This window comes from Nicotiana attenuata, unplaced genomic scaffold (genome assembly GCF_001879085.1).
Source record: "Nicotiana attenuata strain UT unplaced genomic scaffold, NIATTr2, whole genome shotgun sequence".
Taxonomy (NCBI): Eukaryota; Viridiplantae; Streptophyta; class Magnoliopsida; order Solanales; family Solanaceae; genus Nicotiana; species Nicotiana attenuata.
The window spans coordinates 78,345-150,433 of record NW_017671020.1 but is presented as its reverse complement, the minus strand read 5'-3'; the positions used below and the strand labels follow the sequence as shown (position 1 = coordinate 150,433).

Sequence of the window (72,089 nt, the reverse complement as noted above, 5' to 3'; positions counted from 1 at the left end):
GGTAGAAAACTCAACGGGATTGTTAGCCAACCCATAGCTCTAGAATATTCACTCACATTGAATTCGCCTTTATGCTTGTTGTTGTTTTCTTTAATCTTTTAATTTGTTACTCTAGATTAGTTTTAGTTAAATATTCGTACTTTGAAATTCACTTGAATAGATTAATTGTTTGGTTTAATTTAGTTGATAGTTAATCACAAGTCCCTGTGCGTACGATATCTGGACTTACAATCTTATATTACTTGTCGACCACGTATACTTGCGTGTGCGTTTGGGAACAACAGTTGCCACGAACGATGATCTTGTTCTTGAGCTTGAGCTTGATTGCTTGGACTTGAAATCGATTTGGTCTTCGTTCTTGTGCTTGAAATTAATTTATTCTTCGTTCTTGAGCTTGAACTTGATTGTTTGAAGCTTGAAACTTGTGGAGGAATTTGCAATGTTTGATCCACGAGCTCTTTCTTGCTTCTTGTTATAACTTCTAGTGTCTTTCTGAGTTATGAAGACCCCTATTTATAGTTGTGGAAGGGAGGAGTTGTGATAAGAACAAACTCTTTCCGACCAATCAAATTGAAGTGTGACATGGCCGGTTGATTGGCCAGAACATGTCACTTGCACATGTGGCGCGATTTCATTGGCCTTTAAGTGTGACTTAGCATGCCTTGTCATTTTGACACGTGGCATGATCCTATTGGCTCTTCCGCTTGACTTGGCGCGCCATGTCATTTGACACGTGGCACCAAACTGGGCCTCTAGGAAGATGGTATCTTGGGCCTAATGAAATGGGCTCATCAATGAATTTAGACTTATTTATTTACTCCATATATATTGAATTTATATAATTAATTCAATTATATTAGCCCAAAATATTTATTTGGACTAATATATTTAAAATATAGTCCACATTATTTTATGAAATTAAATTCAATAAAATTTAACTGCTTACAATATACACACACCTAAAATCTATACATGTATAAACAATAGATGTACGAGTCATACTTTTATCTCTTTGTTCTTTTCTTGTTATACTTTAATTAGAACTACTAAATTTCGAAACCGTAATATGTTACTCAACGTGCATAATGTGGCCAAAGAATTTATAATATGTTTCAGTTTTGAACTAAGCGCTTGAATACCTCTCTTTTCACGTCAAATTTTCGTCATCTTCGAAGATTAAATCCACTCCTCGACACAAATTTTCAACATTAATCTCTAAGTTTGCTTCTTTCCCTAATCTCTACTTCTTGTTTTTCGCACTACCACCAAGACACGGAAAATCCATTGCCAAAGACCAATAGTTTTAATTCTTTAATTTTTAAATATACATTTGCAGGTTTGGCCTTGATAAACGTACAACGGAATATTCATTATCAATTTGATGAGATTCCTTAACATGGTCTAATACAGTGAAGGAAGGTGGGAAATCATGTCAAAACAAATTTTTAAGCATAGTGGCTGTTTAATTATTTAGTTTTAAAAAGTACGATAGTGAAAGTTCAGAAGACATGACGAGTGAATGGGGACTCTAATTCCAATCAATCATTTTATTTAATACTACACGTTACTAATAGAACAAGATTGTGGAGACAAAGGATTATATGGGGTGTATATCTTAATTCTTAAGAAGTTTCCTGCAGAGAGATTGTCACCCATTTCCGCGGATTAAGATTTAAAAATCCGTTAATGCTATGTGATAAGACAGTGTTGTTAATGAATAATCAAGAATTAATTTCAATTAGATCACATGGTTAATATCTATGCCGACAATTGTTTGCCCCACGAGAAATGATACACAATCAATTTCTGTGGCCTCATATACTCATTTCCACTCGATCAAGTTCTACTTTAATTTTTCCTTCTCTTTTTCTGAATTGGGTTGGTCTTGAATAGTGAAGAAGTAGGTAATAACTAAGAGAGCACTTTTGCGAAACTTAGAATATTTCTCTAAATGATGTAAGTAATCTTTAATCTTGTTAGAGTTGAAAGGTTGTGGCGGAGTGATAAGTACTTATTCATCCTTAATCAGCTGTTTTGGGTTCGAGTCATGGGTATGGAATCGTCTATTTTTAGGGAGCGCTTTATCTTCAATGTGAGATTTCCTGATGCAAATCCAAATTTAATTGGGTCTCAATATAACTATCGAATACCGTGTGAGAAAAAAAAAAAACTTTAAACTTGTGGAGTAACTACTACCATGCAAGTGTACAACTACATTTCCAGTCAAAACACTTGCAGCTAAATTAATAGTCACACTCCTCCTTTTTGACTTTATTTTAATCAAAAGAATGCCCAACTAATCAATTATATTGAAGGACAAACTCAGAGAGAAACGGCTCTGGTTAGAGCAGAACGTGCCACGTCGCGGCAACCAAGAGCGTTGTCGGCGTAGCATGATATATTAGTGGAATATCTTCATGTGCAAACGTGCTTTTGTCACTCATTTTAAAGAATAGAGCACCATTAAAGTTAACTGAATATACGTTTACTGATACCGGTTACTGGATATTTTTTTTGGTACAACCGGTTACTGGATATTGCCGAGACGTGAAATATATTCTATCCTGCAGCCTGGTGTATCTTGAAAAAAGTTGTTACACTCTTAAAAGTTTTTATTCCTGGTTATTCAGTTCGCCGCGTACTAAAAAGGTTTAATATATATTACTAATTACTGTATCTAATTAGTTTTTCACTTAATTAATACTACTTGATAAATTAATATTATTTTAAAACAAATGAATGTAATTATTTTATCACTTCCCTATTATTAAGTGATACATATTTTTATAGCTCTTATGATTAAAGTAATTCCATTAATATAAATGTTGAATAAGGATAACCAGATTTCATGATTAGTTCATGAACCAAACCACTAACGACTTGTTTTGGTGGTTGTTATCCATTGTATCGTATTGTATTGTTATTTTAAAATAATATATTGTATTGTTAAATATTATCTCGGAATATCAAAAAGTCTCATTTTAGCAACAACTTCAATAATGCTTTTACTTATTACTTCATAATTATATTTTATCAGTTTTTTTTAGCTCCAAATCTCCAACCTATTGACCTAATTAGTCTTTGTCCATCTTTTCCATAATTGGTTTGTACTGTTCTTTTCACTCAAATCTCCTTTCATTTCTTTGTCTTTTTACATGGTTCTATATTTTTTTTTGGTTGCCAAGGATAGTTAACTTTGTTCTTCAGGTTTTTGCTCTTGTTTTCAAACTATATAATTGGTGATTAATCAGTAAAAGAGATTTTTTAAATTATTTTTATGCGTAATTCTTGATAAACTTAATATTTAATTGGGAATATTTTAGTAAAAATTTATCTGTTACTGTACAATACGATACAGTCAAATCAAACCCCAAAAATATTATTTTCTTTAACAACAACAAATGATATAATCTATCCAAATGGTATATTCATAAAATATAATACAATATAACACATTATAAAATGATGTATAACAATGATCCAAACAATGTAAAAGTATGTTGTAGATACATTCAGTTGGCTAAATTATTGTACATTATTTTTTTACAGAGTTTGGTACATGTTGTGTTCGTATTATTTTCTAGAACCTTGTCACTGCAGTGATTATTGATATTGCTTTTTGTTTGACCAAAAAATGTGAACCTTTGGTTAAACTAATTAATTAAAAAGATAAGGGATTAATCCTAGTTAAAAATAATAACTTCAGATCTAAATCGACTTTCAGGGGTTGCTAAAGACAGTACCGGATCCAAATAAATGCAATATGTATTAAATGTTCAAGGTTAATAGTGGGATGAGAATAACAAATATTAAATAACAATAAATGACACTAAATATAAATAAAGAGAATGATTCACCAAATAGTGAATAAGGTGGATGATTCTTATTTCTGACAATGATGTAGGACAGACAACTATGAAAATATTGGAGACTTTCTCGAATCTGATGTGAAAAGTATAGAATAAACAACGAATCGAATCTCTTTAGAAATGTAGTGTTTGTATTTATCTAGAGAGTCAACATTTCAAGAGAGTTCTTATCAGCCTCAATAATACATGTCTTTCACCTTCTCTCTCTTTCTATTTATATGGGACATGCTCATAATCAGACCTAAAAGTACAAGTACAAAGAATATTCAATGGAATATTCTCCCAAATATCCTATTACAAAACTAGCCGTTATTGTTGCTCTAAGCGTTTGACCTAGGTCATGACCGATTGCTCGGCGGTAAGTTCCATTAATCGTTATTCGACCTCGGCCCAATCACTTCTAATAATATCTCCTCGTGTCGAATTCCCTTAGTAAGATTTTGACCCATACAGTTAGTCCCTCCACTTATCGAGGTTGTTTTTTGGATGGCCTCGATGGGCGGACTTTGCTAGTCGTAGTTTGAGAGATATAGGCAGGCAGATGGAGTAGTAATGCTCACAGCGAGGTGATGACGTGGCGCTTTGTGAGCCATAACTGACCATTACATCGATTTAGAATGACGTCATGAGATCATGCGTCATTATTACGCATTTTCCTGATATGTTATGCCGTTTCCCGCTCCTCTACTATTTCGATATTTGTGCAGCGACGCTTTGTATCCTCGATTAGGGTGCCTGGGTTTCTTATAAATAGGGACAAGAACTCTCTGTTCGATACTTTGTATTTAAAAACATTCGAACCTCTAGGCTTTTCCTTCTTCTTCTTAGTGTTCTTGCATCCTTGTTTTTCCTGGTTTCGGTAATTTTTGCCATTCTCACCTCCCCTGTACTCGTAATCCCTTCGCATATACATAACCAAAGATGGCTAGTGCATCTTCCAACTCCGAGGGTTCCTCTGACCCAGTTCCATTGTCAGTGAGAATGCCCCCTTATTATGATTGGGCTGCCATTGTTGCAGAGGATGAAAGCTTCCCTGCAGTGGATGAAATGATCCCTATCAAGGAAAAGGCTAGGTCAGACTTCTTAAAGCGGCCCGAGGACGATCATGAGCCTGTTGAATCTGAAATGGACGTGGCTGCCCTCGTTGAGTTTAGGGCCACATTCAAAATCCCAGCCCATATCGACCTTGTCCTGGCAGGTCGTGTTGTAGTACAGGTTCATCGCCCTGGATACTGCGCATTCTACGCGTATCCGTTCCTTGTGGGCTATTCGCTTCCCCTTCCATCATTGGCGGAGGACTTCTACCATTATTACGGTGTCTGCCCGGCCTAGCTTTCCCTTTACATTTACAAGCTTATTCTCATGTTGACAAAGTACGCAGAACTGTCCAGTCGCGGGATCTCTATCTGCCATCTACTATACCTCTACGCGCCCGATTTCCATAGGGGGATGATGTTACACCTTCGTCATCGTAAAAGCAAGAATTTGGTGGTGAAGATGGATGATAAGGCCAATCATCGGTTCTGGTTTAACTTTTTCTACGTCAAGACCGAGGACGTAGTGGGAACATTAATGAATTTCCTGAGGCATGGAACTATGCTCGTAAGTACCTCCGCCGAATGTTCATTTTGCTTATTTCAGTAGTAGCGTAATTGCTCTATTATATATATATATATATATATATATATATATATATATATATATATATATATATATATATATATATTTTGTTCAGCCGAGAAAGAGCCCCTCCATTGGTTGTGGCATTCATGATTGGGTTAGCAAGGTATTGCCTCATACTATGGGGATCCGTGAATGGCTGGCCTTTTACAAGAAGTTCGGGCCCAAGCCTTCGACGACTGGTGAGTTTTTAGTTGCTTCGACCTTCGGGTCGTTATGTTCTTTTTTCTTTTTGTATCATGGAGAGTTTACCTGTCCTTTGTTTTTCGATGTTAGGTCGGAGAGCTTCGAGAATGGCGAGGGCTCCTACTCCAGCATTCCGCCAAATGGGTGTTGCTACGAGTCCTGTTCTTATTGCGGCTGCGGATAAGCCTGCCCAGCCGGCCACTTCTTCTCAACCCCCGACATTGAGTAGACCAAGTCAACCATCAGCGGCTGCAGCAGCAGAGACTCCAGCTTCTCATGTGCTGCATCTGATAGACGAGTCATCGCCAAGTGAGGGAGACTTGATTCCCCGTAAAAGAAGAGTGGTGGACATGGGCGACGGGACCACCCGAGCAGTGAAATCTTCGAGGAACGACCATGGGCCGACCAAGGCTGTACCTGAGAGTCACGCCACCCCCCTCCCGCTTGAGATGCCGATGTCCACGGGGGTTGCGGAAAGGTCGCCTTTGCCTAAGGTTGGGGATGGAATTGGAGGGCCATCTGAGGCTGCTGATGCCGTGCTAGTGAAAGAGCCATCATCCTCGAGGGCGGTCAGCGTTCCTTCGTCGGCCGAGGAAAGAGCAAAGGGCGTCGTCGAGGACGGTTATGAAACCGGTTCTGACATTGACCCTGAGGGGTGCGGAGGTATAATGAAGGATTTACTCGGGTGGAGGTGAGGTTGGAGGGATCTTCTCGTACCATCGTGATCCCCATGGACCGTGACCTTTTGGTAAACACGGAGGACGTAGTCCCCTCCTTGGGTCCTCTCTGTTCTAATGCAGAAGGCAGGACCTTGGCGACGTTCAATGATGCCGCCATGTCGACGGGCATAGCCAGCCTGGCCTTGAGGGTAAGAGTTGATACCCAATTTTTTCCTGTATATTATTCATATGCAAAATACTTTCAAAATAGCATATGTATGCATATATAACTGTGTCCAAATGTTTTAGTATTTTTCCTAATTTTTAAAAGATTTTTAAATCAATTTATTACCCTATTTTAGCAATACAAAAACCAATAATTATTCCTCAAATCATCATTTTGGTGATTAATTTATTTTATTCTCATATTTATCCCAAAATATAGCTAAGGTAATTTTTACACATTTTTACAAATTTATTTAGTTTTTTTAAAGCTAAACTGCATATAATTGCAATATTAGCCTATTTTAAGAAATTAATTACGTTTATAATTACAAATTTGATTCTAGATTTTTAATCTAATATTTATATATTATTGATTAATTTAGTACCTTAATTTGTTTTTAGAAAGCATTTTACTATTTTTATAAAAATAAAAAGGGAAAAAGTGGCTATTTTAAAATCTAGCCCTATTTCATTTTCCAATTTTAGCCCAAACGGACCCCTCATTTAACCCCAGTTTTAATCTCAATTGGACCGGCCAAATCCTAAATTACCCGACCCGCCTGACTGGTTTTTTTTTACCCGCCCGGCTCCCCTTTGATCTAGGCCGTTGATCAAAACGATAAAACGACCACGATTTCCCTTGCCCTTTTTTAATCCTCCAAACCCCCCACCCTAAGCCATTTCATCTGAGACACCGACTTTCAATCCCTTTCGTCTCTCAAACACTCTCGAACCTTCCCTAAACTCTCATCATCTCCCACCTTGAAACTCACCGAATCAATGGCTTCCCAGGTTGTGAGGCCCCTATACTCACCTCTTAATTGCTCCTATGTGCCTTGATACTTGAAGATTCGAGGCCAGACCTCGAAGGTGTTCACTCAGACCTTTGCTGATTCAAGGTTCTCCGGTCATCTCCAACCTTGCTCCGGCGTGCTATAGTTGTTTGAGTCTGATTCCGACCTCTCCGACTCTGGTCAATGAACCTTTTCAAAGCCTTTCCTCATTCTAGGTTCTTCTGAAACCCTAACCCTTCGAGGTTTTTTCTCCGACTCTTTTTAGATCTGTTGGGTATCTATGCTCTACTTGAGTTTTCAAACGATTTCCCTAACTTTTCTTTCGAAAATCTCTTTCAAAACCTTTCCTTTTGATTTAGAGTTTTCTAGAAAGTGCTTAAGTATTTTTTTCTTCTTTGTTATTCGTGTGTTTGCCTCCGTTGTGTTCTCGTATCATCTCTTGTATGCTTCTCTTACTGTATTTTCCTATACTATGGTCTCGTAGTTCTTATATGTTTATCTTACTGTGTTTTCCTATATGCTTTTCTGCTATACTTTTCCGGTGTTCTTGTGTTCTTCTACTGTATTTTTCTACTATGTGTTTTTAAGTTTCTTTGTTTGCCTTCTACTGAGCCCTGTTTAGGTTTCTTTCTAAGCATGCTTTTCTCTACTGCTCTTATCAGTATTTGCCCAGTATGTTCTTTGAATCCTTCTACTGTGATTGCATTGTTACTTCACTATCATATTTTCTCATAAGTTCTATTGTTGAAGAAGCCTGTTCTTTTCTGAAACTTCTAAAAATGATTTCGATTCAATTGCTTGCCCTCTCATCTTTGCTTTATGGTTTGCTTGAACTAGAGTTTTATTTCGAAACTCCTAATTCTTTCAGGCTTGACTTTGTGTCTCTGCACTGAGTTTGGGACATTTGTTTTCATACAATGCTGAGCTTTTTGCTAAACTCTTCTACACTGGATTTTTTCTACTAATTTACACGACAGTCCTCTTTCACGCTCACATGCTCCTTATATATGAAATGAATTTTCCTCTAAATGGTTTTCAAATTTGCAACTAGTGTAAACTTCTTTCTGAATATAGCCTGATTGATTTCTTTCCATCTTTTACTGATTTCCTAGGTGACTCGATTTAGGTAAAACCCTTCTTCATCTTTTATGAACATGGTTCATTCATTACCAAATTTCAGACCTTGTTGATTTACTGACTGTTAATTGATTCCCTTGCCTTATTTGCACAAACCGTGTATTGTCTAAACCATGTCCTTAAATAACCTTTATGTATTTGCCCTGAATTGCATGCTTTACTCAAAGTGTTTATTTAGTTCCTTTCCTTAAATGGTTTTACCCGTTTGAAACTGAATCCCTTAATTAAAGGGAGTCTTATGTAATTTATTTACAATCAGTCCTCAATTATTTTCTTACCTTATTTCCTCATGATTTTCACACTATAAATACATGACTCTTTAAACACAAAGCACACACAATTAACAATCCCTCCCCTAACTACTTTACAATCTCTTCTGAACTCTTACTAGCAATCTCTTCTTGTCTATTGTGTGGCTTTCACAAGACTACTGCACTTTCTCTTTGTTTATTTCCTTTGAAACTGGTATGTTCTAATTTAAGTTTCAGCATCATCACAATGTGTTTATTTACAGCTTTTTGTATCCCTGCCTATTTTACTACTTCTGCAAAGTTAACTATTTGAACTAGCATGTTAATCTTTTCTGTTTGTTTTTGCTATGAACCCTTGCTCCCTATCCCCTTATGTGCTATGAGTTGCAGTTTAAAACATGGCAATATGCAAGTTATTGTCCATGGTTTGAACTTGATCACTTAAAGGATCCTAACTTCTAAACAATGTATTCTAACAGGCTTATGGGGTAGGCCAGCATTCCTCATTGCTGAGTATGCCCCACCAGCCTGCCGTTGCTTTTCCTTTACTATCTCCCCATTCCCTATACCCCTATGTGTATCAATGTGAATTGTTTCCCTTTCCCCTTTCCCCTTTCAGAATCCTGCACTTGCACTATCTCTTAGTTCTTAGGTTCTGCCCCCCTCCTGTGAGCCTTGCCTTGGGACCCTGAGTTCCCTCTGAACTTGGACACTTGAGGGCTGGCTCTTCCACACTGCACTATGCCCTAGTCTGGTAATGTATTTGGGGTGTAAGCACTGCCCGGAGTTCATGTGAGGCTCTTAGGGAACTCTGACATGCCCCAAATGAGAAAGGCTTTGAAATCTGATCTTTGGAGTTGGTTTACTTCATACTTCAGACAGGAAGTCTGAATCAGGCTCTCCTTGGTTGTAATTTTCAATTTCTGATGTATTTTCTTTATTTTCTTTGGATTGTAATAACTTTTTAATAAACTTTTGGGGATGATTAGTGAAAAGGGAGGGGTAACCATGCATGTAAATGGGTAGATAACTTGCCTATAGGAATCTCTGATTTCTGCATTTTTCATATAGTTACCATGCCTATAAGACTTCTGCATTTTCATATAGTTACCATGCCTATAAGATTTCCGCATTTTTCATGTAGTTACCATGCCTATAAGACCCCTGCATTTTTCATGTAGTTACCATGCCTATAAGACTTATGCATTTCTTACATAGTTACCATGCCTATAAGATTTCCGCATCTCATTTAGCTACCATGTCTATAAGATTTCTGCATCTCATTTAGCTATCATGTCTATAAGAACTTCTGCATCTCATTTAGATGCCATGAGTATAGGGATCCTGCACTTTCATGTAGATATTATGTCTATAGCTTCTGCACACGCATGTAGAAAATATGCCTATAGGTCCCTTTTGATTCTTGCATACCCGCTTTTCACTAGGCAAACTTGTCTATAGGTCCTAATAACCAAGAATATAAACAGATGTCACGTTTGTAATAAGATGTAACACCTAGATATCATGTTGTAGGTTTTCTGCATTTTTTTTGTATCTATAAAAGTGTTTAAAATCAACAACGCGTAGAAAGCATGCCTATAGGAACTATCAACCAAGCCTGAAACGTTTCCACTCGCTTATGAGTCTAAAACCAGTAATAATGCTTGCAGAACCTGTAACTTTTGCTAAAGTTGGCTTTTCTTTAATAATCTAGTAACCCCTCTTAATCAATATATATTCAATCTATTTCATTCTTTTCTGAAATCAGTAGATATCATGTCTATAGGAGCTTTTGTCCCACACCTAGGCAAGCCTTAGGGTAACGTTTTAAACTGCATCAGTCTCTATCAATTACGACCAGCAGGCAAGCCTAATTCGGACTTCTTATCTGGAAATATGTGATAAATCAGCCCGCCCCAGCTTTTAAGTTTAATCAGACGTTAATCAGTACATGCAAGACATGCTAAACTATATGCTTTTCTTTGATCTAAGGAGGCCTGTTTGAGCCTTATTTGTTTATGTGCTTTCCCCATACTTGTTATATGTGTTCTTGCTTGTCGCCTTAGTGTTTTTACCTTTGAAACTATAAAAGCCCAACATCCCTTCCCTTTAGGATTAGTAGTCCTAAATGCCTCCGGGACTGATAGGAATTGGGCGGGTAATAGCATGCGATAAGAAAATGAGACTATTTCGCGCTTTAATACCTTAACGGGGTGAGAAAGGGTAGATATGGATATGATGACCACGCGATAACACCACGTGTATAAGTGATTACCGGGTGTTTTGTAGGGTGATCCATATTATTTTTAAACCTAGGACCCCCCTCCCTTTTACTTGTTTATTTCATTGTTTATTTTCAAATTTCAAACTGTTTTTCTCAAAATTCAGCTTTCCTTCCGTTTCTTTTAACTTCATCAATTTGCAACCCTTATGTGAAATCCCCTCTTATTTGAAAGTCTTACTTGCTTACGTGTTATTTGTACTTAAAGTCACAACAATAGCTTGGCCGGGAACCACACTAGTGGATTCTAAGGGGTGCCTAACACCTTCCCCTTGGAATAATTTCAAGCCCTTGCCCTATCTCTGGTTATCCAAAATCAAGATCTTCGAAAAGTGTCCTAGTGCACTTAAATCATTAGGTGGCGACTCTTCAATTCCATTAAACCCAATTCCCAAAAGGGAACGAGTTGTCTTCCCAAATGTCATAAACCTGATTTCGCGAGAAAAAGGGGGCGCGACAGTAAGATTTCCGACCTTCCTAGTTTCTATGCTTTGCATCTTTTACTCCTCTTCTTTTTTGTTTTTTTATACTGACTCCCTTTTCTGTTCTTTTTTATAGACCATCATCTTCGAGATTGAGCGTGGCCGAGAGGAGAGCCGCAGAGCTACTTTCAAGAAAATGGAGAGGAAGTACCACGAGTACCGCAACAAGCACTACGAGATCTGTAGGCGGTTTGGTGCGAATGGGAATTTCCAAGCTATAAGAGACGAGCTGAAGCAAAAAGATGATAAGCTTATGAAGGTCATCAGTAAATGCAGCGAGCTCGAGGGGGCGCTTAGGGATAAAGAAGAAGGGCTCGAAGTGAGCAAGGGAGTTGAGGCCGAGTGCGCGGATCTTCAGACCCAAGTGGTATCTTTGCGGGCCGAGCTCAGCAGTGTACGATAAGGGCTGATGCTTTGAGTGATGAAGTCGTCGAGAGGACGGCGGAATTGGAGAAGGCCGAGTCGGCTCGGTTGGTGGCTTCGACAAAGGTGGCGGCATTGGAGGATTCGATCCGCATCCTCCGGTTAGAACGAGCGAATGATGTGGAGACGACCATGCTCAGAGAGGCACGGCTTGATGAGCGGATTGGAGGGCTGGAGAAAGAGGTCTCGAACCTTAGTGATCAGATTGCTGCTCTTGAGGCCGAGAAGGCGCAGTTGTTGGCTCAGTCGTCCTCCTCTCACACTTCTGCTTACCCCGATGTTCTGTTGGACTTGTACGAGATGTGGATCAATGCTGAGGCTCAGCTGGACATATTCAAGAATTTGATAACGGCGGGGAAAGTTCCTGAGGCTGATTTTGAGGATTCTCGTGCTAAGGTGCGTGCAGCTCGAATTGCCTATGGTTATGACCCAGCGACTCCGGGGACCGGTGAAGGCGAGGAGGAGGAGGAATTGGATGGGCTCGAGCAGGACGCTTGGTATGAAAATGAATATCCTCAAGGCGACGGTGGAGATGGCGTTGCTGAGTCGGGTGGTGAATAGATTTTCTTTTGTAATTTTGTGCACATTTTGTGGGTGTCTGCTTAACCCTTGTAAAGGATATGTTTTTTTGTGAAGTATGAAATATTATTTTTGCTTGTTCATCTTTAAATCTTCTTTGTTTGGTCATGTGCTTCTATCGCTTGGTCGCCTTAATCGTAATAATTTTGATTTTGGCCATGGCCGAGGCGGGTGAGTGTTAATTCGAACAAAGTCGAATATGAGTTAATTCGAACTAGGTCGAATGTCACTTTAATTAATTCGAATAAGGTCGAATGTGATGCATTGTTGTTTCAGGGAAAAAATGGGCGAACTTCATGTACGTGTGCTTTGCTTATATAAATTTGGAGAAATTTACATGTTTTCCAGGCCGACATTCAAGTCCCAGTCTAGTTTTCTGGGCTGGCATTCCAGTCCCAGTCTATTTAGTCCCTTCATTGGTCGACCTGGAGAAGTATTGAGAGGTTGAGCAATGAACTGATCAGTCTGCGTCTTCATCTATTTGTACTTCAACATGAAATGTCCTCCTTGTCGCCTCGTTAAAAACCTTCCCGAGAAAACCCAATTGGGACAAAACTCAGGTGAGGGAAAAAGAGTACAACTCGGGGAACGTTTTTCCTAGAAGTTAAAGTACTTGAGGTGGGCGATGTTCCAGTTGTTTGGTAGTAGTTTTCCTTCCATCGTTTCCAGTTGGAATGACCCTTCGTTTGATGTTGTCGTGATTTTGAATGGGTCGTCCCAATTCGTTCCCAGTTTGCCTTCCCGAGGGTCCTTGCTTGCCTGTGTTTTGGCCTTGAGTACATAGTCCCCGACTTTGAGTGGTCTGACTTTAGCTTTTTTGTTGTAGTAGCGTTCTGCTTGTTGTTTTTGGGCGATCATCCTTATGTAAGCCATATCTCTTCGTTCTTCGGCTTAGTTGAGGTCCTGCCTTCTGCTTTTATCGTTTCTTGACCCGCTCTCCTGGGAGTATCTTAGACTTAGTTCTCCGACCTCTACTAGTATTACTGCATCAGTCCCATAGACTAATGAGTAGGGTGTCTCTCCTGTGCTCGTTTTTGGCATTGTGCGGTATGCCCATAGCACTTTCGATAGTAGTTCCGGCCTTAGTCCCTTGGCATTCTCGAGCTTTTTCTTCATGATGTTCAGTATTGATTTGTTGGAAGACTCTGCTTGTCCATTGCTTGCGGGATGGTACAGAGTGGAGAGTATTCATTTGATATGACATTTCTTAAAGAACTCGGCGATCTTTTTCCCGGTGAATTAGGGTCCGTTATCACAACTGATTTCTTTGGGGGAGGCCGAAGCGGCACACAATATTCTTTTATATGAAAGCGATTATCTCTTGCTCGCGTATCCGGGCGAATGCTGCTGCTTCTACCCACTTAGAGAAATAGTTAGTTAAAACCAAAAGAAATCGCGCGTTACCTCGCCTTGCTGGGAGGGGGCCGACGATGTCCATCCCCCACTTAATGAAAGTCCATGGTCGCTTCTTGGATCATAGGGGCATATTTTTGGCATTGCTTGCATTTTCTCACCAACTCACCCGCCTCTTTTTTCATGGTGGGCCAGTAATAGCCTGCTCGTATGAGACATCTGATCAGAGCCCGATCGCCGGAATGTGCTCCGCAGTGGCCTTCATGGACTTCTTCTAGAACGCGCCATGTCTGATTCGGGCCCAAGCATTTTGCTAGGGGGCCGCCATACGTCCTTTTGTACAGGCCGTTGTCAATGACGTTGTACCTAGCCGCTTTCATTCGAAGCTTCTTAGCTTCCTTTTATCATTAGGGAGCACGCCGTCCTGCAAGTATGCAACAATACGGTTGCGCCAGTCCCAAGTTAGGTTTATAGTCCTTACCTCGATTTGGTCGATTGATGAGTGGAGGAGGGTGACCACGTTTCCGTCTCCGGTTATGCTTTTAGTGGTCGCCGCTAGTTTGGAGAGGCCGTATGCTTTGATGTTTTGTGCTCGAGGAACCTGGTCGAGCTGGCATTCATCGAATTTGGGCAGCAGCTTGCAGATCTCGGCCTGATACTTCTATAACCTTTGCTCTTTGATTTGGAAAGTTTCTGTGACTTGGTTGACTACGAGCTAAGAGTCGCAACGTAAGATGACTCACCTTGCTCCGTACTTGAGTGCCAGTCTTAATCCTACAATCACGACCTCATACTCGACCTCATTGTTAGTCATGTCCGGGCATCTGATGGATTGCCGAATTACTTCTCCTGTCGGGACCTCGAGCACGAGTCCCAGTTCAGACCCTGATGCATTAGAGGCGCCATCAGTGTACAAAATCCATAGATCTTGTACTTGGGAAGAGGTGTTGGCAGCTTCTCTTTCGACTTCAGGCATTATTCTTGCGCTGAAGTCGGCGACGAAGTCGGCAAGTACTTGTGACTTTATCATCGTTCGCGGTTAATGTGTGATATCATGTTCGCTTAACTCTATGGCCCACTTGGCCAGTCTGCCCGATAGTTCGGGCTTATGCAAAATACTTCTTAAGGGAAAAGTGATGACTACCGAGATGGGGTGGCATTGAAAGTAGGGTCTAAGCTTCCGTGAAGCTACGACCAGGGCTAGGGCCAATTTTTCGAGGTGGGGGTACCTCGTATCGGCGTTGACTAAAGTTTTGCTAATGTAATAGATGGGAGATTGCGTACCTTTATTTTCTCAGACTAGGAATGCACTCACCACCACTTCGGATACTGCCAGGTAGATGAGAAGGCATTCCCAAGTTCTGCTTTGGAGAGCAGTGGGGGTGATGATAGCTAGGCCTTTAACTCATTTAGGGATTCGACGCATTCGGAGGTCCATTGGAGGGTATTGTCTTTCTTGAGTACACCAAAGAACTTGTGGCACATGTCGGAAGACCGCGAGATGAATCTCCACAGGGCGGCTATACGACCGGTCAACCTTTGAACCTGTTTTTTGTTGGTTAAGTTCTCCGGTATCCCCTCCATAGCTTTAATTTGGTCGGGGTTGACCTCGATGCATCGTTGTGATACTAGGAAGCCCAAGAATTTCCCTGAGGTCACGCCGAATGCATACTTTTGAGGATTCAATTTCATTATGTATCGCCTGAGTATGTCGAAAGCTTTCTCCAAGTGATCGATGTGATCCTCTTTCCTTTTGGACTTGACCAACATATCATCTATGTAGACCTCCATGGTTTTACCGAGTTGATCTTTGAGCATTCTTGTCACCAACCTTTGATACGTCACCCCTGCATTTTTCAGTCTGAAAGGCATCACCTTGTAGCAATACGTTCCTTGGTGGGTGATGAAGGTGGTCTTCTCCTGGTCTTCCTCCTCCACGAGGATCTGGTTATAGCCCGACCATGCGTCTAGGAAGCTTAGTAGCTCGTTCCTGGCCGTTGCGTCAATGAGCTGGTCGATGTGAGGAAGCGGAAATGAGTCTTTTGGGTAGGCTTTGTTTAGATCTGTGAAGTCCACGCGCATCTGCCATTTTCCGTTCTTCTTTTTCACCATGACCACGTTGGCAAGCCATTGGGGGTATTTTGACTCCCTGATGGAGCAGTTTTCCAACAACTTTTCAACCTCTTCGCGGACTACATCGTTTATTGCAAAATTGAACTTCTGCCTAATTTGTCTTATCGGGGGTTAAAATGGATCGACATTCAGCTTGTGTGTCGCTATCTCCTTTGGGATACCTGGCATGTCTACATGGGAAAAGGCAAACAAGTCTGCATTACTAGTTAAGAATTGACGAAATTTACTTGATTCATGAAGCTTGTGACGGATGTAGGCTTTTTTGTTGTGGTCGTTATCATCAAGTTGGACGGGGTCGAGGTCTTCTACAGTTGATCCTGTGGCTTCTATGATTTCGGGGTCTTTGATCACGTCTTTCTTCTCATCACCGCTCGACCTCGACCCTGTTGATTGCTATGCTTCTTTAGCTTTGCCCTTCATCTGTTGGGTGTATGTACAATCCTAGGCGATGCGATACCATTCTTGGGAAGTCTGTTGTTCTCCTCGGATGTTGTATACTCCCCATGGGGTGGGAAATTTGATGATTTGGTACAAGCTAGAGGGAATGGCCTTCATGGAATGTATCCAAGGCTGACCTATTATGGCGTTGTATGGCGTGTCCTGGTCCATGACGTGGAATGTGGTTTCCAGGGTGACGCAGCCGGCCAGGACGGGGAGTGTGATTTCCCCAAATGTTGGTTCAACTGCATTGTTAAAAACGGTTAGTGTGATGCAGCGTGGCACTATCTTATCCTCGAGTTTCATCTATGCAAGTACTCAAGGTGGATAATACATGCGCTGCTCCCATCGTCCACCATAATTCGTCTCACATCTGTATCTAATATGCATAAAGTGATAACAAAAGCATCATAGTGAGGAAAAACCAAACTGTGGGTATCCGACTTATCAAAGATGATACTTTCTTCGAGTTCGTCGTACCATTCGCGAGTGATCGACCTTTTGAGTTTGTAGGTGGTGGTGAACTTCATGCTGTTGATTGAAGCGTCGTCGCCCCCTCTGATGATCATTTGAATGGTTCGAGTTGGGGAAGGTGGTTTGGGTGGGCCCTGATAAGTTAGGATTTTAACGTGTTTTATGCCCATACTTGCATACGCTTTTGTCATAAAATTGCTACAAAATGGTCTCAAAACGCTCACAAGTTGCACTTGATTGCAGGTTTGATTGACAAAGCGACGAAAGTCAAATATCGGCTCAGAAAGGAGTGAAACCTGCTCAAGTGTCAAAGACCAAGGAAGTTGAGGAAAAGAGGCCCTAGTGCGGACCGCGCAACCGTGAACGCGGCCGCACTAGGAGGTTCAGAGAATGGCAAAATCCAAGGGGAGGCTACGCGGCCGCGGTCATTTCTACGCAGTGCGCGGCCGCGTTACACTTTTACGCGGTCCGCGGAGCATTCAGAGAGCCCAGTTTTGACCCTTTCCAAGCAATGCGGCCCGCGCTCAATTCTGTGCGGCCGCGCCAATTTCCACCGCGGCCGAGCTACATTTTTACGCGGTCCGCGGTCCTCAACTTCAGAGAAGCAGAAGCCAAGAGTTCAAGAGCCAGTGCGGCCGCGGTCATGTTTGCGCGGTCCGTGCTGACCCCGCATGGGTATTTTTGTCCAATTTTTCCATCCCAGTATAAATAGAACCTTTTTCTATTTTTAGGTTAAGTTTGTTTTTCTGAAGGTGCTGAGCTCGTGAGAACGCCTAGTTTAGCCATTTTTGGCATTCTTACTCTTCAATATTGTATTTTTTTCTTAGCAATGAATTAATATGTTTACTTCTTCATCTATTTCTTTAATTTTTGAATCTAGCATGAGTAGCTAAACTCACTAGCTAGGGTTGTGGCTCAACCCTAGTGTGGGTAATTGATAGGTGTTGCCATCTAAGGTTAGGTTGATATTGGGTGTTTGCTATTTGGGTTAATTTTAGGTTTTAATTAAGGATTGGTGGTTGCAAACACTGATTCTAGCTTGGTGGGTTTAACTCTTCTTGAGAAAGAGAGTCTATAACCCCAAAATTGACCCAACAAGGAATTGGAATGGACCCATGAGAAATGGTAGTCCCAATTAACGGGTTAAACCTCGAGAGAGTAATCACCCTACTTAAACCCTAGTTGCTTGGTCTAATTGGACTGCCCAATTGGTCTCGAGAGAGTCAATTGGGCAAAATCACTCCCTCTACCGAGAGGTGTGAGAGTGGGTACAATTGTGCAACGGTTATAGCATAAGCCCCAAACATGTCAATCTATCCTTAGTAGCATCTACCCGTTAATTAGCTACCTAGGCAATGCCACGACCCTAGTGCTTTTCTCTACATTAATTACAACTTAGCAATATTCCCGTAGCATAATTTAGCTTCAATCATTAGTCTTATAATAGTAGATATAAAAATCAAAACCAAAGATGTTTGAAGTGATATTAGAAGCACAACCGCAATTCTAGACTAAACAGACAATACAACTCCATTACTAGCTCCCTGTGGAAATTTGATCCCGAACCACTATTCGGGTAAAAGCTGTTGCAACCCGCTCTTCCTACCTTAGTGTAGTAGTCGGCAGCGATCAGCTTTTTGGCGCCGTTGCCGGGGAGCTTACGGTGTTGACTATCTGTTTAGCTCGTTTTGTGTTTTGCTTCTCTTTCCTTCTTGTTTACTATTTTTGTTTGTGTCGATCATTGAGGTACTATGGCTCTCAATGCAAACGACCCTCTTGGAAACGTGAATGCGGGGGAGGAGGTAGATGATCTTGAGCCCGAAGAGGTTCAAGCACCTCAAGTTCCACATAGAGGCCGTCAGGCCAACGCAAATGACAACAATCCTATTCCATACCCTCCTCCGCCACCGCCCAGAGCAGTCCCAAGAGTTCTCCCAAATCAAGGGTATGCGAGTGCCATTGTTCCTCCCCAAATCTGGGCGGGGAACTTTCAAATCACAAATGTTATGTTGACTTTGCTCGAGCAAAGAGGGTATTTTACGTGCGCCTCCGATCAAAATGCATACAAGCACTTGAAGGGTTTCTTAGATACATGTTGGGGCAGCAAACAAACAAACGTGTCAGAGGATGCGTTGAGATTGAGGCTTTTCCCGTTTTTTCTTCGGGGTAAAGCGTTGGACTGGTTAGAAAGGCTTCTAAATCATTCTATCACACATGGGATGAATTGGCGGACAAATTTATTGCCAAGTTCTTTTCTCCAAGTCATATGGCAGCTCTTCGGGATGAGATTCTAGCTTTCAAACAAATGCCAATGGAACATTTGCACGAAATTTGGGAAATATATAGAACAATGGTGAAGGAGTGCCCTAATAACGACATGACCGAGGCGATGATACAACAAACCTTTTATCGGGGCATCAACACCACGAATCAATGCATTGTGAACCAATTGGCCGGAGGGAACTTTATGAAACTTTCTTACCAAGAGGCATGTGATGTAGTTGATGAAATGGCCGACACGTCTTCGGCATGGCAAAGCCGAGCGAATGTGCCCCGAGGTGACCCCACGGTCATCCATTTGCACAAGGAATTGAACGATCATGGCCAAGCTATTGTCGAGCTTACCACAACTATGAATCAATTGGCGAAGGCGCAATTACAACAAGTCCAAAACCCACGCCAAGTCAATGCAATGGAGAGTGTCTCTATGTTGAAAAGGAGGCAAAGAGGGCAACAACAACCTCAAGGTAATGGTGAGCAATTTAACACCAACAATNAGTTCTACTCCAATGTGGCTCATATAGTCAAGGATACCAAGGTGACCAAAGTTAGAAACAAAACAGTGTTGTTTGATGGGAGATCGTTAAATGAGTATTTGGGGTTCCGTGATGAAGACGAGTCCCTTTATTTGGCAAAGTTGGCAATGGGAGAGGAAGTCCGCCCGTGGTTGGCCCAGTACTTGGCAATCCCAGGTACTGTGCCAGAGTGGTTACAAGTAGGAAAGAAGATATTCAGAAAGACATTCAGTTTTGAGGCTCGAGGGTGGTTGACCTTTGTATGCAGTCGGCTTGACCCTTCTACTCATGACCAGACGATTCCACTTACCCGAGCAGTTCTGGTTGCATCTATTATGGCTGGGTACCCGATCAACGTAGGCAATGTGATGTCCCGTGTGATTTCTGCGGTGGGGCAAGAGCATGACAGGAATTATCCTTTTCCAAACACCCTATCAATGTATTTCCGGGATCTGGAGGTGGAGAAGAGGAGATCTGCTGTCAAGACCAAGCCTGTGGCTCCTTACTCTTGGTACAGTATGCAGGGTCCGGACAACCCTAAATCCAAGAACTACAAGCCACCTTCCTCTGCCCCAACTGGCCAGTCTGAGGAGCCAGTTGCGGTAGAGCCTTCTGCCGAGCCTTCTGCCACACCTGCTGCCACTACAATTGAGGACTTGCCTCCAGGACCTTCTTCTTCTGCTGGTCCCAGTACTTCCGCAGGCCCGAGAGTGCCATCTTCCAGGACTCATCCATTCACTGCCCATCAGTTGAGTCAGACTTTGGCTAGCCTGAACAACTGGATGTCAGCAGCGACATCCAAGTTGTCCACCTTGTCTTCCACTATTCAGACCCAAGCAGCACCTCAGCCAGTTCAGATTCCTCAGTCCATTGAGGATACCTTGAAGCAGCTCCTGGAGAACCAGGAAAAGATTTTGAAGACTCAGGCTACCCTTTCTGCAGTAGTGGAGTCACATGGCAAGGCTCTGAAGGAGCTTGCCAAGGAGCACAGAAAGATGCAGAGGTCACGGGCTTCAAAAGAGTCTGTGAAAGAGCTGCGGAAGGATGTGGACAAACTATTTGCAGATCAGATGCCTTTAGACTTGTTATTTGGGGATCCAGCCCCTCCAGCAGCAGCACCAGTGCCACAGCCAGAGCAGGAGCAGGCACCCAGGCAGCCTAGGAAGAAGAGGAAGCTTCCCAGCACAGCAAATGCGGTTATTGAGGTGGCAGTCCCATAGGAGACCTCCTCCACTTTGCCTCAGGATGCACCTGTCATACAGCCGGTCCAGGAGCAGGCTCCAGTCCCAGCAGTTGAGCAGCAGGAGGCCGGGAGCCAGTTTGAGGCTCTCGCACATACGGAGGACTTGGGGACCACAGATGACCCCATGCAGACGGACCTGGCTTAGGGAGCCCCGATATCCTTTGTTATGACCTTTTTTGATGCTTATTTTGGTAGTTGGCATTGGGGACAATGCCAGCTCTTATTCGTGGGGGTGCGCCCTACTTTTTTGTTGACTATCTGGATGACTATACATATTTGACTCAGTTTTTATTCCTTTTGGTTGATTTTCTATTTGGTGTGTATATAACTTTACATTCAGTACTTTTTATTTTCTATTTTGGTCTGTACATAAAGTTAAGTTACATCTTGTATATATTCATTCCCCGTTTGTATATTCTAATTCCCTATTGTAAATATTCATTCTATTTTCTATTTTCGCAAAAAAAATTCGTTTTTAGCTTTATAGTTAGGCTCGTAGCCTTTTGTTTTGTTTTTGACGCTTCCAATAAGCCCTTGGTTTTCTTAAGGCCACGGTTCTTTCCAAGGGTGGAGTTTTGTGTGAACCGGGTGGCTCTTCCCGATGGGATGGAGTGACTACATTCTTAAGGGTTTGAGTCTGCTTCTTTGATTTTTCTTTTGTTTTTGATAGTTGTAGTTAAGGGCACCTCAAGTAAAGCTTCACTTGGGCCTAGCACATTTGCCTTTGATCCCATGGTCAAAGACATAATGTTGTGTTTAGGATGGTGAAAGTCGTGGCCTTGAGACTCTTGCGTTGACCAATCAATCATCATGTGGTCTTTTCGGACCATTGTGTGCTTAAATCGTAACTAAGATCGTTGTGGGCCCTCGACTCGATGTCTTTAGCAATCCCCTAGCGTGTGTGGTGAGGAATCGAATTGTGAATCCAAATCCCGAGCCAATGGTCTAGAACTTGCCCTGAATGTCTGTTGAGGCGAAATCTTAGGTGAAATTTGACTTGAGAAGTGATTATAGGCTCTCCTTGATCCGAATGTTAAGCTGAAAAATTCCATAGCCTACCAAAAAGATGATCCCTAGTTAACCCATTTGAGCCTTAAACCTTTTCTTTTTCAAGAACCAATGCTACAAGCCTATACCCGTTCTAAATTATTACCCTCTCTTGGCACCCAAATCTTCCCTTGAGTAATGGCAAATGTCTAAGTTTGGGGAGAGAGGCAAGAAAGGAAATAAAGTGGTAGAAAGGTACAAAAGCAAAAGAAAAAGGAAGGCAATGAAAAAGCAAGAAAAGAAAAAAGACAAAAAGAAAGTTCAAAGTGAACAAGAATAAAAAGGGAGTCAAAGGAAACAAAAGTGAAAAGAAAAAGGTGAGGAAAAAAGTAGAAAAGGAGAAATGTTTTGAATTGCATAAGAAAGAGTGACAATGTGTCTCTCTAACCCCTTGTAAAGAAGTGAAATACTCAAAAGAGTCAAAAGAGTTGTGCCATAATGAATCAAAAGAAGTGCTTAAGGGAAGATTGAACCCATTTGAATAAAAACATGTCCTACCCTTACCCAAAAGCCTTCATAATGACTCCACAAAAGCCCTATAGGATCTTGAGTTGAAGGAAATCTACATTAGTGGATACTTACATAAGGGGCAAACATATAGTACCTAAAGCCGGACTTGTGACCTTCTTCTTGAGAGAGATGAGTGAAACTCCATCAACCTCAATTTGTGTGTTAATACTCTAAAAGGTGAGGTTCGCTTAGGGAGAGTTGAGGACATGTGAGTTTGGGTTCCACAATGACCAAAGTAATTGAGACAAGCTCTTTGATGAAATGTGTCAACTCTTGATGCTCTTGCGTCACACTTGATCCATGGTATTTCAAAAGTTAAATGTGTTAATGATGCATTCGTATTGATGGCAATTGTTAGTCCCAATTGATGCTTTTTGAGATTGCCTTAGGATGGCTGAAATTATGTGGATTTTCCTTTAAGGGGGGGTCTTATTTTGTTTGCTTGAGGACAAGCAAAGGCTTAAGTTTGGGGGAGTTGACAAGCTAGGATTTTAACGTGTTTTATGCCCATACTTGCCTACGCTTTTGTCATAAAATTGCTACAAAATGGTCTCAAAACGTTCACAAGTCGTACTTGATTGCAGGTTTGATCGACAAAGCGACGAAAGTCAAATATCGGCTCAGAAAGGAGTGAAACCTGCTCAAGTGTCAAAGACCAAGGAAGTTAAGGAAAAGAGGCCCTAGTGCGGACCGCGCAACCGTGAACGCGGCCGCACTAGGAGGTTCAGAGAATGGCAAAATCCAAGGGGAGGCTACGCGGCCGCGGTCATTTCTACGCGGTCCGCGGTCAGGCTCCGCGGCCGCGTTACACTTTTACGCGGTCCGCGAAGCAGAGATTCAGAGAGCCCAGTTTTGACCCTTTCCAAGCAATGCGGCCCGCGCTCAATTCTGTGCGGCCGCGCCAATTTCCACTGCGGCCGCGCTACTTTTACGCGGTCCGCGGTCCTCAACTTCAGAGAAGCAGAAGCCAAGAGTTCAAGAGCCAGTGCGGCCGCGGTCATGTTTGCGCGGTCCGCGCTGACCCCACAGGGGTATTTTTGTCCAATTTTTCCAGCCCAGTATAAATAGAACCTTTTTCTATTTTTAGGTTAAGTTTTGTTTTTCTGAAGCTGCTGAGCTCGTGAGAATGCCTAGTTTAGCCATTTTTGGCATTCTTACTCTTCAATATTGTATTTTCTTCTTAGCAATGAATTAATATGTTTACTTCTTCATCTATTTCTTTAATTTTTGCATCTAGCATGAGTAGCTAAACTCACTAGCTAGGGTTGTGGCTCAACCCTAGTGTGGGTAATTGATGGGTGTTGCCATCTAAGGTTAGGTTGATATTGGGTGTTTGCTATTTGGGTTAATTTTAGGTTTTAATTAAGGATTGGTGGTTGCAAACACTGATTCTAGCTTGGTGGGTTTAACTCTTCTTGAGAAAGAGAGTCTATGACCCCAAAATTGACCCAACAAGGAATTGGGATGGACCCATGAGAAATGGTAGTCCCAATACGGGTTAAACTCGAGAGAGTAATCACCCTACTTGAACCCTAGCTGCTTGGTCTAATTGGCCTACCAATTGGTCCTCGAAGAGAGTCAATTGGGCACAAATCACTCCCTCTACCGAGAGGTGTGAGAGTGGGTACAATTGTGCAACGGTTATAGCATAAGCCCCAAACATGTCAATCTATCCTTAGTAGCATCTACCCCCGTTAATTAGCTACCTAGGACAAATGCCACGACCCCAGTGCTTTTCTCTACATTAATTACAATTAGCAAATATTCCCGCTAGCATAATTTAGCTTCAATCATTAGTTCTTAATAATAGTAGATATAAAAATCAAAACCAAATATGTTTGAAGTGATATTAGAAAGGCACAACCGCAATTCTAGACTAAACAGACAATACAACTCCATTACTAGCTCCCTGTGGAAATTCGATCCCGAACCACTATTCGGGTAAAAGCTGTTGCAACCCGCTCTTCCTACCTTAGTGTAGTGTTGAGTCGGCAGCGGTCAGGCCCTGGTGTTGTTCACGTCCTCGAGCGAAGTTGGATCTTCCTCGATTTTGCTCATCAGCTCTTTCAAGTGTCCCTGGTGAAGCATGTTCATGACTCCTTATCTTAGAGCAATGCAGTCCTCGGTTTTATGACTAATGGAATTTGCAGAGGGTGTTCGACTTCCTGGTGCTTAGGTCGGACCTCATCTTCTATGGCCACTTCACTTTTGGGCCGAGCTTCTCCCATGCGTAGACTGTTTCGGAGGGCGAAACACAAAAATTGTAGGCAGATAATAAGGGGGGCATACCTCTCTCGTTTTGGTGAGTCCCTGTTCTTGGCCTGGATAGGCCTTCGTCGTGGCGGGAAGGTGGCATGAGGGCACCTCTGACGTATGATTGATGTCTTTCTCGGTTGGGTCGAGGACCTGCTAGATCCCTTCTGTTGTCGTTTCTCTAATCCTTTCTGGACTCGGCTTGTACTGAGGTCAGTCGTTGGGTTGGTTTATTTAGGTCGTCTTCGTCAGCTCGAACTTCGGCGCAATAGGCATTGTGTATTTCATCCCAAGTGGTTGAGGGATATTTCATGAGCCGACTCAGCAACTTTCTGGTCGCCCTTGAACCCCTTCTGTTCAACCCGTTCTGGAAAGCTGCCACGGCCATTCCTTCCAATACGTTTGGTAAGGTCATCCTTACGCGGTTAAATCGAGCAAGGAAGTCCCTCAGTCCCTCTAAGGGTGACTATTTGATGGAAAATATATCATTTACTCTTGCCTCCGCCTTCTTGGCTCCGGCATGAGCCATTATGAACTTGTCGGCCATCTCCTTGAATGTTTCAATGGAGCGCGCGGGCAACTGTGAATACCAAGTTAACGTGCCCTCGTGAGGGTTTCACCAAACTTTTTCAATAAGATGGAGGGTACTTGCTCTTTGGCGAGGTCGTTGCCTTTTACTGCGGTGACATAGTGAGTCACATGATCCTCAGGGTCTGTCGTGCAGTCGTATATTTTTAGGTACGAAGGCATTTTGTAGGTCTTAGGTATGGTATGCGGTGCGTCTTCATTACTATACGGTTGCTCAACGAACCTGCCGGCATCTCTTTTTGGCAAGAGTTTTGGGGCGCCCGGTATTTTGTCTACCCTTTCTTGATGCTCTTTCATTTGATCTTGGAGCATTTTGTTTTCGTTTTCCATCTCTTCCATTTTCCTTAAGATGGTTGTGATGGCATCATTAGCATTGTGAGTGATACCTGCTGCGAGCGGAGGGGGGTCGTGCTGTTCGACTGTTGTTGGTGCAACGCAGGTCCTTGCGCCCTCTCTGGTTGCCTTTTGAGCGGGTTTGTCAAGGATGCCGGTCAACGTATTCGTTAGCCAAGCCTCGAGTAGTTTTTTCACCGTTTGTGGCGCCTCTTTCGTTGTGGACGTGGAGGCTTCTTTATCGTGCGACGCTGTGATACTACCATGGGGGTGAGCCATTTCGTCTGGGAAAGGTATTTGGTGCTATATCCTCACCCTCCGTTTCAGAGACCTCATTGATGGTAAGGAGGTTGGCTGTGAGGTCGGCTACTGCCTTCCTCCTTTTTTCTCCGTTACCTGCCATGTTAGATCTGTGTGCACAAGAAAGTGTAGGGTTTTGCTTCTTTTTTTTTGTAGTTGGTTATAGATCTAGAAGAAACTAAAATTTTAACTAGAAAATCCCCACATACGGCGCCAAATTGTTTGACCAAAAAATGTGAACCTTTGGTTAGACTAATTAATTAAAAAGATAAGGGATTAATCCTAGTTAAAATAATAACTTCTGATCTAAATCGGCTTTCAAGGGTTGTGAAAGACAGTACCGAATCCAATTAAATGCAATATGTATTAAATGTTCAAGGTCAATAATGGGATGAGAATAACAAACATTAAATAACAATAAATGACACTAAATGTAAATAAAGAGAATGATTCACCCAATATTGAATGAGGTAGATGATTCTCCTTTCTGACAATGATGTAGGATATACAACTATGGGAATATTGGAGACTTTCTCGGATCTGATGTGAAAAATATAGAATAAACAACTAATCGAATCTCTTTAGAAAGGTAGTGTTTGTATTTATCTAGAGAGTCAATTTTTTAAGAGAGTTTTTATCAGCCTAAATAATACATGCCTTTCACCTTCTCCCTCTTTCTATTTATATGGGACATACTCCTAATCAGACCTAAAAGTACAAGTACAGAGAATATTCCATTGAATATTCTCCCAATATCCTAGTATTAGAAAACTAGCCGTTGCTGTTGCTCTAAGCGTTTGACCTCGGCCATCCATTAATCGTTATTCGACCTAGACACAATCACTTCTAATAATATCTCCTCGTGCCGAATTCCCTTAGTTAGATTTTGACCCATACACTTTTTCAGGTATATTTTCTGATTCTTAGCTCGCTGGTACTATCTTCTGGTTATATTGTTATTATTCTATTGTCGCATTTCATCTTCTTGTGCCGAAGGTCCATCAGAAACAGCCTCTCTACCCTAGGGTAGGGGTAAGGTCTGCGTACACACTATCCTTTCTAGACCGCACTTATGAGGATTATACGGGGTTGTTGTTATTTTTTAATAGGGTTGGTTAAATAATCGATAAATGAAAATCATCTCCTAGGCTATCCATTACAGCTTGTTTGGATGATTGTTACCCATTATATTGTATCGTATTGGTATTTTAAATACGGTGTTTGTTTTGATTGTTACTTAAATTTTATTATATCGTGTCGTTAAATCCGTTGTTACATAACGACGAAATATGCCACTTTATGTAACGACCGATTTGGTGTGGTCGCGTCGTTACCTTGTCTTTCTCTCAATCTCACCCTTCATTATTATTAAATAATTTTTTTTATCATTTACCCTACCTTTTTATATAATAATTTTACCCCGTATCATAATTTCTCTTTCTAATATTGTAAGTTTATTTTTCATGTGCGTAATATAATGAAAGAGTGACAAACGACACAATCTATCCAAAATTGTTACATTACGGAACGACACGTAACAAACATCCAAACAAGTTAGTATAAGTTATCCTTCGTATAACAGACATATCACCGAAGATGGAGCCCACAAATATAATTGGGAAAATTCTGCCGGTCAAAGCATGAAAACGGAAAAACACCAAAATCACGGACTCTACTCTCCCCACTCGCAACATGGTACAGTGGAGTCTCTTTTCATTTGAAAATCTCCACTCTCTTTTGATAAACTTCCGCCGATTTGCTTGACCACCGCGTCTCCGCTTCGTCCTCGTAATTACCCCTTTCTAAACCCATTTTCAAACCTTAAACCCGAATCATCTGCTCGGTTTGAACACCCCCAAGTTGTTCTCCCATCAGTTTCAGTACGTATACAAGTGTATACTTTTACGTTTAAATGTACGAAATAAATGGCTAGAGTACTTATTAGGCAATTAATGAGATTGAAGGAGAATGGACTTTGATGTTCGGTAATTACTGCAGTTGTTTTGATCAGAATTTTGGGTCAGGCGTTTATCCTAGTGGGTCTCTGTCATTTTTTGGATCAAGAACTGTGTGCAGAAAAAGAGGAGTTTTTTAAGGGATAAAAGAATGACGAGTATAACGGATGCTACAATAATTCATCATGTGGCCATTGTTTTGCTGCTACTATGGTTGCTTAATTCCTTCGATTGTTGCCACCCTTTTGCTTACTTCCTCTCCCTCATCTATCTCTACATGGTAAGTTGCTAAAAGATTGTATTTTTATCACTTCATGTACAGTTTCTTCGTCGACTGTCAAGTTTAGATGGTCTTATGTCAATTTTTTTCACTTCAATTTTCAGTTTTTTGATGTGGGATTTATCAAGATTATGCTCTTAAATTTTGAAGGTTCATGAGCAGTATGTGACTAAATTACGAAGGAAACTACAGTTTGAGGAGAAAAGACAGTCTTCTCAGCGCCGAGTAAGCTTTTTGCAATTTGATTCCCTCTTTTCTTAGTAGTCTTGTTTCCCTTTTATGGTCTGTTGAAGCTACTGTATTTAATAAATTTGGAAACTTTATTATTTTTTGGTTGTTGGATTTAACAGGCAAAAGTAATTAACTGAAGTGTGAAAAAGCACAAGATATTCTGATAGATTTTGGAACATTTAAGATTTATTAGTAGCAGTTCTCTAAAGTGACATATGCCTGAATTTTATTCTGATTCTTGCAGTTAATAAGAAGTGCAAGTTTTAGATGTGTCCTTTTTTCTTGGTGTTCCTTTAAGACCAAAATTGTAATTCTAATCTTTCATTATTGAGGGAATCTTTTAAGAGCTAGAGCAAGCAGCATCTTCCCTGCTGAATCTAGATGTAGTTTCGAGTTACGGACTTGTTTTGTTTAAAGCATTTTTTGGGCTTTTACCAGGTCCTTTCAGACTCCGAATCAGTGAGATGGTTAAACTATGCGATTGAGAAGATATGGCCTATCTGCATGGAGGAGATTGTTTCACAGAAAATTCTCCTCCCAATCATTCCATGGTTTATGCAAAAGTACAAACCCTGGACTGCTGTAAGAGTTCAAACTATGTTTTCCTTTTGCTGAACTGCCTAATTACTTTCTTACATTCTTGATTCGATGCATCATATATCATGTAATGCTTCTGTTTTCTACATTTTTCCTGTATTTAGTGTTTTTTCTTGAATTCAAGCAGTTCTACTTTCTTCAACACTATAGTTATTCATCCTTATCCCTTAACCAGCAAATCTGTAACTTTACTCTGATGAATTAATTTGTTTGTTGAGCTGAGTTATCAGGAGTTCTTTTTTCTAACTCCCCTAATGCATACAGAAAGAAGCTGCAATTCAGCATCTCTACTTAGGAAGAAATCCACCTATGTTCACAGAAATGAGGGTTCTTCGTGAATCTACTGGAGATGATCACTTGGTATGTAATCCTGACTCAAGAATGTTTGATTTATGTCAGCAGTTTGGCTTCTGCACATTTGTGCTCGATTTGGTGAGGCTTAAATTTTCTTATAACACGTGCAGGTCCTGGAGTTGGGGATGAATTTTCGTACTGCTGATGACATGAGTGCAATTCTTGCGGTGAAACTGAGAAAAAGGTTGGGCTTTGGGATGTGGGCGAAGTTGCATCTGTTGGGCATGCATGTTGAGGGAAAGGTGATTCACTAATGCAATTAATGTTGTGAAAACCTGATACTGAAGAGGGAAATGAGGTTGGGGGATGGGGAGATTAGTAGTATCAGTTTAATGTTCAGTACTTATAGTTGCAAATTCTGTGAAACTTTGAAATATTAGTATCGAGTCATAAAAACTTTGATTAGTTTGTTTCGAACGACTCTCTTTTCACGTAGAAGTGCTTTACACACTCTTGATGTGAGCAATATTTAGCTAAGAAGAGCTGATTAAAAACTATTTAGCTAGAAAGATAGTTGAAGACTGAATTTTAAGGCTTGAAATTCAAGGATTTGCGGCCCTATTCTTGTGTGCTTCGGACATACGATTCCTTCTTGGTATTCTTTTTATATTATTGCTATATTATCTTGATCATTATTAGGGTAAACAACACGGTTTCGTAATGTTTTCTTCTTCCTTTTTTTTGTGATGAAGTAAGGCTTGAAGAGAGTAGTTTTATTAAAGCCTAAAGAAATATCTGATGATGAGAAATTTTCTGGTTCTAGACATTACTATTTCTCAGATAAAGAACATGCTCCATGTAAACTGGTAGGATCACATGAGATATTGATAGAGTGACACTTCACATATTAACCAACTTTTCGGAAGGTGCTGAGAGATTCTATCTAAGGTGAATTGCTACAGAGATCTTCAAGTCATAGGTTTAAGTAGCTCATCCTGATGCTTTGCAAAAGGATCCTTCTGGTCGATTCTTGTTGTTCTTTATTTATCCCATATTGTGTTCCACAGTCAGTGGGTGCATGCTAAGTTGCTCCGACATGACAGTTTAGCCGCCGCACCCGTGTCGACACGACACTAGTATGGGTGTGGGTATGGGATTCGTACCGAATCTGGTCAAACAATTTTGGGTACTTTGACCTCGACGAATGGAAAAATTCGAGACGAGAGACAATTTGATTCCGTAAATCAGAACCAAAACTAGGGTAAATTTGAAGAAAATAGCATATCTTATCTAGGAAATTAATCTTTTACTTATCTGCAACTTGAGAATCTTTACAAGCTATACGTAAGTATTCTACAAAATTTCTCATTATTTAGAGATTTTTTTATATTTTTATTTTTTTGAATTAATTTTAGCCGGGTCCCCCATCCGTATCCGTGCTAGGTTCTTTATTCCTGAATCTTAGAATTTACATCTTGAAGGATCCGACCTCTAGATCCACACTTGTGTTGGACACCCGCACACGTGTCCGAGCAACTTAGGGTGCATGAGTTGCGCCACATGACATATAAATTACCAAGTGGTTCACATCTTCTCCTGATTTCTTGCACATGAAGCACCAAGTTTAGTGAGCTAGCCTTCTATTCGTCAAGGTTTTAGCTGTAATAATGGCTTTTTAGCCAAGCAAACAAGCATACTTTTCTAGGTGTTCTAGGCATGCATACAGCATACCAAATGAGGAAACTCATGACAATTTTAGAGAATTCTTTGTTCAGCATTGATAGTTTAGCCGTTGAATATAGTTATTCTCCTCTCAACTCTTTTATTCCTTTGTATTGTTTGATGGCCATCTTTTAATTCCTAAAATAATATATTTGAATGTATCGCTGTTCCATGTAGGTCTTGGTTGGGGTAAAGTTCTTAAGGAAGTGGCCGTTTATCAGTCGGTTGCGGGTGTGCTTTGTGGAGCCTCCTTATTTTCAGATGACTGTGAAGCCAATTTTCACACATGGGCTTGATGTAACAGAACTTCCTGGAATTGCTGGATGGATGGTTAGTTCAATGCGTATCTCTGTGTCTGTGAAACATTGAATTCACATTTAGACAATCTTCCTAAGATTTGTTTGTCATCCTTATCAGGATAAACTACTTGCTGTTGCCTTTGAGCAGACACTTGTCGAGGTGCGGTTCGTTCATATTTAAGTCTGTCTTATATTTAACGTTATTACCCTAATATGCTTGTGGTAGAAGCACATTTTAGACTTTGATATGCTTCAGAATGGTGAAAAAAGTTTCAAATAAGTTACGTTTTTGCTGAAAATGGTTTGAATAGCTTACAATCAGGTAATGTGGTCTCCAAGTACCCGAAAGAAAAGGAAAAAGAGATAGCCTTTGTAAAGAGCTTTAGACTAAGTTGTTCATAATATCTTGCAGCCCAACATGCTGGTGGTGGATGTTGAGAAGTTTGTGTCGCCGCAACCAGGTAATGGTCACGCTAGCTCCCGCTCACCCAAACCTTTTGGTGCTTGGTTTGCTCCAATATTATTGGCTCCAGCTCATTGACAGGAAATTTGAATTTAATTTTAGATACACGAATTATCAATACCCTAGCAACTATAATTAGAGAATGTTTCAATTAGTTGAGATGGAAATTTCATTTTTTTGAAGAAAAATCATTATGAAGATTGTTAAAATTTGAAAAATAATGTCTTAATATATTAAAAAGATTTATATGCATATTTGAAGTTTGATTTCAATCTATAAGTCTTATTATTTGTAAAAAGTAGGTAAATAAGTGAGAACGGGCTTTTGAGACTTTACAACAACAACAACATACCCAGTATAATATCACATAGTGGGTCCGGGGAAGGTAGTGTGTACGCAGACCTTACCCCTACCTTTCTGGAGGTAGAGAGGTTGTTTCCAATAGACCCTTGGCTCACGCAAGCATAGGTACCACAATAATAACAAGAAACAAGACGGGACAACACCAAAAAACAATGTAAAAGCAGCATACTCAACCAAAAAAAAAAAAACAGGTATTCAAATAAGCCTACTACCAACCACATGCGAGAGTACGTACTAACACTATCGGTATGAATAATCTAGACTACCTAACCTACTATCCTAATCTTCGACCTCCACACCTTTCTATCATGGGTCATGTCATCAGTCAGCTGTAGCTGCGCCATGTCATGCCTAATTACCTCACCCCAACTCTTCTTCGGCCTACCTCTACCTCTCCTAAGGCCTTCCAATGTCAACCTCTCACACCTCCTTACTGGAGCGTCTGTGCTTCTCCTCCCCACATGTCCAAACCATCTAAGCCGTGCTTCCCGCATCTTGTCCTCAATAGGGGCCACACCCACCTTGTCCCGAATAACTTCATTCCGAATCCTATCTAATCTGGTGTGCCCGCACATCCATCTCAACATCCTCATCTCTGCTATGGCACATGACTTTTCTCCATCCAAAAGTTAACTTTGAAGATCGAGTCTCGTTTTCCAGTAAATGTTTAGAGTATCATGTGCACAATTCAAAAATTAGGACAAAATGCGCACATCCGCTTAAACCAGGTATCGAGAATGCAATTTCTGAGGGCCATCGGACTGGGTAAAACCTGAATTAACCGTGGTGCACTTGCGGGAAACTCCTTGCCGAGGGCCTGTGCACCCCCGGGATTAGTCAGGCTCTTAGAGACTCGGACACCCGGTGCAAATCAAAAAAAAAAAAGAATGCAATTTTGCCTTTTTTTGTTGTTCTTTGTTCTTTTACTTTTGTAAAGGGGTTCCTCTAACTGGTTTTAACCCTGAACTTGTAACCTACTAACCCATTCAGATATCAGGTTATTTCTCTGGATTAAAGTAAATCAAGGAAAAGAAGTTTTAGAAGGCCAACTCCTGCTTGAGTAAATAGATAATTACCCCTAGTTATGTTGGGATAGAGGGAAGATTATAGCGGCTTGCAAGCATTTTTATTCTACCGATATTTGATTCTGTGCTAGTGTTGTGGAAGAAGTCCTGGTTACATGAATGGCAGTGAAGTTAACTTCCTGGAATATTTCATTTGTTTTAAGATCATTATCCACAATGTTATAAGGTGATATAGGGCGGTGAGTGAACCATGTCAGTTACTCATTTTTTATTACTTAAACTGGTTGATAGTCTGATACAGAACGTGTTGATGATAAAGTTCTAATATGAGCCATACTGCACTGGCAGGGGATTGAATAGGATTTGAGGTGGTGGTCATGTTTCCTAGAATATTTTGTGTGTTGTAGTGGGTGTCTCGACCTAATCAATAATTGAAATTACATAGAAGCATACAAGTTTTGCTACCATTCACTTCCCCACCCCCAGGAATAATAGAAAAGGAAACAAGTAAAAACATTAGGGCCTCAATGTGCTTGAATTTAGTCTATTTGTTTCTAAAACAGTAGGCAAGAAGCGATCTTTGAAATATTTTTTTAATTAATGGTGGAGATGTTCATAGAATTGGAACATTGCATGCTGATTGTCAAACACAACACTTTTCATCTTTCATGTGTATAATAGTATAATACATACTCCCTCTGTTCCAGTTTATGTGAACCTATTTCCTTTTTGGTTCGTTCCAAAAAGAATGACCCCTTTCTAAATTTAGTAACAATTTAGCTTAAACTTACAATTCTACCCTTAATGAGAAAGCTTTATAACTACACAAATACTCTGGGCCCCTTTTTGACTTGTTTAAGGCATGCCCAGTCAAACAGGTTCACATAAATTGGAACAGAGGGAGTACTAATTAATCATACGTTTGTACATGCTGCAGAACTTGTGTAGATGGAAATATATGGGATTAGAGTTGTTGGGCTTCTGTTTTTTCGAATGATGGAATTCAATTAAGTGTGTACCGCTGTTATAAAAAAATTTGTACAACTGCTGCTAGATAAGTCTTTCATTCTGATTTTGTCAGAAAACTGGTTCTCGGTTGATGCTAAGGAGCCCATTGCTTTTGTTATTTTAGAAGTTCTTGAAGCAGCTGACATGAAGCCGTCAGATTTAAATGGTAGGTAGAAAATAGTCTTGCTGTACTTCTGTGAAATTCTTAGAAATATATGCCTAAGAGCTGGGTGGTCTTTTGCAGGATTGGCTGATCCATATGTTAAGGGACACCTTGGCCCCTACAGATTCAGGACTAAAACTAAGAAGAAGACATTGACTCCACAGTGGAATGAGGAGTTCAAGGTTCCAGTCTGTACATGGGAGTCTCCTAACAACATGCTCAATGTAGAAGTTCGTGACAAGGACCGTTTTATTGATGATACATTGGGGTTCGTCCTATTCTCTCTTGGCAATTTAAATACTAGCCGCTTACGTTCAGAAATTTTCCTTCTTTTGTGGCCTCTTCCGGTCTTGTGACTATCTTAGTGACTTAACTCATGCTTTAGGGGTTTGAGTTCTATTTCTATACTCATTTTGTGCTCACAGTTTTTATCATGTTTAGCGTTGTGCTTCAGCTTTCTCTCCTGCTAATCTGGTTGCTACCGTACTATGCTGACATGCAAAATGGCGATTCTAGTTTTTGACGTATGTTTTATCATTTTGTTCGCATCTGGAGTTTTCTCATACGTGAGAGGAATTAGGGGTTTCTTATTTATGGATCCTGAAACATCAGAATGCCTTATGCCCATTTGCACATAGTGATTTTACCAGACAAATCTCACTACAATCGATTTGTTTGGATTTGTTGTTTTAGATTTGGTTTTTATCTCCAGCAGACCCCACTTCAACCCTCTGGAAAAGAAAGAAAGCGGAAAATAAAATTTTTTAATTAAAGGATCTGCATTTGTAATTTTGTTTTCTAGTGCTACTATTGAACTAGACGTGTAAAAGTTCTTCTGAACTTTGACTGCTAAAATAGAGAAGTGTCTTTTTTGACGTTAATAAACTGCATGAACCACCTAATCTAAAAGTTTAAGTTACACAAGGGATCACTTCTAAGTATTTATTTTAAACCTGCAACACGCCCCTTAATGTATAGAGTTCATACTTCTTTGTTGGGCTAAGCATGCAGAAATATATCCATGGTGTGTGGAGGCGAGGCGAGAATCTTAGGTCTGCCTACTTTGATACCATGTTGAACTATGTGTACTGTGTCATCTGAAAGTTAAAACTTTTAGATTATACTACTATTCTACTCATTTATTTTGGCCTGCACCAAACTTATTGGACGATAAATTTTTCCCTTTTGGTGTATGCATTATCTGTCATTTTTCCGTTTTTCATTTTGACATCAGTATGTTTTCCAACTGGAATATTATTCAAAGCTGACATAAGCAGCTAATTTACTTGAATGTTCTTTTTTTTTTTTGTGTGTGAACAGAGATTGTTCCATCAACATCTGTGATTTTAGGGATGGGCAGAGGCGTGATATGTGGCTGTCTCTTCAGAACATTAAAATGGGGAGATTGCATCTTGCCATAACTGTTGTTGACTGTAGCAAAAAGGTATATTTTCTTATGAAATTTGTCATGAACAAGAAATTAGAATTTTAAGAAGCAAAGATTTCGCAGGGATTATCTTCTTTGCACCTGAAAGTGCTTTGCGTTATTCTGCTGATGAATCATGAATGCACTAAAACTAGATAAGGACTATACTAAGTGTAACGCAGTGCTACAACGAAAATAAGGCAGTGCTAAGTTTTCAGCAATTTTCAGGACGCAGAGCAGTCATATGAGCGAGGAAGCGTGGACGATGAACAGGATATCAAATCTGCTGAAATGGATACAACTGAGCAAAGCTCCTTAACCACTGAATCAGCCGATAAATCATCAAAAACTGCAGATAAGTATGAACCTATTAATATCGAAGGGCAGCAGGAGACTGGTATATGGGTACACCACCCAGGGAGTGAAGTAGCACAAGTCTGGGAACCAAGAAAGGGAAAAAGCAGGGTTGATGGGGAAGTTCTTGGCGTGCGTGGTGATTCCAAGGGAAGTTTAAAGTCAACAGCAGGGGGCTCCACTTACAATGATGAGTGCAGGTCTGATGGAAGTGTTAATGGAAGTAAGCCAGATTCTCCTAGTCGAATTCACAGGGGTTTACATAAGATCAGCTCGCTTTTCCACAGAAGTCCTAGACACGAGGATAAGTCAGGCAATCTTGGAGAACCTGAGACATCTCAACACGAGAATCTTAGGGCAGTTAGTGCCAAGGAAATTGGGGTGAAGATTATAGTGGATGACACAGTTTCCCTTTCATCATTGGCCACAGCACCTACAGAAGATGGAAAAGAGAGTCATGAGGGAAATGGGGAACGCCCGAAAAAGGGGAGAGTGAGAGACAAGGCAAAGAACATCCTTAAACATGCTGGTAAATCTGTTGGTGGTGGCATAAAGAAAGCGGTGTCGCGGAAGTCATCAGGAAAATCTAAAGGGGAGCTAGAATCATCAGAGACAGAGAGAGTGAGCTCCATGGAATCTGATTCTTCTGATGCAGAATCTCAACCTTCATCAATTGATTCACCTCTAGTTGTAGCACCTTCAGTTGGCAACACTTCCTTAGCCAGCTCTGGTATTGAGAGTTTTGACACCACAATAAAGACTAGTGGACCGGTAGATAGGGAAAGCATTAAAGCTCCAGATGAGCTAGGAGGGAACGCAAAAGACAATCATGCCTTTGGTCAGACTTCAAGTTTCAAAAGTTTCGAGTTAGACCAATGAAACGAACTCTGAACATGTTAGAGGGCAGTTTTCTCATTTTCCCCCTTGTACAGTCTTTAAGCAGATTGATGTTCTTATTCCGTTTTACTTGTATATGCTGTTACGTCCTGCCTGTAATAGCTTCATGTAGGCTAAAGCAAACTGTACCATAAGGTTCAATGTGTCTACTTTTTTCAAGTTCTGTAAAATGTAAATCATGAAAATTTTGGAAAGGTCAATTTTTAATATTTACTTTCCTTGTTGGATTCCTCTCCAGTATAAAAGTACTGGTTTATCTTGGTCGAGTATGTAGGTCATCAATTTTGGATCTTCCATTTATTTGTTGGTTCTTTTATTTTTCCTGTGCTCCTCTTTACATGGATTTTGCGCTATAGGTCTTTGAATTGCTCTTGTCTGAGCTAAACGAAAGAGGTCTAACTCATTCAAGAAATGAATCAAGCGATTTCTCCGTATTACTTTTGGTGTATAGACGTCTTGTTCTAATCGTGTTAGATTCGAAGTCACTTCAGAAATTTTGTAATCTGCCAATAATGGGTTGTTACTGTATTTGTTCTTCTGCTCAATCCCTTTCCTTTCCTAAAATGAGTAGTTGTTATGTTAAGGGGACTACCTAAAGATGTACCATATGCAGTGTCTTCGATTCATGCCGTTACCCTATGTGATTAGGTACTGTAGCAAAAAATAATAGTACTAACTTTTCGGATGGATAGTAGATGTTGATAACTGTGGAGTATTCATCAAATGTCTATGCACTGTACCTTGTCAAAGCAGTATATCTATACATAAAAGAATATAACCTATTGCTACCCTGTTGAATATATCCACACGACAAGATGGGTTTTAAGTAACCTAGACATCTTGCTCTTCTACAGTACTAAAAAATGAAGTATATGTACGTGCAAGTTATGTAGTCAAAACCAAGTTGTTCCAAGAAGAGATCACTAATGATTCTTCTTTCCAGCAAGAATTGGCTGAATCTGCAACCTCCTACTGAAAGCCTCATTAAACAGAAACCGAGTTTGGAAAGCTGAAATTATTGGAAGCCAAGCCAATGAAGCTATAGGTGCAAAAAGAACAACACCCATTCCATAGTCATAAGCCCGAGCAAACACCCGAGTGAAGTGCCATAATCCAGTACCTTCAATCTTGGGTCTCACTGCTTGCCCAACCTGAGGAAAAAACAACCATTTATGCAAAGCAGAAACTAGTACAACATCAAGGCTTTTAGGAAGAACATATTCTGCACTTACCAATATGAAGCCCCAACCAGTTGGTAGAAAAGCTAGACAGCAAACAATCAAGTCTCTCACGGACAGATGACATATGATTGACAGGGTAATAATAGTTGCTACAACTCCTAGGAATATAAAAGCTTTAAACAGCCGGAAAGTTAAGTGATGGTTCGCACTTAAAACCCGCCTTCCAATATTCAGTACCTGTGTCGTGTTGGAGAATTCATTAAACAAATGAACTATGTTCTGAATCAAGAAAGTAACAGTAATAGTACACTTAATACTCAAGAAAGTAACAGTAACAGTAATGGTCAGATTCTCAATTTTAGTATTTCTTCTGCCATCCATTATATGTAAAGTATATCAGCATTGTAAAAGACTCTGAAAACTGTACATGCTGTCAAAAGAGAAGTTCACGACACGAAACAGTAAAAGGAAAAGAAAAAAGGGATGCAAGGTTCGGAGTCTCAATTTCTTTGTTGTTTATATTTAATAGTTTATCCAACCAATCTACAAGGTCTTGTGTCACATATTATGTAAATGATTTCGTCAAAACTCAAATTAAAATTGGGTTGTTGACGAAAGAATTCTGGATCAGACATTCAATGCATATAGCTGTTTTAAGAGGGACATACTAGCACCATGCAAATAGAACAAGAAATTAGATACTAGTCAAGACAATGTAGAGGAAGAAGCTTACCTTGACCAAGAGGAAAATAAAAGCAATGACAACCCATGAGAGCACATAGACTAGGAAATTTTTATGCGAGCCGGATATGTCTAGGTGATACACCAGTCCATACTGGTAAAGGAAAAATCTTAGTGAAAGGAGTATTTCAATTAACCGAGAAAATAGCCCTGCATGACGAAGATGAGCTTGTTCGTCATTCCACCAAGACTGCCAACTTTTGTCTTGTTGTATCCCTATACCACCTTGCTGATTGATCCACTTGTTCCAATCTTTCCAGTCATCCATTATCTTGCCCCAGTCAAATCCAGAAGGATTAAATAGAAATGGTGCAAACAACCAAGTCAATGACATGAACCATATCGCATAAGTAGTTAAAACATATGCCATATTGCTCTCGTATGATCGCCTAAACAAATCATAAACAATCAACAGAAGCAGAAGTTCAAATCCTTTTATAAAGTGACTCCGAGAGTAAAGTCTATAATTTTCGGTGAAGCTGGCGTGAAAAATCACAACTTTACGACCAGTGGGTCTATACTTGGCACCCCCATGAAGAATTGTTCTGCCATAATAGTGAGATTTTGTTCCAAAGGAAAAAGTAAAGAAAACAGCAGCCAGTTGCAATTGCATGAGAACAAAATCTTTAAGGGCATTAAGATACCCTCGCTCAAGTCCCAACTCTATGACCATTGGTAAACCCGTTAAAAGTCCAAGCTGGATAAATGACTGAGAAGCTAGAGCTGTTTCCAGTGATTTTATGTTTTGCAATTTCGCCTCAATGAGAAGCGCTCTTTGTAGACCACTTAATACCAGGTATAGCTGCCCGTAGAGAAACACATATATCGTAATCACTGAGAGCTGCAAAGTTTTGAGAACAGGGATTAAAAGAGACATAGAAATCAGCATAGCCAAGTGTATATCACAGGAGACCAAGAGAATATGGAAGCTGAAACGCTTGAATTATTCATAAGAATTACCACTGTAAATTTCTTGATTAAGCAAATAAGGTACTCCCTTGGACTCAGAAAATATCACATAGTCTAACCTACACAGTTAATCAGAGTAAAATGTTTGAATTGATTATTCTATGAGTTTAAATAGAAATAATTATTGGAAATACGAAGTAGTTGATTCAGAAGATGTTACATCAAATTTGAAGTAGTGGTTCATAATAGTTTCACGTGTTAAAGCGAACAAGAGTCCAGTTTTCTGGTAAGGACTGAAGGAAAATAGGTCAAGTATTGGGTTGGATGGAGTAATAATAAAATTGCAGCCTTTTTTTTTTTTTTTGGTTAAAGGGAAATATTTTATTGATAATCACACGACGGCTCCAAGTCGCGCATACTAATGCTTAGTTAGAAAGTCTCGTACTCGGAGACAGTAAAAAAGGATAAACTCCAAGTTTGACTAAAAACTACTGAATTAATAAAAGTTGCAAGTGAAGTATTGGTTATGTTAATTTCACTTGTTGGAGGAAGAAAGAGGTCGCCTTTTTCAAGAAGGACCTAACAGAAAGCAGGAAAAGCATTTCCGGCTGGAGGAAGAGAGAATTGCATCAGTTAAGCCATTTTGATCCCTCACCATGCAAAGATTTTATTAAAAAAGTTTACAAGTGTGACGAAGCAGGTCAAGTTTCCAAGTAGCTCATTGATGACTTACTAAACAAATTTCATGTTCAAAGACAGCAAAAAGAAGATAAACTACAGGATGTAACGTAGTTACCAGGCTGTTGAAGTAGAAGCCAACGGTTGTAAAATAACACGAGAGCATTCGGAAGAAGTCAAATCTATGACCAAGGCGGTATATATCACGGCTGATTGTTTGTTCGCTGTTTCCATTGGCAACTTTAGCTTCAAACTTTGAAATCTGGTTAAGGCCTACATCACGACCTTTTCCGACTTGCATGTACTCAAGATACGTGACATATCCCCGTCTCAGAGTTGTGTTAAATCCTATGTTACATCAGAGTGTCAAGTGTTTGCTAATCTGTACAACTCTATGATGTTCAAATAAACATTTTGCATTAACTGGAAAACCTGCAAAAACATCTTCGCTCAGGTTGATTGTTTTGGATGCTTTGCTAATGCCACCTCTTGTCAAATGAAATACTCGGTCAAAGAAATCCGGGTGCCCATAATGGAACCTGACCCTGAAATTTTCGATGGAAAAGAAAGAAAAAAAAATTAAAAAAAAAAAAGAGAGAGTTGCTGTAAGCAAACTGAATACAACATTATATAGTCTTGTTTCCCTTTATGCAGAGAACAAGAAAAACACAATGTCACTTTTGGAAAGAAATATAGAACTGATCTTTTATCCCCAAAGATTATTTCCTTATTAATCATTTGATTATTATAAATAAAAGTAAGCATGTAAAAAATAGGCCTTAAATTACCTGAGTGGATTAGCCAGAAGCCTCTGGCCAATGGTAACAAAACTGGTCTCTTGATAGGACATAAACCAAGCTAAAGAAGAAACACTGCAATCAGAGAAGTGGATGAAAGCTTCTTTAGCATTTAATTCAAAAATTTCTCTTCTTTATTCTTATTTTTCTTTTAATATCTATTATCCTCTTTTTAGAGTTAACTCGTTCTGCGAAACAAGCATTCTCGTTGACAATGAAGTTGATGCAGGAATTCCCAATCCACATGTATAGCTAAAAACAAATGGCACTGGATTCAAATAGCCAACTATGGTAATTCAACTTAGTAAAGTTCAGAACTCAAACTTTAACTTTAACCCAAGAACAATGTGTAAAACTGGCTATCTCCATATTGGTGATTAACAATGAAAAATGAACTCCAGATAACATTCTTACCCCTAACCAAAGCTGGCTATTATATAATTGTATAATCAGGTCATTGTAATCATAATTCTCAGATGCTGACCTTCCTGTAAATATGTGCTCTCTCATGCCAAGTACCGTGGGATGCCGCCGACCATGGTCTTTCAGGAACTCTTGCAAGATATTTCGCACTTTCAAAGCTTCTTCTAAATAGCTATCCTGTAAGAACAAACTATTAGAACAGATATATGAGATTATTCTTTTTCTTTTTCAATAAAACTGAAGGCTGATTAATACCTGGTTCATGTCAATGGTTTGGAGAGCTTCACCACGTGTGAAAATTATGGAATGATTTTGATTTTCCGGTTTCCCCTCTCCAATATTTGGTGGGCCAGGAAGCTTTATGCGGTATACTTCCTATATAACAGTTGACAAACAATTGTAAGAATAAGATAGACCATTAACAGACATTGTTCATTTTGATTAATTAAAGTACCTTATTCACCTCAATTAGAAGTACCTATATCAGAAGAATTTGATACTAAAAGGCTTAAGCAAGTGAAGAAAAGGACAGAGTAGGGATATTCACCCTAAGAATAATAACATAGGGAATAATAAAAACTTCTTATTGTTTTTCTAAAAAGGAGTATTCACCCTAACACAATAGAGTATATATCCTTTACAAGTTTCCAGACTTCAAATCTATTAAACAGCACTAGTACCATCAAATTAAAACTGTCTTATGCAGACTGCACCGTTTGCCATCCCTATATGCAGTCCAAAAGTATCACAAGTAAGTAAAACTGGAAGGAGGTAGTATCATCTCATCCTTATCTAACATATTAACTACATACACTCTTTTGATAAAAGCCAACTATTAACTTTGAGCCTCTTCAATTAACACCAGCAATACAGCATGCAGGAAATCACTTGTCCTTGACCCTAGTAAAATGCCACAGAATATGGATACAAAGATATACAAAATCCATTAATGATCATGAAAACCCGGGGGTAACAACTCATTTCCTATCTGACAAGCATGGTGGCATACACTTTCTTGAAGTTAATATATTCAACCGCTGAGAGATTTCTTTTTCATACCTGGTCAAAACCGTTAACAGCTTTAACTAGAATAGATGAATAAACTTTTCGCGGCTTATCTGCCGTAATTTCTTCTTTCTCCTCAACATAAGCAACACGCAAGGAAGGGTACCTTTAATTACCCAAAAAAAAGGAAGGAAAGGGTACCTTTCATCAATACATCCGCAAAATAACATTTCTAAATTGCTGAAGAACTTCTATTCAAGTACAATAATATCCAGAACGAAGTTTCATTGAAAAAAAGCACCTTATCATCAAATCAAGTATGTCTTTGGCCTGAGGGTCGCCAGAGTTCTTCTGTGATCCATATATTTGACAAGACACAACATGTGTAAATTTCATGTCTGCTAAGGCTTCAAGTTGAGCTGATAATGTATCATTTTTCTTCTCAATTGCATCATAACCTTGGAGGATATCTGGGGAAAGATAGAAAATGCAAACGACGTCCTCTTTAGTCATCTATGGGGATGGGGTGAAAAGCAAAACATCTGAACTGTTGTTTTGACAAACCATCATCCTCAGCCATGTCAAGAAAAGCTTGCAACTTCAGCGCTTTCCTGTAATACATCATTCCTCGGACTGTTTTGTTGAAAGGAAGAAAACAGAATAAAGAACATCTCTAGTAAGAACATAGTTTAGATTTACAGTTTTAATGGAATTCACATTTAAATGAAAGATTATTCCACCTGTTCTGCTTAGAGTTTGCCCTCGGAAAGAAGCCCAATTTCGTTCTTCTTCCTCGAGTTCATCATTAGATTCATCTGATCTTTCCCTTTCCATGCGCTCCAAAAAGTTTTCCCATTCATCTGACAATATATAATTAAAATTAAGAATTAATGAATCACAATTGGACCCTAACTTATGAGATGGAAAGAGCTCTCTCTCCCTCTCTATCCCAATCTCTAAAGTCACAGATAAGTTTTGTGGTAGCAACCTGGAAATATGTTTTTCATATAGAAAAGGATAGCGACCCCTTGTTTTCTTGAATTGAGCTCCTTCTTTGAAAATTTAACTTCCTCCATGTAGTGTGGAGTTAAAACACTGTGAGATAAACAAGTTTCATAAGTTGATCTATTGATGAAATCTGTTTACAAGAATATTGAGATTCTCATCTTAAACTGTTGTGCTTGACAAATTCAATTGATTTGTCAGCTTTAGATGAAACAGGAAGAATTGAGACAGCATTTTGATAACCGAGAAATTCCCGAGGGCCAGTGTCATGGTTTGAAACTAGGTGGATAATGGGACCATCCTCTACCTTCTCCACTTAAATATCAAGATTTTATCTGCAACAAGGTTTGAACCTGTGATGTGTATATATATATATATTAATTTGTTAACCATCTCTTTATTTTGAAGAAAGATCTTTCGGTCCTTAACGAATTTTTGATCTTTAGTGAACCTTGATCATCTAGCAGAAAAGAAAGAACAGAAGGAACTTGCAGTTCCCAGGAAATCCTTCGACTTTTCTAAAGAAACAAAGGATTAAACATCTACTCAGATTCTATGAACAGCCGGAGAATGGAATAACCAAAAAGGTTTCAGAAACATGAGAAAGGAAAGGTCCCAAAGATCTAATATTTCTTTATGTTGTTGAATCTCTCTTTGATCAATGACAATGCGATATTTCACATTCCTCATTACTAACAGAATTCAAATATCTTTAATAGCGACATCCTTTATACTACCTGAACAAGAACTTGTGCAATTATATTGACGAAAAGGTCGATCCTTGTTTACCATCCATATATTGTCTAACCAAAGCATTCTCTACATGTTTTTTCCAAAAATCTTATTTGACCAGGTTCTTCTCCCAACTAACGAGGAGATCTTGGTGGCATGTCCAAGAATGAAACTGAACATAGTTTCGCAAAGAAATAGCACACTTGTTTCTCGAGAATAGATGAGAAACATGCTCAATATCATTTGATTGAATAGCTGACCCAGATACTTGTTGTTTGAAGGAAATAAAACCTTCCACTATGATTGGTATTTCTTTTCACAAAAAGCAGAAATGAGATAAGAAATTTAAAGTTACGCTAAGAGTTTGAAGTGACAAAAATATTAAGCAAATGTGATGAAATCTGACCTGAATGATAACATATTCCGCACCTTTGGGGCATTAGGCATGTTCATAAACAGAGAAGTGGCGAAAAAGGAAATCCGCCTGCGAGCCTCCAAGTTGGTCGGTATATCCAGTGCTTTATCTTCGACGGTAAGCAGTAAACGGAACCGCTTGACCTACCATTGAAATTAAACAAGTCTCCATAAATGCAATGGGTTTGTGTAGCTATGCATATGTTTTTAGTAAGAGCGAAGTTCGTGGATGAAAAAAAGATGAACCTTTCAGATATAAGAACTTGCACGCACAAGAGTAAGAGAGAGATAAGTAGTAAAGTGAGTTGCAGCACCTTTTCCATTAAAGAACCACTATCTGGCAATGGAAAATGGATTGAATGCTTAGATGCAAACAGTGGTGGTTCAATCCAACTGAAAAGTTCAGCGACCTCTTCCCCACTTTGCAGTTGAGCATAAAGTAACTCCATTGTTCTGCAACCATGAAGGATGGTTAGACACACAACAAATATAAGAATCTTATGACTTGAAATTCTTCAGCCATCTAACCTTGATCCATTTGACATCAAATCACTTGTTACGAGCTCAAAGATATCTTGAAGTGCCAATACGACTTTGTTATGGTGGCTTTCATTTCCCTCGATCTTGATATATACCGATTTGCATCAATATGGAAATCATGAGTGGGACAAATGAAGAAATTGGTAATAGTAAGGGAGCAAAAGGTTGATGTTTGTGTGCAAAGTTACCAGAAGCTCAAGCAAGGTAATACACTTAGCATTTAGAACCGGTAATTCACTCATCTTCAAGTCCTTGAGAAGTGTTGATCTTTGAATACTTTCCTCAATCTCATCTGATATACCAGAAATGACCCTGAAAAGTGGACAAACATGCCATGAATTGGGACTCTAAAAAGATAAAGAGTAAAAAAGCAGAAAGTGTTGTCCGCAGTATTGGTGTCAATGTTAAATTGCATTTGAAATAATATAGTCTGTACAACCTTCTCTCAAGGTCACCAACAACAAGAATTTCAAGGATGTATTTCAGTGATTCATAACACTCAGTCACAACCATGTACATGTATGTGTCCTTCTTTATTGTTCTTAAAAGCACTTCATCCTTTCCCTCAAAGTCTCGTGCAATACTTAGTGCTTTCGAAAGCTACCAAAAGACGGAGAACAAGTCAAAACAATAATGAATAACATGTAAGCTAATGTAAGATTAGACAAAGCTCCAAGCTTAACATGGTACCTTATCTGCTAAAAGAAAAACAGGCCAACAAACTCGACCAGAGAATAATTCTGAAAATACAGGCATTTTCATCAAATCCATCTCCCTGTTGTCAGTTATTACAGAGTTCTTAGCTTTTTAGTAAAGAACATCATGTCCACATAAGCTAGAAAGAAATAATTCTTTTTTTTTATCGGGATAGAGCTAGAGAGAAATAATTAACCTGTCACTTATCACGTCCTCCTCCCGGAAGCTACTGATGATTTGGTTCCATACAAGAACAAACTTTACGACATTGTTCTTTTCCCTTTCTGAAAAGTGAAAGTTCTGCCAAACGGAACTCCAGAGGGATGAGATAGAGAGTTTTAAAGAATTGGAAAGTAAACTTAAAATACCAATTGTAAAAACCTTTTGGAACGTCAGAGGGATGAGCCAATTCTTTAGAATGTTTCCAGTATCTTTTGCTTGGGGTGGGACAAGACGAGCATTGAAAGCATCAGGTAACGTGTGAAATCTACTTCTCAGCATTCCTAGCGTCCGAATCTGTGGTGAAAAAAAGATATGAGAGTATCCATATAACGTCTTAAAATTAACTAAAAACAACTTACCTCACCAAGATGGTGGAGGATTCCATACACTCCGCCAAAGATGGAACAGTAAATAGAATACCAGATTTGTGCATCCATGAAATATACCTGAAACAACAGCAAATTCAGCACAAAAGAGATTTATGTAAATAAAGAAAATGAAGCTTCAGAAAGATAAGATGAAATCTTAATAGAACTTACAAGTATAATTGGAGCCCATATAGCAACTATTGCTCCAGCATTGCTCTTGACTAAATTGGAAGAAATCATTCAGAGGGATTTACATATCTACACTCTTCAGCTACTTAAGAAAATTAAATGTTAGACGTTACCTTTAGGGAAAAGCTCGTGCCAGTCATAATTTTTCACTCCGATTGCCATGATCTGTCTTGTAGGTGATATAAGTGGTTTTATCTGGACATTTCATGAAAAGTTAACAGGAGTTTGTGGTCAAAGATTTCTACACAGATTAATTGAAAAGATGTTTCTTCCCAAGTCTTTCAGAGCCGACAAATAAAATATCCAGTTGAATATTAAAGAATTTTTCTACAAGTCAAGGATTTGGGATTTGCACATAATTTTAACGTTTGTTGCTAAAATCTTTGTAAAAGGATATCAATTTTTGCATCTGATAGTATGCTGTTCAATTGCAACTTTTAGAAAAACAAATTGTGAGGGCCTATTTGGTATAACATAAAACGTTTTCAACAGAAAATATATTCCTTGGGAGCAGTTCCACTAGAGAAAATCATTTCCCATGTCAATTTCAGTGTTTCATTGGATACAAAAGTTGATAAATGTGATAGTGGAGGAGGGTGGGCATGGAACATGGGCTGGAGGCCTCGGGGTGATATCTTTAAGATCAGTAAAGAGCATAGATAATGTTTTACAAGTTGTTAGCAACAAAGTATATGCATTAGGAGTCGAGGAGTTGGACTAGAAATTGACTTATGCAAAATGACGTAAATCATTTACCTCTATTTATTTAAAATATTTTCCTTAATACTTTTAGAAATGAAATAACTTTATCAAAGGAAGGATTATTCTTAAAAACATTATACATCATACCAAGAAGAGGTAAAGCAATTATTGCAGGATAGCACAGTAATGTTATTCAACTTATTGTTCAGATAAAGAGTGTCGAAAACTCAGATGATATTGACCATGTGTTCTTTTAGAAAATACAGCACAACAACTACAACTACTGTGCCTCATCCCAAGCTAGTTGGGATCGGCTGTATGAATCCTCATTGTCATAAATGCTCTGTTTTGGTCCTTAATATTTCAATACTCTATACTTCAGGATTATCTAAATTCTAACACTAGATGTTCTCTAATATACTCTAGTAATTATATCTCTATTATAATAAGAGTCATCTAATAAGCACTAGTCTTCTAGAAAGACAACACTAACATACTAAAAACTTTGGGTAGACAAAATATAAGAAACTCATAAACATTCATAAAATAAACTTATTTTCTGATTCACTGCTCGTGTATTCCAAAAAAAAAAGGGAGGGGGGACATGTCAATGATCTAATAAGTAGTTCTAGTTTGTAAGCCAAAAAGAAGGCTTAGAACCACTCACCTCGAATGCGTAGCTAAATATGAATTTGCTTATTAACAAGAACATCCAAAAAATGGTATACCTAAAACCAGACATAAGGCTTAATGAGGAACCCATCAAGAGAATACTTAAAATAAAAAAAAGATAGGCTCAGAGTAGGGACAATAGGATATACTTTAGAAGGGAGACTTGTCTTTCTTGCATTCCTCGCCCAACATATAGCTTAGGCTGCATTTTGCATACCGAGAAAAAAATCAACACTGACAGATAATGAATAAGAAACACATACCATTAAGTAAAATGAAAAAGCACTTCGCTTTCTCATAACTCTTTTAGGGACCAACATGATATTGACTTTACTTTAAAATACTAAATATGATAAGTTCAAGAAAGAAACACCTTATTCATGCAAATCCTGTTTGCAAATCCCATAATAGGATTAAGATTTGGTCAACATAAGATCAGATGACTAGATGATTTTTTATCATTACTTCTATTTTATTCTTCAAATTTCTTTTGCAGTCTGGAGATTTATCTGCTCAAATAGTTGGCAATTGATATACAGTTAAGCTCGGATATCTTGTAGATTCCAGAAAACATTCATGAATTAGTCCTAAGCAGGCTAAAAAATCAAAAGAAGCTGTAGCAGGACAAATGATAATAAACAGTATGTACTGCAAGCCTAAAATATTTAGAATCTTTGACTGCATTGCTCCAACACATTTATGCAGGCTAGGACCAGGACACTGAAGGTTTACCTGAGTCCACCAGGATAAGAACATGCATATCCGGTAATTGGAGGTCTCGATATACTTTCCAACCACAGGCACAAAAAATAGAACCATGTCAATTGCATTGGTCATCAAGTAGAATGCAACTGCAACCATATAGGAAGAATAGCACCACTCTCCAAGCCAACTCCCATTTTGCGTTGAATAACAAGTATATTTTCTACGAGAACTAGCATAATATATGGGAAGAATGATGGTCCACATCATAGCAACAACCACCCTCAGCACATGTTTCAGAGTTTGATTGGGGTCCACTGTACATCGAGCTTTCCATGTAAAGATGATATCAAGAATAGCTGCAAGAATGAGAATCTTCACTCGTTTTGTCTTAATTTATGATAGGCAAGTAGACAATAAAATAAATCAAATAAGAAAAACAGTAGACAATAAAATTACAAGAGACTTAGTGGTCCTAGCCAAAATATTTGCACACCAATATACATAAGGAGATTGGAATATTTTGAAGCTTAAGAGCAAAACTAACTATACATGGAAGAGTGACCATTGCAATTTTGGAGAACTAAAATAGTCATGAAAGATGATTTAACAGTGAACTGGGAGGAAACATTTTATTCAGGAAGAAAAGGAAACCGTATTTTCAAGATAATTTAAATCTTGGACAAGATAATTGCTCTTCATAAGAACCACCAAACAGGTTGTTGTACTCAAATAAAAACTCACGGGGAAGCAACTTACAAAAGTAGACATCTTTAAGAGACATTAGCATTTAAAGAGATTATGATATGAAACTACGCCTTTCTTATAGCCATTGAAGTAATACCTTCACAGACAATATCCCAGATTCATTAGTTACCAGTCTAAAGCACACAATCGCACACAATCACACACAAACAAACTCTATTAGCTATAGAGTAATTCCCTTAAAAAAACTATCAGTTCCCAGAGAATCCCACTTATTGACTAAAGAGTGCCCGTTCTAATAATGAAAGTTCAAAGATAGTTGAAAACTAAGAAAAAAGTAACTTCAATGGGTGCCAACATGCTGATATGGAAAGTTTAGGATGCTCTGAGATCTCTTCTTATGAAGTAGTCAAAATGCCATAATGCAATCACTTGTGTCCTAAAATAGTTCTGTACCTTACGGGAACCACTTATACTCAAGCAGATATTTACAATCCTACTTTTGTTTTAGACTCACTATATTGTGTTTCTAGCACTTCTTACAGATTAAACTCATAGATTTCTCCAAATCATGTCATACCATTTACAAGTTTAAGAACCGCTGATGTGATAAAGATACTCATAACATCCTCGAGTACTGTTGCATCAAAGATTTGTAGAGGAGAATCCAAATCGTGAGATGCCATAATTATCATTGCCTAAAAGAAAACAGGCAAGAAAGGAAGAAAAAGAAAAGGGATTTAGTAACCAGGTAAGAATGTATACTTAAGCTATTGTTAATATCTTCTCTTTCCAAACACACCTGAAGTGATAGGATAAAAAAGCTCCACATCCTGTCAAAGCTTCTGAAAATCTGCCAAAATGAGCGGATTTCTACAAAATTCATCTTCCCCAGCCACTTTGGTTCCCGCACCTCATCCACTAGGATCTGAAGATCACAAAATGGAACTGTAATTCTGAACTTTTAGTATCTTAAGCATTGGAAAAAACAACTGATTTGCACATGATTAGTCCTGGTGTTGCAACAAAGCTCAACATTTCATTGTAAAAGGCGGACAAGCAAGTAGGAGAGAAGCAAATTACTTGTGTCCCCACTAATACAGAGAATCTTTAAAGCTAATATGTCACCATGCTCAAACATATAACAAACAGGAATACCACACATTGATATACAGAAGGCTGCATCATTGAAGGAGAAAATCAAATTTATCCCTTCCCATAGACTTTAGGCAGTCGAAAGGTTTTAAGCCAAAGTATTTCTTGATTCAACAGAAAGGGGAAAGTGGTAACGATACAAATATGAGATACATTGAGATAAAAGACAAACTTGCATTATCAATGAAACGACAGGCCACTTTCTTCTGTCTACATACATTATTTGGTATAATTTGAAATGTCAATAGTTGTATCTTACCCCCATTTCTTCATCTTCATTAGCATCCTTTTTGTTGCCTTCTTGGTTGGCAACAGAAGCCTTCTCTTTTCTAACTTTGCGATTACTTGGAGATCCTATACAAAAGAAATCATGGTCCAGGCGCATGGGCCAACCTATTTGAAAACAATCTGGAGACCTGGAAAGGTGAAGCAACCAGCGTATCATATAAACTTCCTGGCATATATTTAGGAGTCCCTCAACTGAAATTTAAGATTGGCATAGAGAGAAAGTTAGCTCTACCAAAAGAACTCATTCAGATCATCATAGTTCCTCCATGTCGAGTGATCAGCTGTCCCATTTCTGCTTTTCATTGCTTCCTTAAGTGTTTCACAGATAAGGTTAGAAACTGAAATTGCAGAGATCAAAGGTAAATGCATGTCCAAACTTTGAAGTACCTCATATATGACATCATACACTGGAGACACTACGTTGTTCAGAAAAGATTCGGAATTTCCCTGGTAAGCTGGCATGAGCTTTTCTCCAGTTGTCATGCTTACAGCACCAATTAGCATGCTGTGCAACTCATATGCCATCTGCAAGAGAGAATATGTTTGTTGTATTTCAATCTCCAAATGATCGTTGAAGCTTAAATCATGAATAAGGACTGCAGATGATAAAACATATAATGGTGAAACTCTATTCTTCTGTATCAAGGATCAATGTAGATCCATCACTTTTGTAGCTTAAGTCTGTGGCAGATGGCTGATCATGTCCGCCTAACTCACCGTAGTAAGTGACAAAATATCACTGACATGAGCACGGGGCCAAATTTAGCATCTAACTTTATAGTGATAAACATCAAACAAAACAAAACCCATAACAGATGCTTCTATGAGCGCTTCTCTTTCCTTTTGTAATTTAATCCAAGAAAGTAAAGAATCAATTCTCAAACAAGACTGAGAATAAGAGGGAGGATAGTGTACATTTTCTTGGCTTGCAGTTACCTTTTCACTCTACTTTATTATATACACTTAGCAAAAAGAATGTTTTATGATAACCTAGGACACGGATTCTATATGAACCAATGGATCGTGACAAATTGTTTTGCAGTCCAAAATTGCAAGAAAACACTTACCATCTACATGTCCAAACTATTTTCACCTCCACCTGTTCTCATTTCTAACCAAATTTATATAAATAGCTGAATTATAGCTATGTCTCTTCTATTCATCAATTTTCCAGAACCTCATCTCTAGCTTAAGAAATTAATTAGGCATCCCTTCTCCTAAAAATCAGGTCAATGATGGAGCAACAAGCAATTAGACCGTCCTAAATCATTTATTTTCTTTCTTCTAATTTTGCGGCGCTGTACACTTTTTATAGGATTAGCCTTCAAACTAATAACAGAACTTAGGCATTAAACTTCACAAAGTCAAAAAGGACATGGACTGATTATAGAAAATTCAATTGATGAAACTTGAATACTTGCTTATTTCCTTTCTTTAGATCTTTTAGAATCTGTTTTAAGTTAGTATCAGAAGATACAGTAATTTACATCAATAAGAGGAAAGGTTAATGTCATTAGCCCATAATGCGGTTATTTCTGTGAAAGTTTTAATCAAGGTCATTCTTGTAAGGCAAGCACACACAAACCTAACAGCTCAGCATGCGAGAAAAGCTCTCACCTTCTGAAGGTTGCTTTAAAGAGAAAAATAGAACCAACAACATAAATTTTCCAAATTTTGTTTGAACCTCTGAAGACAGCTTGTAATAAATATTGGTATATGGTAATAATTCAGAGTAAAACTACTTTCCCTGCAAGTCAAATCTTATATGGAGTCACTTTTACAGGAATGGTATAAAGTGTCAGCTTACATGGTGAAATATGTAACACAGGCATTCTGGCATAAATCTTAAATTAGCAGCCTCTCCCCATATCAGAAGATAAAGACCTATATACAGAAGTTTGTATTGCTGAGCCTCCTGTTTCAAATATGGAACCCTGAACGATGATGAGATAACGAAAAAGTTGTTAGAGAGTGAAGTGAAGTAAGAAGAGAAACAACAACTTCCACTAAGCAGCAGTAATTTGAATTCTATGGTTATGTCACAGACTATCTTACCTAATATTGCTTTTTCGTCGCAAAAATTTGCACCAATCTGTATAATTTTTAAAAAACCTCTTCATCAGCTCATCAACGGCAACATCCCCTAGCTAATACCAGGAAAGTAAGCATAACATAGCTGATTAAATTGACACCTTAACTAGAAAAAGCCAGGTAATACTAGTACTGCACCTTGGGTACTAATACTTGCTTCTGAGTCTGCCGAACATGGGCATTAGCAAGTAATAAAATTAAATGTTCTCTCTGATTGGCCACATTTCCTTCCTGACAAGAAAAAGGTGATTTTAATCATTGATGCCATAGACAGGGAGGATAAAATGCTTAAAATGAGAAGTTGAGAAGTGTGTAGGAAGTGATTAACTTTCCAGCTTTGATAACCTTGATACAAACAAAATGTACAAAGAAAGAAATGGTGATTGAACGGAAATTTATGAACTCAAATGTAATAGAGAGGTTAATACTTGAAATCCAAAGCAAAACTGGAGCCAATTGAACAAATCCATGTTGGTTATGTGTTTTCGACAATCTTCCAGGAAAGGCAAACCACGAACATCACGAACTGCTGCAACCGCAACTTTAATCTGTGGAATATTAAACTCATTACAAGAGTTGTCACACAAAAGGAAAGAATACAAAATTGCCCAATAGATAGGCTTTTTTCACCTAACATGGGAAAAAAGGGGAAGCAACTGCTACACTCAAAACCATTTAGCCAATTAAGCTCATATAATTAGCTATACATACCTCAGGGAGTTGCATGATTGCATGATGAATTCCTCCTTGATCAAGAGGAAGAATGTTATACGACACAAAGAGTTCAGATTTGGCATCGCGACTCTCTCTCCCAGCTAGAGCCTAATAAGAAGACACATAGAAGGTTCTATTAGCATGCAACCAAGATTGAGCTAACCAAAGTAATAAGAGAAGGAAATCACATAAACAAAACCTGAACACCTGCTGCTCTGGAAACCGTATCCAATACTTCAAACAACACTGAAGCAATGGCACGTGCTTTAGTCAGCCTTTCTCTGTGCAAGTAGAGAACATGACACGGTGATTCTACGGCATTAGCGCTTTTGGTGCCAAAGATAAACCCTGATAGAGTGGAATCATTACCTATTTTCTAGATGACTCTCTGCACCAAATTTGATGATGTAATCTTTATACTCGCGATAAGCACGTCTAAGTTCACGTAAATCAGTCTTTTCCTTCCTTTTCCTGAGAGTAACTTCTTCATCCTATAGTTCATAGAATTAGGCAACATGACAATTCAATAGCATGGATCTAGATAGAAATAAAGTACCGGGAAACTATTACAAAAGCTATTAACTATGTTCAAACAGTTGAAGATGGTAGGTCCGGGATGAAATGAAATGTGCTAAATGTAGACTTGAAAATTCATATTGTAAGTTACAAACAAAGAACTGAAGCAAGATTCGAGATTGGCATTTCAAGGTCTGGTATGGACTGTACAAGAGGACTTGGTCCAGTAGTTTCTGCTTTAGAACAAAAAAGTGAATTTTCTGTTTAGAAATTCAAAAGCAGATTATGAGTATAAACTACCAATCTTAGATTTTCCAGAATACATTTTTTTTTCCCTCTGAAAGCTGTTTACTAGTTCAAGCCACTAATGACTTTAAACATGACAGGGAATCCTGCAGCTCTATTTCAATACAGCTATATTTACATTCAGATTGAGTAACTGTCCTTTAAGATAGATTGTACCTGTTCAAGCCGTTGAAGAAGAGCAGTTTTAAACTGCCGTACTCCTCGGCCATTGGAATTCCTGTCCAAGTTATGCGCTACTTCAAAAGCATGAAAACGACCTGCTTAAGAAATCTGGATTATCACTTATTACTGAAAAGAAAACAAGTAACATTAACAAAAGAAGAAGAAAGGAATGAGAAATGAAAATAATTAACTATATTTGTTTCGGCACGTTCATCTCCTCTGTACATTATGGTTGTATGGATGAAAAAAAGAACTGTTAACGCACACGCTACTCTTCAATTTTTACATTTTCTCAAATTTTTATCCCTAAGATAAAACTAGCAAAGCAAAATGTAAAATCAGGCCATGCTCTTTTTTATATGTACAATTTCAGTAATACAAAAGTGTTTCTTACCACAATGTGGTTCAAATAACCTCCTTAGTGCAGGAAAGAAAAATACATGGTTGAAGGGACAATCACAGACAGCTAGAAGAACCATTAGCCAAAGCTTTTCCAGATGAGTTGAAATTCTCCAATTTTGACTCAAAGTTTATGGTCAAATGGAATAACTTAAAGTGGTGGACATACCAGCTAAAAAAATGTTTTGATAAAGTTGAATTGGAAAATGACTAACTTGTTGCTACTTGAATTTTTTCGAATACACACACTATGCACGTGTAATCCTAATTGAGTTTCGTGCACCGACTAATTTTTTTTAAATATAGGTATTAAGCTCGATAGTACCATGGAAAATAGTTCATGGGTTCAAGCCGTGGAAGCAGCCACGAATGCTTGCATTAGAGTAGGTTGTCTACATCATTACTCTTGGGATGCCCTGCATGAATACGAGATGGCTTGTGCACCAGGCTGCCCTTTTAGTAACATGGAAAATAGTAGAAATAACCTATTATAACCAGTCAAATTGCATTGATAGTGTAAAGACTATTAACTTGCTAGTGTCTACAACTTAAATCTAATTCTAAAGCGACCTCTTCGTATTCATCGAATTATCAACCCATGACTGAAAAGAATAACACACTGCCATATTTTTTAACTATAACAGCAAAACAAGCAATCACAGAGGAAAAATTAGATAAAGCCTTACAAAGATAAGCGACACGAGGCTCCTCTGACTCAATAAGATTAGCTACTCGAAGAAATCTTTGAATTTCTGAAATCAAAGTCACTGGCAATTTCTCACTGTCAAAGGGCTCAGGCACATGATCTCGCCCGAAAGCGATTGATCTAGTGAAGGGTCTTTCATTGCTTGTGGTATAAACTCTTCTGCTGGTACTAGCAGCAGTAGAAGTAGTACTTTCTTGAATTGGTTCTGCAAGTATAATTTCTGCCATTTTGTGGAAAGCCAAGAAACATTTGGGAATGCAAAGGGGAAATAATGCATGAGTTTGAGAGTATAAAAATAGGATCTTGAGTGTATATACATGTTGTTTGGTTTGGTAAACAAAGTGTGAATTTTGCTTTTTGGTTGCTTTTGGGAATGTGATCTTTTTCACTTTTGCTTTTGATGCTGTATTGTGTGTGTGTTTTCTGAATCTTTTGGACTGTGGAAATCAAAAAAGGAAGTTGAATCAACTTCTTGGCGGGTATTTTAATGTTAAAAAAAGCTAACAAATGGGGGCCAACAAACCCATTGTTCACCTGGTTAAGGCATGACATAATATAACATAAAGAGACCATTTAGATTTTTCACAAGAAACTTAACCCTAGGTTTTTCTAATTAGGTGAAAATAAACTCACCATTCCCTCTTTTCCTTTTGTAATATCTTTCTTTGTCAAGTCAACTTTTGGCAAATTTAGTATGCCTTTGGACAAAAATTATAATTTAAAAAAAAAAGTAGTGTATGGAGTTAGATTGAAAAATAATATTTAAAATTTAAAATTATGTTGGATATGTATTTTACTTGAAAAAAATATTATAATTTTGTGAGTGGGCAAACAAAAATTTCTAAAAAAGAGGTTTTTGAAATTTTATTTTCGATTTTTTTTTTAAAAACTTGCAAAATTTCATGGACAAACACGTTTTGAAAAAAAAAGAGAAAAAGAAAAAAATAGTTATGGACAAACGGGTCCTTACTACATACTAGTTGAAAACTACAACATAGAGAAGAAACGTCATGACTCATCCCTTTAATACAGAGTTACAGACTATAAACTCCAAATAATTGACAGGAAAATGCTTCTACAATGTTGTTGAGTCATGTGGGGTATTCAGCTTTAACCTTTAAAAAGGTCATGAGACTAATTTTTTGCAACTACTGTAAAAAAGAAAAATAATTACAGATTTCTCTCTGATAGGCCATGAGGCAATCAAAAAGTATTACTAGCAGTCAGGAAAAGTAGTCTTATAATATGACTGCCTTTTGCTATTCCTTCCCTATTAAGGACAACAAAAGGTCAAGTGATTATAAGAAGATCTGATGGGTTCTTTGGTAATTGCAAATAATAATGATAGACACGCAGACGTGTAAATATCTAGCTTTAAGCTACTGCGAAAACTTTCACATCAAGTCAACTACGCAGAATTTGAAGTTTATAAGATTAGAATTCTAGTTATTTTAATTTACTGAAATTTAAAATAAATAATTTATATATATTTAATAAATTTCTTAAAATAAATATAAAATGTGGCTAAAGCTATAGAGTTGAGTGGAACCAGCAACCTACACACTAGCTCCGCCCCTCGGGTCTTTCCTATAAAGTCCAAGGATCCATCAGCTGTGATATTCTTCTAGCTTGAGGAGTCTCTTACTTCTATGTCATTCCTTCAGAAGAGTATCAAAAGATTTTTGCTTCCGGATTTCCACTGATGTTTTTTCTTTATCTTGACTATTTAAGGAGCTAAGCTACAAATAGGCAGGTCAAAGCAACAGGCTGATCATGTTAGAATTTGGACTTACGTTAATTGGTTATAACCTGAAAGAATAGTAATTTGATCCAAGTAGTGGATAAATAAAAGGCCTAATATTAAATATTTTGTGTGTGGATAAGTGAGGCTTAATAACTATTGGCCTGTGATGGGTAGACATTCTTTATAAATAGAGGCCAACCCCCCTTTCCCTAGCTATTAGAAAACCCTAGCGTATTCTGCCTCTTGAATACGTGGTAACGGTAGACGTCCCATCAGTCAAGTTCTCCGGGCTGTGAGAGCGCTCTATGGAGTTTAACGGTACGCTTTCTTAGACTCTAACTCAAGATTAAGATTTTATATCGGTATGATTGTGTCTTAATCTCTGCTATGGCTATAGGTTAATTATCTTACAGTTGGTAGCAAAGCTACCATAATCAGGGATTAAGATCAATGAATTAATCTTGAGTTTTCTATTACATAGTCTGTTATCCGTTTTCAGACGGCGGTAGAAAAAGTTATGAATATCTAGTGTGAATTAGACAACTGCTCCACCTTCACTATTAAAAGAAAAAAGATCTTGTACATTCTGATCTTTTCAACAACGGCAGAAATAATAACTATGCAAAGCAGGAGTTAATGCACTGGGTTCCTTTTATTGAAAATCTGTCTTATTAAAAAAAAAAGGAAGGCTTAAATCGCTGTTTTTGGTTTGTGGATTACGGCGGCGGCGGGTCGTTTGAGTTTTCCGCTAGCGATTGGCTCGTGTTAGATGTATTTGTTTGAATCAGTTTATGCTTCTTTTCTTTTTACTGATCATGCCTTCTTAGTTAGTTTATTTTAATAAATAAATATAATCCACACACACAACTTGGAAATTAAGTGGTGTGGCATTATTGTGAAACTAGTTTTGCGAGGAAGCAGTGAACCTTTATGTTCAAAGAGCTAATGGACGTTGTTGGTTTGGTGTCAAATTTGTCTAGTTGGTTTAATGCTTAACGTAATTACTGTATTGAGCTTCTAGCGATATTATTATTACTTTAGTCAGATTCAAAATTAATATAAGAAGTAAACTGAAAGGTTTAAATTATATGGGTGTTTCATCTCATGTATTAACATGTATAACTAAGAACCTGTGATTAATAAATAGTGTCACCAAAGTGGTCTATTTATTTGGAGTCAATGAATAGTTCTTAATATTATATACATGTGAGATCATTTAATACATGGATTGAGAGTTATGACTAATAGATAGTTTCCACCAAAGTGGTCTGCTTATTTGAGTCATTGAAATATTCTCAATCCCCCATGTCTAAATTGTCCTTTACAAGTGTACATTAGTGTTGGAGGTTTACCTTTTGATACTAGTGACGCTAAATTAATGCTAAGGATAAGTTGTTGTAAGAGGAGGTTTTGTGTCTCTTACCTAAAGGAAGGACACAATGTATGCCTTGTACTCTTGGATAATAAAAGGGAGGTTTTGTATCTCTTTCCTAAAGGTGAGGATGCAATGAATGCCTTGGATTCCTTATTTTTTTTAAAAGGGGAGACAATTGCATCTTCTACCCAAAGGAGGGGTGTAATGGTTGTCTTTGACTCTTTTAATTTATATATTCCTGCCCATAATTTTATCTAATTTTGTGTTGTTTGCTTATACAGCTGTTAACAACATGACTACTCAGTTGAATTCCATTGAAACTCTAACTAGTAGAAACTACAAGAAGTGGAAATAGGATGTTGAAATAGTGTTAGGCCTGATGGACCTGGACTTTGCATTGATTGAAGAGAAACCCGCTGAATCCACAACTACTAGCACTGCTGATGAAAAGGCTAAGTATGAGAAATGGATGAAGGCTAACAAATTGAGTCTTATGATCATGAAGAGATCTATTTCTGATCACATAAAAGGTGCAATTAAGGATAATGGTAATGCAAAAGATTTTTTGAGTGCCATTGGACAGAAATTCCTAGAATCTGATAAAGCCGAGATAGGTAGCCTAATTGATTCCCTGTCTACCATAAAGTATGATCTTGTAGGTAGTGTCCGTGATCATATTATGAAATTGGTTAACATTGCTACCAAACTGAACAATTTAGGTGTAACCATTAGTGATGATTTTCTTGTTCACCAATCTCTAAGGTCCCTTCCTGAGCAGCTTAACCAACTTAAGACAACCTATAATGCACAAAAAGATAAGTGGAGTGTTGATAAGCTTATTACTGTTTGTGTGGTAGAGGAAGGGAGGATCCAAAAGGAGAAAGTTGAGGGTGTCGTGAACTTTGTTAGTTCGTCTAGATCAGCTGATTATCTCTCTTATAAAAGAAAAGGTGGACCCAAATTTTACAAAAGGAAACATGGTCAGTCTGATCATCCAGGTGGTAATAGTGGTCATACTAATAAGCCTGGTGTTAACCAAGGTCAGTCTCATAATCCTCTTGGTCCTCAAGCTGTAATTAAGAAAGAAATCAAGTGCTGGGATTGCAAACAAGTAGGTCATAAGAAATCTGGCTGTCCTCTGAAAAAGAAATTAGGTAATCTTTTGGCTTTTGTCTGCTTTGAAACTAGTCTTGTTCACGTTCCTTTAAATTCTTGGTGGTTGGATAGTGGTGCAACTGTTCATGTAACCAATGACTTGCAGGATCTAGTAAGCAAACGGAAACCAAAAGAGGATGAAGCCAGTGTTGTTGTGGGCAATGGACCCAAAGCAAAAGTAAAGTTTATAGGGACATCTATTTTACCTTTTAAAAATAATTCTAGTATTCGTTAGAAAATACTGTTTTTGTATCGTCTATGAGACGGAAATTAGTTTCGGTTTCCCTTTTGGACAAAGCTGGTTATTTATTTCAACAAAATAATGATATTTTATTAAAATTTCCTATGATTCACATGCTGTTGCTGATGCCTTTTTAAGTGATGGTCTATATCGCTTGAATGTATTGAATGAAACTTTTTCTGCAATGCATGTAGAAAATATTGCCCACAAAAGGTCTGCTATGAGTAAAACGTCTTACCTATTATGGCATAGTCGTCTTGGTCATATTTCTAAAGAAAGAATTGAACGATTAGTAAAGGAAAATATTTTACTTGTTCTTGATCCAAAAGATTTTGAAACTTGTGTGGACTGTGTTAAGGGTAAAATGATCAAGGCTAAGAGAAAGGGTTCCACTAGGAGCTCTGAACTCTTAGAAATTATTCATACTGATATTAGTGGACCTTATGTACCTACTTTCACCAATCATAGGTATTTTATTACTTTTATTGATGACTTTTCAAGATACTGTTATATATATCTTTTAAAAGAAAAATCTGAAGCACTTGATAAGTTTAAAATTTACAAGACTGAAGTTGAAAAACAGCTTGGGAAGTCCATTAAGATAGTGAGGTCTGACCGTGGTGGTGAGTACTATGGAATATATGATGAGTCTGGTCTATGTATGGGGCCTTTTGCTTTATTTTTACAAGAATGTGGGATAGTAGCACAATATACCATACCAGGTACTCCTGAGCAGAATGGTGTGGCTGAAAGACGAAATCGTACTCTAATGAAAATGGTGAGAAGTATGATGTTAAGGACTAGACTACCTGAGTATCTTTGGGGTGAAGCCTTAAAACAACTAGCTATATCCTGAATAGAGTTCCTACAAAATCTGTCTTGGAAACTCCTTTTGAACTATGGGCAACCAGAAAACCTAGCTTGAATCATTTTCACATTTGGGGATGTCCAGCTGAAGTTCGTATTTATTCACCCACAGAAAAGAAAACTGATCCTAAAACTACCAGTTGTTTCTTTATAGGCTATCCTGATCACTCTAAAGGTTTTAGGTTTTTCTGTCCTAGGCGTGGCACTATAATCGTTGACTCTATTAATGCAAAATTTCTTGAGCATGATGTTTGTGATTGTGATTGTTCATGTGGTAAAGAAATTGTATTGAAAGAGAAGGAAGTCATTGTCCCTGTACCTGTTATACATGAAAAGGTGGTAAACCAACCTATTCATGAGGGGGAGAATCAAGGGAACAACGACGTAGATCCCATAGTTCCTGAACAAAATGTACACAATGAATCACTCCGCAGGTCACAAAGAGAAAGAAGGTCTGCCATCTCTGATGATTTTATCGTGCATGTGACTGAAAATCTTAGTGATACTGGAGAGCTGACTGATCCTTTATCATATGCTCAAGCTATTTCCTCTCCATTTGTTAATAAATAGCGTGAGGTAATGAAAGATGAAATGCGCTCTATGAAACACAATGGAGTGTGGGAGTTAGTTGAACTGCCTGAAGGTTTTAGACCTATTGGTTGCAAATGGGTGTTTAAAACTAAAAGAGACTCAAGGGAAACATAGACCGTTATAAAGCAAGGTTGGTTGCTAAGGGTTACACTCAGAAAGAAGGTATTGATTATAAAGAAATATTTTGGATGCATTTAGACTTGTGATGGCTCTTGTGGCTCATTTTGATTTAGAATTGCACCAGATGGATGTTAAAGCTGCTTTCTTGAATGGGAGTCTACTTGAAGAAGTTTACATGGTTCAACCTGAAGGGTTTAAAGAAGCTGGTAAAGAACATCTAGTGTGCAAGCTTAACAAATCCATATATGGGCTTAAACAAGCGTCCATGCAGTGGTACTTGAAATTTGATGAAATTATTATAAAATTTGGATTTGTGGAGAATAATCTTGATGAATGTGTTTATCTTAAAATAGCTAATGGTAATTTCATTATCATGGTTCTCTATGTTGATGACATTCTGCTTGCCACAAATGATTTAGGCTTGTTGAATGAGACCAAATAATTTTTGTCTAGGTCTTTTGATATGAAAGATCTTGGTGAAGCCTCTTTTGTTCTTGGGATAAAAATTAAAAGAGATAGGTCACGTGGTTTAATGGGTTTATCACAACGTTCCTTTATTGAGAGTGTTCTTAAAACTTTCAATATGCAAGACTGTAGACCTGGTGTTGCACCTGTTGTAAAAGGGGATAAACTTAGTAAAGATCAATGTCCGAAAAATGAAGTTGAAATGAGAATAATGAAAGATGTGCCATATGCAAGTGTTGTTGGTTGTTTGATGTACATACAGGTTTGTACAAGGCCTGATATTGCATTTGCTGTTAACATGTTGGGAAGATTTTCTTCTAATCCTGGGTGGGCACATTGGGTGGCTGCAAAGAAAGTGATGAGATATCTACAACGCACCAAAGACTTCATGCTTGTGTACAAAAAGGTTGATGACTTGGATCTTCTAGTATATTCAGATTTTGATTTTGCAGGTTGTCAAGACACTATGAAATCAACTTCTAGGTATATTTTTATGTTGGATGGAGGTGCTATTTCTTGGAAAAGTGAGAAGCAAAGCATCACTGCTACATCTACAATGGAAGCTGAGTTTATTGCTTGTTTTGAGACTGCTTCACATGCTGTCTGGATGAAGAGTTTTCTTACTAAATTATAAATTGTGGATTTTATATCTAAGCCGGTGACTATTTTTTGCGACAACAGTGCATCTGTGTTCTTCTCTAAGAATAACAAGAGAAAAAGAGGCTCTAAGCATGTTAGCCTTAAGTTTCTTAAGGTTAGAGACATGGTAAAAGAAGGTGATAACGTATTGAGCATATTAGCACATGATCTATGTTGGTTGATCCCTTGACTAAAGGTCTTAGGCCTATGGTGTTTAATGAACATGCTAAAAACATGGGCATTTTAGAGTCTTTTGATGTGCTTTAGTCAGTGGGAGTTATTTTGTAGCTGTTGACCGAGATATTGCTTTTAATAAATTCTAATTTTATGCAAGCTTGTGTTATTTTTATATTTGTTATGCTTATTGAATAACACGATAATTTATTTATTTTTCATTTCCAATTGGATATTGCATAAACTCATGAAATCTTTGAGTTTTGCTGCTTGTTGCCTTGATTATCCCGGGTAAGGCACAAGGGAAAACTCCTAAGGTGATATGATTTTAATGTCATTTAATTTGGAGGCTCCTGATGTGATATGGTTATTATATCACTTGGAGGATTATTTCTTTCTAAGAGGTGTGAATCTATTCACCTTGATTAGAAAGATAATATGCTTAGCACACATGTTTGATCCATATTGATGGAAATTCTAGCATATGTGGTCGTAGATAGAATTCATACCTTAAAATGGTGTGATGCCTGTTACGATTCATTGTTAGTCTTCTCTATTGAGACTGGATGGATTGTTATATGGATCATTCTATCCTTGGCTATGTGAGTAGTGTGGCCACTATAGAGACTAAAATCTTTTTTTCAAAATGATTTTCTTAAAACTCAAAAGTTTTAAAATTGTTTTCTTGTCCTCAATTAACGTTGGCATCCAAGTGGGAGCCTGTTGGAATTTGGACTTACGTTAATTGGTTAGCCTGAAAGAATAGTGATGTGACCCAAGTGGTGGATAAATAAAAGGTCTAATATTAAATATTTTGTGTGTGGATAAGTGAGGCCCAATAACTATTGGCCTGTGATGGGTAGGCACTCTTTATAAATAGAGGCCAACCCCCCTTTCCCTAGCTATTAGAAAACCCTAGCGTATTCTGCCTCTTGAATACGTGGTAATAGTAGACGTCCCATCAGTCAAGTTCTCCGGGCTGTGAGAGCGCGTAGCTAGTGGATCATGGAAGTTGGTCTCAGGCTTAATCGCCGTTTGCTGTCGCTGCTGAATCTATGAAGTTTAACGGTACGCTTCCTTAGTCTCTAACTCAAGATTATGATTTTATATCGGTATGATTGTGTCTTAATCTCTGCTATGGCTATAGGTTAATTATCTTACAGATCTTACCACACGGGCTACAACATCAATGATCTAACTATCTAGACGTGCATCTAAATTTTTTACATAGTAAGTGTTTGACCAAAAAAATAAATCTTGGTTCAATTAATTAAATTTGAACGAAGAAGAGTCAATCTTAGCTAATATTAGTATCCAAAAGATAGAGTTATCGGTTTTATGACAGATAATATGTATATTGACCGATCGAATGGTAATGAATGTGAGCAATAATAACAGTATGCAATAATCCAAGAGGATGGAAGATAACCTTAAATAGTAATAAATAACAATAAATGACATTTAAGTAAATAGGAACGTGTGAATCACCCGAAAAGGGGTGAGATCCGTGAATATTCCTTCTAACAATGAAGAATGATTGATGAGCCTTAGAATACTCAGGTTGTTCTTGGATCGAGTGGAAAAGCTAGAAAAGAATCTTAGTAGAAAGGTTGTTTTTGTATGCTTGTAATATGATCAGATTCTCTCCATAAAGTTAATGTGTTTTTCTTACAAGTGAATATAGATCTCACGTCCCCTATCATTGTGTCTCTTTCTACATATAGGGAACATATTCCTAGAAACCCTATCATATCTTGAAACTAGCTGCTATCACTCTGTCTAGGATGCTCGACGTCGACCCTGGCTGACTCTTCGACCTTGATCCTTGCTGACTCTTCGACCGCGACCTTCATCATTCCTGGAACCACTTCGACCTTGGCCAGGTCTTCATTGAAGTCATATTGGTGACACATGGTAGTCTGTGGATGCCTCCTTAGTGTTAACATGATTTGATTATATTAGAGATAATTTTTTACCCATACAGTTAGTCTATTCGCTTATTGAGGTCGTCCTCGCAGGTGAGCTTAATGAGTGTATAATGTCGTTTTTGGTCGAACTTATCGAGTAGGCTGCAAGAGTCGTAATCGTTGTGTTATCAGGCCACGTTGCCCCTTGTGGGCCGTATATTTCAAATACCATAAGTTTTTCGGTCGGTTTGTTGGAGTTATCCTGTCCAAGGAATATGATGATTCTATGACATCATGCGTCATTATGACGCATATTCCCGATACGTCGCCTCGATTCTTGCGTGACCCTTGATTGGATCTGCCGTTTCGATTTCGATGCCAATTATGATGAGCCGTTTTCGAGTTTAGTGCCATGATCTCTATAAATAGTGGTTTTTGGACTTGAGTTTGAAGTTTGTTTCTTCTAACTTTCCAGAGCACCATCCTTCTCCTTTCCATTTTCTTCTCTAAACTTGCCCTACTCTGTTCCTACTCTTTTTCGCTTGTTATTCTTATTTACTACTCTACATTATGTCTAGCTTACCATCAAACGCTGGTGAAGGGAGCCGCAGTCGTCCTTTAGCAGTTGTGTTTCTTTCTCATGGGGAGGGTGCTTCAGCCATGGTTGATGATGAAGCATTCCGTCAGTGGAGGAAATAATCCCCCACAATCCTAACGTTAGGTCCGACCTCACCAAATCGCCGGACACCACACCTGGAATTTTCCAATTGACGATGACGCCTAAAGAATTGGCAGAACTCAAGGCCAAATTCGGCCTTCCAAACCATGTCGAACTGATTCCGACTGGTGAGGATGTGGTATAGGTTCATCGCCCTGGATACTGCGTTGTATACACTTATGCCTTCCTCATTGGTTATTCATTACCCCTCCTTCCGTTGGTGGAGGAATTCTGTCATCACTACGGTGTCTTCCCTGCTCAGCTTGCACTGTACGTTTATAAAATTATTAGAGTGCTGACCAAATTTGCTGAGCTAGCTGGGGTCGAGCTGACGCTACAGCATTTGGTTCACCACTTCGCCCCTTGCTTCTATATGAGGACGATGCTGAATATTTTCCATCGTAGAGGCAAATGTTAAAGGATCAAGCACAGACATGAACAACAATTTGGATGCTGCCATGCCTGAACCTTAACTCAAACACGTAGAGGGGAATAGGGGTATGGGGATTCACAGCAGAAAATAGATGTAAAGAGGACATTATACATATTTAACACTAAGCATAGACAGCAAAGTAGACAGGATGATAGAAGCTATGAAATAAACACATTGCGATGAGGCTGAAACTTAAATTAGAACATACCAGTTTCAGGGAAACAAGAAAGTAAAAGCAGTAGTCTTGTAAAGCCAAATTGCAAGCAAATAGTCAGAATATCTCAGAAGAGAGTAGAGTGTTGAGTGAAGTGTAAGAGTATTGAAATTGAAAGTAAGTAATATGTGTTAGAGTATTGAACTCAAGGTGTCTTAAAGTGCTGAAAGGTCGTGCCCTTTATAGTGCAGAAAACAAGTAAGAAAAAGGTAAGAAAATAGTTTTGAAATTAATTACATAAGGTCTCCCTTTAATTAAGGGATTCTGATTTCAAACGGGCAGAATAAATAAGGAAAGAATTTTGATCAAAATCTTTTCCAAAGTAGTACAAGAAGGGCAAATACACAGAAACTATTTAAGGAAAGAGTGTGACAGCAACACGGTTTGTGCAAATAAGGAAAGGCAATCAATCAACAGCCAGTAAAAATCAGAAATTGAGTTTTGGTATGAATGAATCTAACCAGAAAAGGTGAAGAAAGGTTTAATTAAAGAAAAAATCAGTAACAATCAATCGAACCTTATTAAAAGGAATTTTGAATCAATCACAAATTGGCAAAACCTTTTTTTTGAAGGAAGAATTCCTCATATATAAAGCATAGCGACATGTCGAACAAGAAAGAACTGTCATGCTAATTAGAAAAATGTAGTATAGAAAAGTTCAGAGTCACAAACAAAGAGGCTCATTTCAGTACATAGACTCAGACTTGGTTTGAGAGAATCCAGGGTTCCATAATTGAACCCTAGTCCACACACAAGATCAAACTCGCCAAAAACCCCAAATCCTAGGGTTTTCAACTCGAATCAGATGTAGAGACGAGAAGACAAATAACTGAAACAGGCTCAGAGGTCTCTTTCAGAGACTCATGAGAAAACAAACAGGTAAAATAGCAGGTTCGAAACAAACATAGTGAGAAAGTTGATTTGAAGCATAAAGAACATGTTTTAAGAAAAGCTTGGAACTTAAACAAGTTTAGAAGACAAAGAGGTAGTATAAACTTAAGGAAAGAGTAGATGAAACATGTTTAGAAAGAACTCAAACAAAGTCCAGAAGAAGGCAAATAAAGAACTAAGAGCTTAGTAGAAAATACAGTAAAGGAACACAGGGGTAAACGAACACATAAGATAAACGTGTGAAAGCATGATATAGAAACCAGTAGAAGAAAGAACGGAGCATAATAGAAGAATATGCATAATAAGGCAAACATAAGAACACAGGAGAAGGACATGCAAGGTAGAAAAGAGAACATTAAAACATAGCATAGACAGATTCACACAAAGAAAAGAAGAAGAGAAAACATTTTAAAACTTTTTCAGAAACCCTAAATCGAAGAGAAATAAACTTTGAAAGAAAAGATCGGGGAAAACGTTTTAAAACTCCAGTAGAACACAGATATAGCATATATCTAAGAAAACAACCAGAGAAAACCTCGAATAGCTTAGGGTTTCAGAGAAACCCTAGAATGAGAAAGGCTTGGAAAATGGTCCGATCTTGAGTCGGATGAGTCAGAACCAGGATCGAAACGCTTTGGGTAAGCCGCAGTAAAGCCGGAGAGGCCATGGAACCTTGAATCGGAGACGATTTGAACGGACACCATCAAGGTCAGACCTCGAAACTTCAAGCACCAAGCGTTTAAGGGTGGAGGCGGGTGAGCATAGGCCAATCATGGCTTGAGAAGCCATGGATTCCGGTGAGCTGGCGGTTGAAAGTGGTAGAAGAGGATTAGGGTTTCAAGAACATTCGAGAGAGTTTGAGAGACCAAGGGGTTTCAGGGCGGCGTCTCTGAGTGAAAATGAGTAGGGTTATGGGGTTTGGTGGAATTAAAAAGGTAAGTGCTAATCGTGGCCGTTGATCAAAATGATCAACGGCCTGGATTAAAAGATTGACCGGGCTGGTCGTGTTGACGGGTTAGGGGTCGGGTTATTTTAGGGTTTGGGCTGGTCCGGTTCGAGACTGAGATTGGGTCAATTAGGGGATCAATTTGGCTATAATTGAAATGCAAATGAGGCTAGTTTTTAAATAGCCAGTTTTTCCCTTTTATTTTATAAAAATAGTAAACATGATTTTGAAAGCAAATTAAACGTACTGGATCAGCTAATAATATATAAATATTAATTTAAAAATATTGAAACCAATTTCATAATTATAAAATGTTATTAATTCTCAAAATAGGCTAAAATTGTAATTATATGCAATTTGACTTTTAAAATACTAAATAAATTGTAAAAAATGTATAAAAATTAACTTAGCTATATTTTGGCATAAATGTGGGTATAAAATGAATTATTCACCGAAAATGCTTATTTTGGGAATAATTATTAATTTTTTTTGTACTGCTAAAATGGACAATAAATTGATTTAAAAATCTTTAAAAATTGGAAAAAATACTAAAACACTTGGGCATACTTATATATACATATATATAGTATTTTGAAAGTATTTTGCATATAAATAATATACAGGGAAAAATTGGGTATCAACAGCTGCCCCTCTTTACCCGGAAAGGATGAAAGAGTTGTCGGGTAAAGATATGATGGCCAATTTTGACCGGACGAAATGGTTCGAAGAAATTGACAGTGCTCTGGTTCCTGAGCTGCCTACATATCCCTGGTCTTACAGGAATCAGGCCATATGTAGTTCAGGATCCATCGGCGGAATATGCCGATGGAGATCTTTCAAGAACGGACGCGATATTCAGGTTTGGGATGGATGGTTAAGAGTCTAATAGGGCTGCGGGAAACGAAGCGGGATCGCTTCCGCTGAGATGGCCATTGCTCGCCTGCAAATAAACAATGCAAGCGTATACTATGCATAAATTTAAACATGATGCAATTTCCCGTCGGACCATGAATGCTGTCCTCGGACGGTTAGGATGACGTCCTCGGACCATGATGTCCTGGGCCATGAAGCCTATAATAAAGGATTCGCAGGCCATGAAATGATGCTCTCGGGCTATGAGAATGATGCCTCCGAGCGATGATGCCTTTGAATAATGATATGCAAGAGATAAAAGGAGTCCTCAGGCCATGGCATGGCGTTCTCGGGCTATGCGAATGGTGCCTCCGAACAATGACGCCCTTGGACAATTTGGCGATCTTTCAGCCCATGAAATGCAATAAGTGGCGATCTTTCAGCCCATGAAAACGTTAATAAAGTGGCGATATTTTAGCCGATGCAAGACATAAGTAAAGGTGGTGCTATTTCAGCCATGCAAAACGTAAAATAAAGGTGGCGATCTTTCAGCCATGCAAGATTTAAATGAAGGCAGCGCTATTTCAGCCATGCAAAATGTAAGTAAAGGTGGCGATCTTTCAGCCATGCAAGATTTAAATGAAGGTGGCGCTATTTCAGCCCTGCAAAATGTAAGTAAAGGTGGCGATCTTTCAGCCATGCAAGATTTAAATAAAGGTGGCGCTATTTCAGCCATGCAAAATGGAGACAGAGCTTAGTCTCGGAAGGCAGAATAGTAGCCTTATGCAATGCAAGAAATGCAGATGGAGGTAAAGCTTAACCTCGGAAGGCAGAATAGTAGCCTTATGCAATGCGGGAAATGCAGATGGAGGTAGAGCTTAACCTCGGAAGGCAGAATAGTAGCCTTATGCAATGCGGGAAATGCAGATGGAGACAGAGCTTAGTCTCGGAAGGCAGAATAGTAGCCTTATGCAATGCAAGAAATGCGGATGGAGGTAGAGCTTAACCTCGGAAGGCAGGATAGTAGCCTTATGCAGGATATAAAAAGCGAGTAGTAATAAAAATTCTTAGCTGATAGCTGGTAGCTGATTGTGATATTGTGGCTGCTGGGGATATTGTGTGCGCGAATAGGTGTGACGGTTCGGTACGATTGCACAATATATTCGGTGATTTTGTGACTTGGGTGCCTGCATCCAAAGAAAAATCGTGAGTTTCGTAAAAGGGAAAGGTTAGTTCGTGTCCCCGCTGACTTTGCTTGACCTGCTCGACTCTGATCCGATGACACGGTATGTGTCATAGGGGTAGCGTTGCTGAACAAAGCGATTTCGATAGTAAATATGCATGAGTTTGTTAAAGGATATGAAGTAAGTATATAAGAAATAGTTTTTTAGATGAACCGACGACTGTGACGTGGTTCAGGACATTGCAACCTCTCTCGCTTTGGAATTTTGAGGGTCCTCCTCAAAATTTTGCCCCAGTTTACTGGGCTGCTGCTTCTGACGGTTGCTTGCGATGATCGACTGAAGTTACTTCGGAATTTTGAGGGTCCTCCTCAAAATTCTGCCCCAGTTTCCAATTGCGGGGGAAATGAAAATTTTATTGAATTGTGACCGAACCCATAAGGCTGCCTACGTATCCCCTATTAAACGGGAATCAGGTCAGACGTAGTTCAAATACATAAGGAAATCATAAATGGTTGCACATAGTATCGTTTGACTGCATCTGAATTGATGGGTTTTGGCCAAACTTCCCCATCTATTTCTGCAAGTATGAGGGCTCCTCCTATCAGAACCTGATGAACCATGTACGGACCCTGCCAATTGGGAGAGAATTTCCCTTTGGCTTCATCTTGATGCGGGAAAATTTTCTTTAACACTAGCTGCCCCGGTGTGAACCGTCTTGGTTTGACTCTCTTGTTGAAGGCTCTGGACATTCTGTTCTGATAGAGCTGACCATGGCAAACTGCATTCATTCTTTTACCATCTATGAGGGCTAACTATTCGTAACGACTCTTCACCCATTTTGCATCGTCGAGTTCTGCTTCCTGTATGATCCTTAGGGAGGGAATTTCTACCTCGGTGGGAATGACCGCTTCTGTACCGTAAACCAGCATGTAGGGAGTTGCCCCAGTTGATGTGCGGACTGTGGTGTGGTACCCCAATAAAACAAATGATAACTGCTCATGCCATTGTTTATGCTTTTCTATCATCTTCCTTAGTATTTTCTTTATGTTCTTGTTGGCGGCTTCTACGGCTCCATTCATCTGAGGCCTGTAAGCTGTGGAATTCTTATGTTTGATCTTGAAGGTTTCACACATAGTCTTCATCAAGTCGCTGTTAAGGTTGGAACCATTGTCGGTAATGATTGATTCTAGAATCCCAAATTGACAAAAGATACGGTCACGAACGAAGTCTGCTACAGCTTTCTTAGTCACTGCTCTGTAAGATGCTGCTTCAACCCATTTGGTGAAATAGTCAATTGCTACTAGGGTAAACCTGTGCCCGTTTGATGCGGCGGGTTCGATTGGTCCGATAACATCCATTCCCCATGCGGCGAACGGCCATGGCGAGCTTGTTGCATTAAGCTCATTTGGTGGCACCCTTATCATATCTGCATGTATCTGGCAGCG

The 72,089-nt window shown here is 38.8% G+C and overlaps 2 protein-coding genes across 3 annotated transcripts; one reads left to right on the top strand and one right to left on the bottom strand.

The window, feature by feature from the left end:
• Positions 1-27,650: 27,650 nt before the first annotated feature.
• LOC109205305 (C2 domain-containing protein At1g53590-like) lies at positions 27,651-37,347 on the top strand. Its single transcript, XM_019368011.1, has 12 exons — positions 27,651-28,268; positions 28,419-28,493; positions 28,938-29,081; positions 29,361-29,456; positions 29,561-29,692; positions 31,290-31,442; positions 31,530-31,571; positions 31,824-31,872; positions 34,344-34,436; positions 34,515-34,701; positions 35,754-35,877; positions 36,088-37,347. Exons 1-12 carry the CDS (start codon positions 28,140-28,142, stop codon positions 37,090-37,092), a joined length of 2,229 nt encoding a protein of 742 aa, XP_019223556.1. The 5' UTR covers positions 27,651-28,139; the 3' UTR covers positions 37,093-37,347.
• Positions 37,348-37,808: 461 nt separating this feature from the next.
• On the bottom strand, positions 37,809-56,569 carry LOC109205304 (putative callose synthase 8). Of its 2 annotated transcripts, XM_019368009.1 has the most exons (41): positions 56,109-56,565; positions 55,018-55,118; positions 54,409-54,530; positions 54,239-54,320; positions 54,037-54,147; positions 53,754-53,873; positions 53,464-53,556; positions 53,290-53,381; positions 53,042-53,168; positions 51,622-51,759; positions 51,467-51,543; positions 51,206-51,362; positions 50,594-50,719; positions 50,372-50,489; positions 49,117-49,445; positions 48,534-48,586; positions 48,380-48,440; positions 47,124-47,205; positions 46,993-47,042; positions 46,813-46,899; positions 46,613-46,747; positions 46,428-46,531; positions 46,226-46,310; positions 45,975-46,135; positions 45,724-45,847; positions 45,524-45,618; positions 45,310-45,448; positions 44,988-45,139; positions 43,833-43,939; positions 43,585-43,704; positions 43,409-43,477; positions 43,146-43,314; positions 42,899-43,010; positions 42,095-42,214; positions 41,901-42,016; positions 41,408-41,491; positions 41,052-41,164; positions 40,738-40,967; positions 39,025-39,873; positions 38,343-38,528; positions 37,809-38,261 (listed from the first exon to the last, which is right to left on the bottom strand). In XM_019368009.1, exons 1-41 carry the CDS (start codon positions 56,353-56,355, stop codon positions 38,034-38,036), a joined length of 5,871 nt encoding a protein of 1,956 aa, XP_019223554.1. In that variant the 5' UTR covers positions 56,356-56,565; the 3' UTR covers positions 37,809-38,033. The 2 variants fall into 2 exon arrangements, with proteins under 2 accessions (XP_019223554.1, XP_019223555.1); XM_019368010.1 differs by lacking the exons at positions 37,809-38,261; positions 38,343-38,528 and adding an exon at positions 39,993-40,060 and having other exon boundaries at positions 39,796-39,873; positions 56,109-56,569.
• Positions 56,570-72,089: the final 15,520 nt, after the last annotated feature.

Bases quoted from the DNA above. Each gene is read 5' to 3' on its own strand.
- LOC109205305 (XM_019368011.1), top strand. From the start codon at position 28,140: ATGACGAGTATAACGGATGCTACAATAATTCATCATGTGGCCATTGTT. The intron at 29,693-31,289 runs GTGATTCACTAA...TGTTCCATGTAG, and splicing joins GCATGCATGTTGAGGGAAAG to GTCTTGGTTGGGGTAAAGTT. The intron at 31,873-34,343 runs GTAATGGTCACG...TGATTTTGTCAG, and splicing joins GTTTGTGTCGCCGCAACCAG to AAAACTGGTTCTCGGTTGAT.
- LOC109205304 (XM_019368009.1), bottom strand. From the start codon at position 56,355: ATGGCAGAAATTATACTTGCAGAACCAATTCAAGAAAGTACTACTTCT. The intron at 50,720-51,205 runs GTAAGATACAAC...TGTGATCTTCAG, and splicing joins ATGAAGATGAAGAAATGGGG to ATCCTAGTGGATGAGGTGCG. The intron at 42,215-42,898 runs GTATGAAAAAGA...ACTGTTATATAG, and splicing joins CTGTTAACGGTTTTGACCAG to GAAGTATACCGCATAAAGCT.